Consider the following 72,089-nt stretch of genomic DNA (forward strand, 5'->3'; position numbering starts at 1 on the left):
ACCCAGCTCTCATCACACCTTTCTAGATGATTCTGAAGCTGTCTCAAATGCTAGGGAGAATCAGGATCACAGGCCCTGGCATGACCTCCGCAAATCTATAATGCATTGGATCAATAAGGCTCATCTACTGTGCTCTGTAGAGCTCCAAGGACAGACCTAACTGGAGCAGGGAAAGACTGAAGAAAGAACAGGATCGTGGACACAGGAAAGCTGAGTCGAGTGGTCCAGACTCTGTGGTGGAGAGCCCTGCAAGCTTAGTGTGTTTGTTATTTACAGTTCAACAGAGCTACCATATAGACATGAACAAGCCTTAGGGTTCACGGTTTAGAGCTGAACAAGAAGGCTTAGTTACTCTCAGTAGGGGCTGTCCCTGTAGAGGAGCAGTTAACGTCTCCAGGGAGAAAACTGTAGTGGGCATTTTCCACACACACTGTCAGCATCTGCACATGGGCCAGAAGAAGGGTTTGTCCTCTCTTTGAGCCTCACCCCCAGAAGGCTTTGCCACCCTCATGGATCTGAGGCATAGGGCTCATTGACATGGCTGTACTCATGCCAACAGCACACATTCACTCAGGACTTCCTACAAACCCCTGAAACGAAAACTCCTTTCCTTAAACGCACAGGGAAAGGAAAGCAAGGCTTAGGATCAACGGTCAGGAAGATGCAACACATCCAGTGAGTGCACCAGGTACCGTTTCTAAGATCTTCGGAGTCCTGAGAACCCTTTGACGATGTGACAGTGTCAGATGAAATACTCCAGAGGTCTTACCCTACACTTGCGATCTACCACAAAATACTAGAGTTTTGAGTCTTGTTTTGTTTTTAAGTAGTTAATGAAAGTTTGGACCACGTAGGTCTCCAAACCAAAACTGGCCACATCCTAAAAACTCCATTGTAAACTGGTGTTGTGAAACAAAGAGCAGAAATAATGTCTAATGTCAGGAAAGATAATTGGCTTCCCAGGCTAGTCCCTGACTCATTTAAGGGACAATGCCATTTAACAGTAGGGCTGGGAGTGCTGGGGACTCAGCCAGTATGCATTGGGTCAGAAAGCACTGCCGTGTTGAGTGCCAGCTCAGATGTGAGAGCCTTCTGCCCATGCCCACAGTGAGGGTACCCTCTTCTTGACTCCCTCCTTCTCTTTCTAGAAAAGGGAAATACACTAATTATCCACCTGAATCTCTTAGTGCCAGGACGGAACTCCCAGAAACATCCCTTTCATAAAGCAGTCTCTGAGCAGCGAGTGCTGTCCCAGCAGAGTTGCTGTCATTGTTTCGAACTCACAGAGCATTTCCCCAATTACAAAAGTTACACTGGGGGCTGTGAGGATGGCTCAGTGGGAAAGTGCTTCATGTGTAAGCACAGGACCTGATTCTGCATCCCCAGTACCCACCTTAGGGGAGGGATGGAGGAAGGGAAGGGAGAGAGGGGGGAGGGAAGGAGGGCGGGAGAGAAGGAAGGGAGGAAGGAAGCTAAGCAAGCTGTAACCCCAGTGCTGGGGCGATGTACCCTGGATGATCCTGGGGGTTCCCTGGGCAGCCAATCTAGCCCAGTTCACGAGCTCCTGTCTCAATAAGAGACACTGTCTCAAAACATAAGGTGGATAATGACAGAGGAAGGCATCCATTATGGACCACTGGTATCCACAGTTGTACCCGCACATATATACTTGTGAACACACACACACACACACACACACACACACACACAATACTAGTATACTATTGTAAAAAAATTAGGCAATACAGAAATGTCCAAGTAACCACCCATCATAACTGTTAAAAAATTGCTAGATCACCTCCACTATGTTTATTCTTATAACCTTGTTACATATTTAGAAGTGTATTATGAGCATTTTTTGGTACTCTGCTGCTGTTTTCGGTTAGCAAGTTCCAGGGACATTTTTTTTAAATGTCAACAGTGGCATCCCTTTTGCCCAATGATTGTCATGGGTGTGCCCAGAGGACATCACATCCAAATGCAGTGTGACATGTTTGTGCCTTTTCCATCTACAAGGATGTTACCACTGCAGTAGCATCTTGAAAGCCAGCATCCAAAGCTGAACGCAGGAGATACATCACATCCACCCTTTGCTAAGCCCTTGGGTGACGTAGTTTTATGTCTGAAGATTTATCAAAATTCGTTCAATGGTCTTTAAAAATATTTCAGTTTTTAGTTAGCAAACTAAACAATTATGGAGACAAGTAGTGACCCCTGATTTTCTACTATAAAACTACTTATCCCTCTGGCCCAAGTAAATTGCTCCACAGGCTCTTAGCCCTCCTTTCAAAACCTTGCCAACAGCTTGTGGGAAAAAGCAGATATTCTGAACAAAACCATTCAAAACAAAACAAAAATATTAGCTTCCCCCATTCAACAAACCCCCTCCCCATCACACATACAAGACGAAAAAGGAAGTAGGCAGGGTGAGAGCGAACTTCTGCAGGAGATAAGAGTGGCCTTGCAGACCCTGGGAAATCACTTCATGAGTCTGGGGGTTGGGAGTGCCTATGGGTGAGCAGAGGTGGGACTTTAAATCCCCAAGAGCTAACAGTTTTCGAAGCTCACGTTGCCACTAAGCCTGCTGCCCAGAACAGCTACCATGTGCCACATGCCCCCAGACCTGCCCAGGCTTCTGTGAACTCCCACAATACCCTGGGGCTAGAGCACCAGCTCTTCACATGATGACAAGGCCATGGTTGGTGGGGCAGTGAGAGACCAGGAGGAAATGCAGGAATCGGGAGAGACCTGGGTCCAGGGTCTAATTGACATGTAGTCAAGGGAACTTTATAGTCACTCTTTGGGTTCCAGTTTCCAACTGGTAAAAGGGAGTTTGGGTTCAATTAAACTGACTGCTCATCACAGTCCTAACTGCCCCCGTGTCTGTGATTGGTAGTTATCAGGTGTCTCGATACCAAGCCAACTCTTGGGAAAAGTCCAGATTTGTCTTAGGTACCCAACTGCTCTTCTTCTGGGGATGCACAGAAGATGTTTTCAGGGTACTTCTATTCCAGGTAGTGGAACAGGATTAAGTCCATGAGGACACACAGAGGAGGAGGAGGAGGAGGAGGAGGAGGAGGGAGAAGGAGGAAGAGGAAGAGGAAGAGGAGGAGGAGGAGGACACAAACGAGTCATGATCTGCAGCCACGTGTCAGTCAGACATTGGTAAAGAAAACTCAGGTGGAGTCAGCCAACCCCTCTGACTATAACCCTGGGGTGTACACAGGGTGTGTTCAAGCTAGCAGTAATGCGTGCCCCACTTAACTTTCAATAAGTTGCCCAATCTGGCCTTGAACTTCTTTTGTAGCCCAGGCAGGAAACCTTGCCTGAGAGCACATAGTTGATCTGTTGATTGCTTGTTTGGGTACCAAGGGTTGACTCCAGGGGCTTCCACACACGCTAGGCAAGAGCTCTACGTCTAAGCACTGAATCTACTATGCTCCAACCCCCTTTTTAAAAACTCTTGTTTGATACGGGATTCCCTTAAATTGCCCAATCTGACCTTGAACTTATATTGCAGCCCAGGCAGGCCTCAAATTTGTGATCCTCCTGACTCAGCCCCATGAGTAGCCAGAATTTTGCTGATCTGTTGCTGTATGTATTGGTTTGTCTAGCCAGTCCTTCGTTTTGAATGCCCACTGAATTTGGTATTGTTCTGAGAATTAGAGATACTGCTAACTCAGACATGGCATTTGAATTAGAAACCCTAAGCCTAGAGGTGTCTTCAGCATTCTGCTTAGATTTCTCTGAGGGACAATAAGTGATATCACCAGTGAGCATCCCACAAGAGCAGCTAGACAACTAGTTAGAGCACAAAAATTCGTCTTGGTTTAAATCACCAAGATGTCTACAAGAGCACTGCCACATCTTTTGTCTGGATTGCAGGGAATGAACAGTCCATGCTGCCAGGGACTGTAAAGACATCAGTGTGGAGTTGTGAGCTCAGGGGAGCAGAGACCGGAAATCAAGAACCATGTGTCTGCATCCGTTCACCCAGTCTATACACAAGTGGTTGTGGGAACTCCCATGCACCGCCAGATCCAGCTTATTCACTATGAATTGCAACTGGCCTAACCGTGGTGGTTGATATGGAGATGGACACAATCAGGTAAAGACCACGAATGTTAATGGCAAACAGATAATGATCTAATAATAATGGTTACATGCTGGACAGTAGCCTAAGTACTTGACACACGCTAGTCCATTTAACTTTCAAAACCTTGTCGGGTAGATATTCATAGTCCTATTTTACACAGGAGAAAACTGAGAATGGAAACTTTGTCCAAGGGCACATGGCTGTCAGTGGTATAGCTGGGATTTGATCCACGCAGTCTTGTTTCAATATGTGTGCAGTTAACCTCAAAACACACAGCTCGGCAGCGTGAAGATTAGTGTAGTAAGGCAAGATCAGAACCTGTAGGAACTGAGGAAGAAACAAGTCAAGAAGTGCCAGAGCAGGCCCTACAGAGAAGATGACATTGTGGTGTGCCTTGAAGAATGAGTAGAAGCTATTTGGGCAGAAACAGAGGAGTAACAGCTAAGCTTCATGGGACAGCATGAGCAAAAGCCTGAAGACCAGAGAGTATGTCTGTACAGACGGACCAGTAGGTATGTGGGAGCATGGCTCACAAAGGAAGGAGAATTGGGTGTAGATTGCTAAGAGCCTTGTGAGCCATGAACATCTTTGTAGGCATTAGGGAGCCAAATAAGAGGAGGAGACAGGACCTTCCTGAACTCTCTAGGGATCCGCAGGGTGAGTTCTCAGCTGGCCTCTCCTGCACCACACCCAGCACACCATCACTTCAGCTCCACTGCTAGAACTTGTGGCTGGTGACTCTATCTCTCCCTACTTGGACAGCCTGATTCGTGTGTTCCATGTGGAAGGTGGATAAGGTTTGGCAAGCTGTCTCTAGAGAGTTGAGATTGTCATTTGGTCTTTCAAGAAGGTCTGGACCAATGTCCTCTTCCCTGCATTTCTCCCATGGTAGAAGCTCATCAAGATTGGGGAGGGAGGGCACTGGATGGCTCAGCAGTTGAGAGCACTGGCTGCTCTCTGAGAGGACCAAGGTTCAATTCCCAGCACCCACATAGCAGCTCACAGCTGTCTGTAACTCCAGCTCTAGGGGATCTGATTCCCACATCCATGCTTACAGGCAAAACACTGATGTATATAAAATAAAATAAAAAAGTTATTAAAAGCAAAGCTTGGAGAGGGAATGTTAGTGGATTTTGTGTCCCAGACTTTCCCACCGATCCCTGTTACTATGTCAGCTGTGTGAATGAGACTGGCCTGAGAATCTGACTGAGGCAGGCTTATGCAGGATCCCAGTGACCAGACAGCAAGAGAGCTGAAAGAGAAATTCCTCAAAGTGAAAACTGGACCCTCCTCAGCAGAGGGGATGCTCAGGCCAACAGGGATGCATTAGCCTTCCTCATGATTCACTTGCAGAGAGTGGCTCAGAGTCTGAGCACTCAGGTGGATACTGCCAATCCAGCCCAAGTCTTTGGCCCTACAACAGTTGCTCATGCTGTGCCTAATCCAGACCCAGTGACAATGTCCCAGGACATAAGTTGTCAACTCAAGGTGGTGGAGCACCTGCTTTCCCAACCCCTGGGATCCTGGAATCAGTTCTCGATGGTGGAACAAGAGAGCATCTACACCCAGCATGGCAACGGAAACTCAACATCATGGATACCAGCTAAAGTGAGTTTACTGGGGCCCACGACCATTTCTGAATTTCAACTTGTCAACCTCCCCATCACAGAGATTGTACAACTTTTCCAAATGAGCTCCAAGATTTGGGAACAAAAGCAAATCTGCCACCAGCTTAGGTCAACAAGGTAAACTTCCCCCTGCTTCAAACCTCAAGTAAAGCTGTTTACTGACTTCAGGAAACACACCTGCTTGCTTTGGGACACAAAATTCACCAACAGTCCCCCTCCAGTCTTGACAAGTGTTCCCAGCAGGGGAGAAATGCAGGGAAGAGGACATCAGCCCCAACCTTCTTCTCTTGTAGACCAGGCTGGTCTCGAACTCACAGAGAGCCACCTGCCTCTGCCTCCCGAGTGCTGGGATTAAAGGCATGCACCACCAATGTCCCAGCCCCAACCTTCTTGAAAGACCAAACAATATTCGACATTTTAGAGATAGCTTGCCAAACCTTATCTGCCTTCCACATAGAACACAACAGTCAGGCTTAGTAACTATCTCTGAAACAAAGGCATACAGGCACATGCCTCCATTACTCTGAGTATGCCTGAATTGTCTAAGTTCTGGGTTCCAGTGCCCTGCTGTTCAGAGGGGAGTCACTGTTTACAGGCTGTAAAGAACCTGACTTCCTTTAACTCCTGGTCCAAGATGGCAATGTCTCAATTAGTAGACACAGCTTCAATGGGCCCACCATCACTGGGAACAGTCACAGTAGTTTTTGCAACTATTGAGTCATTTGCCTGATCTACCACAGAGCCAATAGAACAGGTTTTGTTTGTTTGTGTTTGTTTGTCTACAGGCCCCAGAGGACCATCAATAAACTGTCAGCTGTTGGAATGCTTCTTTTCTCATTTCTCCATCTTGAAATTCATCACCAAAGAAGCATCCTAGTCTGGTGATTCATCTGTCTTGTCAAAGCTGGCATCTGATAAAAATAAAGCCAGATTCATCAATGGTTGACAGTCTATTGTTTCCAGAATTGCCACTGGATGCTTGGCCTCGGCTGAGAAAAGCCAGAGTTAAATTTTGTTCCCTGCTTAGCTGAAAGCTGCCGGATGTGTCACACATGAGTGTATCTCCAATCGGCTGAATCTGTGGTCCCAGCTCTGCCCAGCCAGCCCCTGCTCACTGTCTCCGTTTGATCTCTGCGTCCTCTTGATCGCACGCATGCTTCAGTTTAACGCCCGGAGTGCCCCACCCATCTCTGCCTTCACCAACTGATCTTTGAGTTTCTCCAGCTCCTGCTTGATTCTTTCACACTTCCTCTGGGTATCCTCCAAGTTCTTCAGCACCTAGGTGAATCCAGCGCCTTCCTTTCCTCCACTGATAATCTCCAACAGTGCACAAGCTGCTCAGAGTCCACCAAGTCACCGTGGTAGCTACACACTTTTTCCAGGCTCCTGGTCCCAAGCACACAAAGCCAGACTTGGCCCACAGTGCTCATTCTCCCACAGTTGCATGCCTCACTAATGGCAAAATCAAAAGCTTGTTTTTCTTACAATCTCTTCATGTATATGGTGCTCCATCTACGTACCAGAAGAGGAGAGCATCAGATCTCATTACAGATGGGTGTGTGCCTCCGTGTGGTTGCTGGGGATTGAACTCAGGCCCCTGGAAGGGCAGCCAGTGTTCTTAACCACTGAGCCATCTCTCCAGTCCAGTTTTACAATCTCTTGAAAGATGTTTTCATTCATTTCTGTTGGTTGGTTTGTTTTATCAACTTGACACAAGCTAGAGGTCTTTGAGAAGAGGTGATGCCAATTAAGAAATTGCCTGCATAAGACTGGCCCACAGACAAGTCTTTGGGAGCATTTTATTGATTAATTATTGATGACGGGAGGGCCCAGCCCATTGGATGGTGCCACCCCTGGGCTTGTATAAGAAAGCAGGATGAGCAAGACATGGGAGCAAGTCAGTAAGCAGCATTCTCCATGGTCTCTGCCTCGGTTCCTGCCGCTAGGTTCCTGCCTTGAGTTCTTCCCTGACTTCCCTTCACAATAGACTGTGACCAGCACATGTAAGTCAAATAAGCCCTTTGCTTCCCAAGTTTATCTTGGCCATGGCATTATATCACAGCAATAGAAATGTAGTTAAAACAACAGGTCCTGGGAGAAAGGCCTTTGGTTGGAAGCTCCCCTAGAAGACAGATGAATGATGCAACTTGACTTGCCCTGTCACAGGACTCTTTCACCTCTCCTGTTCGTCCAAAGCACCTCCCCTTATGAATAGAAGGTCTATAGATCCTTGGCATGTTAGTGACTGCTGTAAAGGGGGCCACTCCAGAAACAGTGTGGAAGCCCCTGAGCCTTCAGAACTAAGCATGTAACTAAGACCAGGGACTGAAATGCAAGCTGTGCCATTAGATGCCTGTGTGACTTTGGGCAAGTTTCTTAGCTTCACGTTTTAATGCCCTCATTTGTAAGAACAGTGCCCTTTTGGTTTGGGGTGGGGGGCTCTTCTGCCTGTGACGGCTCTGTTACAATGTTGGAATTAACTAATGTGCTCTAACCACCAGGTGCCAAGTAAGCGAGGTTAGTGTCCACCAGGCTGCTGTTCTCCACACCTTGGGGACCACGCAGGCTTGTTAATGGCATGCCACCAACCAGAAACAGGCCAGCACAGAGCCACACCATGTGTGGAAGGACAAGTAAAGAGCAGGAGGTAACCTGTCAGCTGTGCCACTGCTCAGGGTCGGGCTGGGGGCAGGGTGTTGTTCTAGGATGTCTCTCTACCTTCAGGTGACTCCTGACTCCAGTCCCCACTCTCCCATAGGGAGTGTCAGGGGTCTCCCATAGACCTTCCAGGGACAGGGAAGAAATGGGTATACTCTAAGACAAAGCCTTAAAAAATGCTGAGGTTTTAGTGTGGGTAAAATGAGGCAGGAAGACGATGCTTTTGGGAACTTAGATCTTTCCAGTTTGGTCAATGGAGACTGGAAAGAGCTTGGCCCGACAGGGAAGAGGTCTGCGGGTGGGGGAGGGAAGCAGAGCACACAGAGGGGACATCCTGAAGGAATGGCATGAACTTGGCCTTTAAAAGGCTAATTTGATTAGTTGTGAGCTGCTGCAAAGGATGGTGCCAGGATCTGAGTGAGCAGAAAGGAGAGGTCTGACACCCCGCTCGTCTCCAGCTCCGTTCAGAGCACACCAACAGGATTGTAGCATTCAGTCTCCTACAGCTCCCACCAGGCAGTTACTATTACTATTACCATCATATTTGACAGATGAGGAAACTGAGGCACTGTGACTAACCAGCTCATCTCAGGCACAAGGCATGTAAATGATGGAGCCAGGTGCCATGCCCAAACATTCTGGTCACAGAGCCCTGTGTGGATGTCTGAGCCTGATATGAGGAAGTGCTTTCTGGGAACCAGAGTCTATCAATTCACAAAAGGAGGCTGAGGGGGGGCCACTCTCAGGGGCCGTTGACTTAGTAAATGGTCCTTGGCAGCAAGTGCCAGAAACCAACGATGACTACTTTGAGCTGAAAATAGAAAAAGGAAGACGAGAGAGTGGGGGGGGCAGGAAGAAGGTGGGGAAGTTTGTAGAAAGTGGGGTACAGATTTTGAAAACTTAGCAGAAACTCTGGACTCAGAAAGGACCAGGAAGAAGGACTGCCCCAGGCCAACAAGCAGAAACCAATGGACCCTTTCTGCAGGGCCCCATAAATCAGCTCAGATGGATTCCTGTCTTCTAGGCACTCTGCTTGAGATCCAAATTCCAGGGGGGGAGAACATTCCCTTGGCCCAGCCCTGGGAAAGAGTGGCAATAAAACTCACTGATATTTACAGCATGTATATTCTCCACCAGGCACAGTTTAAGTGCTATGAGCATGTATCTTTATCCTGAAGCAACCCTACAAGGCTGATACTGAGAGAATTAACACCGAGAAGCAGAGAGTTTGAAGTACCTGCCCAAAACTCACCCACACTGTCTAGCCACAGAGCTGGAATTCAAAACAAAGCTCTGTGGCACCGCAGGTGACACGGCAGATGAAGGAATGCTGGAGTCCAGGGATGGTCCTTCAAGACTTGGTCTTCTTGGGGCGCTGGGGGGGGGCGGTGTGCGGGATTCTCAGTCAAGTATTATGCATTCAAGTTTTCACCTTACCCTTTGGCCACAGAGCAGGGAGGGAGAGGGAGAGGAAGAGACTGGATGAAGGTAGATGAAAGAGGACAAAAAATGCCTGCAAAGAAGGACTTGAAGCCAAGCATGGCCCCACACACCTGTCAGCCCTGCTCTTAAGAGTCCAGGGCACCAGGATCCCAAGGCTGAAAGCTGTGTAAGCTGGAGTTTCAGACCATACTGAGACTTTCTTTTCTTTTGCTAAAAAGAAAAGGGCATTTCTTGCAGAACAACGGAGGACACAAATACTAAAAATAGTTTGAAAGACTGCAAGTAATTGAACAAAGGTAGAAAGGTCAGTTCTCCCAAGTGGTACCTGATGGGAAGGAAGCTGGAGGCTACTGGGAACTGTCACGGTTCTGGGAGAGTTTGTAGTCAGATTGGAAACTGAATCCAGCCTCAGACTGCCAATGAGACCTGTGTCATTTTCTGAAGATTACTTGACATTTCTGAGTCACAGAGTCCTTGTCTGTAGTTTTAACGATGCCTGTGTCCGAGGAGTGTTGAGCAGATAAAATAGTGGACATGAGATGTTAAGCCCTGTGCAAGTGCTTATTACACGTTGGACACTTGTCTGTCAGCTCCTACAAGCCCACCGTGGTCTCAGGGCAAGCACGCAGAGCCCTGTCAGTGCTGGGAGCCCAGAACAGCCCCTGTTGGGGAGTGATAAGCAGAGTCCCTAGGACAGCAGAAATCTGGATGCTGCCTAGGAGGTCAGAAAAGGGCATTGCCAACAGATGAAGGCCCTCAACAGACAATGAGCAGGTGAGGAACAGAAAAGCGTCCTGGAGCCTGAGAGTCTGGACAATGGAATGCCAGAAATGGATCTCTGGAAAAACATTCTTCCTAAAATATAATTGCAAGAATTCCTTTTTGTATAGCTCTCAGAGCAACCCTTTGAAGTCTCCGGGGAAGGCGTGAACAGGGTTCTGGGAAGGCAGTTGGGAGCCTGGCTTCTGGCTTCTGGCCTCTGCTGATACCCATGAGGTTCTGTAAACTCAGGCAAGTCACTGAGAGTTTCAAGGTCTCAACTTCTTTGTCTAGAAGAAGTAGGGCTAACAATATCCACCTCTAATTATTGGAGGAGAGAGTAAGTGATGTCTCTAAAGCACCCAGAGAACAGTGTACCCTGAACAAAAGAAGACTTTTCCCTTCCGCCATTGATAAGAATTGACAGAGCAATCAGGGGGTCAACCACGGCCGGTGGGGGACAGACGGATGGTTTTGGATTCCTCCACTCCCAGAATGCCTTATGTGTTTCCAGGAGTCTGGAATGACCCTTGCATTCCACCCTGTTCTACTTGATCAAGTCCTTGTCTAGCAAAAATCTTTTACCCTGTAAGACAGAGTTGAAATATCAGGACCTCAAGGAATTGCTTCTGGGCGTTTATTCAGCACGGGGCTTGCTCTTCAATTTTGAGTTGATTTCCCTCTTGCTTTGGGTTGTAATTAGCTCACCTTGGCGTTTTATTCCATCCAGGCTATTACCACACCATTCTTTCTACAACTTTACTTTTGTGGAGAATGGGGAATATCCCGTCCCCTGAACTCATATCTCCATCTGGGGCAACACATCCTTCCTCTGTGAGGTCACTTAGTGCTTCCCAGGACAGCAGGAGGTGATTATCTAGTTGGGAAGGCTGAGAACAAGACTGAACGCAAGGGACAATTTATCCAATAGGTACAGTGCTAGAGTCCCAGATCCTTTATAAAGTGCACAGAAAACGTTTTAATTTACGTAAAAATCTGTAGAAAAGATCTTTCTAAATCAAAGAAAATGTTTTAAATATAGTATGAATAACATTCACCTGATTCACATAACTTTATAGACAAGGAGGCCCGTGAAACAACAGCAGCTGTGCCCCAGAAGAACACACGGCAAGCGAGGCTGAGTCTGGGTCCTGCTCTTTCTCCCGGGAGCTGCCTGCCTGTAGGAAGCAAGCTCTACCTTACTCGGCACAGGCAAGAGCACTGCCATCTGCAGCATGGCGAGGTGGCGGAGAAGAGAACCCCGATGTTGCAGCACATCCTAACCAGGCCTTTGAACTTCGTCCCATCAGTAAGCGAGGTAATATAATATACTGACCTCCTTCTGCCTGGCTTCTCTGCCTGTCCTCACTTCTTCCTAACTTGGGCAGGGAATGGGGATGCCATTTATTGAGCCCAAGAAATCACTGTGTTGATCCTTTAATGACTCTTGTTGGTTAGCTATGATCTTTATTTGACAGAAAAAGGGCACTGATGAACAGGCAGTTTAAGGAACTCCAGGTTGAGCAGCTAATGAGTGGGCTCTGAACCCACCTTCGGAGTCTGGGTGGAGCCCCTTTCCATATCACACTGGACAGTAAAGGCTCAGCAAATGTATGTTGAAATAAATCAAATCAGCAAGAAAACATTGCCAGCCAGCACTCGGGAAAATTTCCCTAAATTTTTGACCTGGCAATTGTAAACTTCAGATGAGTGATCCAACGTTTGTTATTCCTGTAGCAAGCTCTTTATAAAGCTTTCAATCCATTTTTCTTCCTTGAAGAATTGCCGTCAGTTGGAATATATTTTTACATGATCTTTTGCTATCTTTGTAGGAACAGATTAGGGCGGCGTGGAGTCCTTTATCTACCAAAGTACTTAGAATAAAAATAAAATGTTTGACTTTTATGGAGACAGACTGAAATATGAATAATCATGTACTTTTTGAAGTTTATTCCTATCCCAGAAGGCCAAGACTCAAGACTGACTCTTTCTGTTGTCTCCACCCTACAAACCTCCCCACTAAGACTTGGAAAGCAAAGATGCCTTGGGGATGAACCTGATGGATGGATGTGTTTGTGTCATTATTCAGGGATGACTCTGTTTCCTCTCAACCAAAGGCCCAGTAGATCACTGGTCATGTTTAGAAGCCTCAACTATTTGCCAGAAGAAACGTCTTGAAAAGAAAAGATGCTCCCACTCTCCTTTCCAGATGGAGTTCCAAGATTGTTGGACAAGATGAATTAAATGCTCTGAGGGATAAGAATGGCTGTTTTCCATATTGAATTTACGTGTATTTCCATACCACCCTTGCATGTTAAGTCTTGACCCACAGTTCTTTCACAGTCATGGTTCACAGATTAGACAAGCAGACTCACATTCCTAGGCCAGACCGACATTCCTAAAATATTCTAGAATATAGTTTCACAGGAACCGATGACCCAGCTGCCTTGTGTTCCTGTTGGTCAGCCATGTTCCACACATGGAATTCACTCTTCTTTCTTTCCTACATCAGTAGAAGATACCCGCAGGCAGGGACCATGTCTGTCAAGGTCACAGACTTGAGCATCCATGTGTGGTTCTGGAGAACATAGGCTCAAAGTTAGGATGCACCTGGATTTTTTAATTCTATAGAGCCGTTTGCAAATCATGTGGATTTTACTCAAGTCCCTCATCTATAAAATGGAGGTGATAATACTTTTCCCCTTATGAAACTAATATGTACTAACCATTAGTTCTATCTGAGAACTGAGATCACATTATTTCCTAAGACATATATGGGCCCTGACAGTGTGTTCTTAGGAATTGGCTACCCTGTGAACAGCATGACCACAGTGTCCATGACTGTACCTACCATACTTACTTGTCAGTACAGTTACTTATTCGTCATGTTCAATTTGAAACTAAAATCGAGTATATCTCCAAAAACCTGGCTGTTCAATCTGAGATGGTCTGTCCCATGTTCTGTTCAAAAGTATCCTCTTTTCTGTGATGAAGCTGAAATTAGAGGAGAGTTCCCTGGTGACCCTGAGTGGGAATAGACATGAGAAGCTTTTCCCACAGTGACACCTAATTCCAGCATCCACTGAAAACCACTAGCTTTCCAGGGAGAGGTAGGAAGACGAAAAGGAAGAGAGAAAAGAGGAGGAAGGAGAGGAGGAGGAAGAGGAGAAATTCCAAGTAGGATGTTGCTTGGTTGGCTTCAGGAAAATGGCGGAAGGGATTAAGACTCTCAACCCAGGCTTTAAGGGGTGAATGAACAGGTAGCTCCCCGAAGCCCTTGTCTCCCACAGAAGAGTGGGAGCTGAGCTATGCTGAGTTGTGACCCTTTGTTCTCAAGAAGGAAACGATTCAGGAGACAAAGTGCCACCATGGAGGAAGTGTGCCCAGGTCCCTCACCTGCCCCAGACGCGCTGGCTGGAGACTATCAGCCGAAAGCTGCTCCAACTTCCTCTGCTATTGTTTACCACTCATGCGCTCCTGATAACCCAGCTCTGGAACCGTGGCCCAGATGGCCTACACTGCCACAGGCAGTAGTGTGGTCTCCGAGGGTCTTGCTTTCACACGGCATCTGGGGAGAGCAGGTGGAAAACAAGCAGTCTGAGGTCTGAGGTTACCGCAGTCTGCAGCAAGTACAAACACAGGAAACAACTGCACTGTGTTGAGAAACTGGGTTAAAACTGAAGAAAATTAGCCTCTGAAAGTAAGGGTTAGGCTACTGAATTGTCCTCAGAAAACCAGTTGTCTCAGTCTGGACACTTTTGAGACTCTCTTAGTTATGGTCAGTTTAGGAAGACGTCCAAGAAGTGCTAGAATGGAACCATCAGATGACATACCTAAAGTGCTGTGTCTTAATCCATCAGATGAAATACCTAAAGTGCTGTGTCTTAATCCATGGGTTAGAGGTGCATTGCCCTAAGAGACTGCTGGTGTTCTCAGACACTTTGCAATGTTTTTCCTTTAAGAATTGTATCCTTACACATCTGTTACACAGAGAAATCCTCTCTCTCAAAAACCAAAAACCAAAAAAAAAGAGAAACCAAATTATATAGATATATATATCTAAGTCTGTTTACTTAATGTATTCTCTCTGTGTGTGTGTGTGTGTGTGTGTGTGTGTGTGTGTGTGTGAAACTTCACAGTTTCTATATCAAATACCAATTCCAGCTATATGTGGTAGTTTGAATGTAATGGTCCCCATAGTCTCGTAGGGAGTAGCACTATTGGGGTCTGCTAGCATCACAGACAGAACTTTGTGTATTTGAGACTCTACCACTTAGTCACATTCCCAGACCTCTTAATATTCTCTTTTGTTTGTTTGTTTAGACAATTCACTCTATACCCCAGGCTAGCTTTGAACTCATACTCCCCCATCTCAGTCTCTCAAGTGCTAGCATACAAGCATGTGCCATCACGTTCAGTCTTGTTATTCTCTTCTTTATATCATGAAGAGGTTTTATCCCCTGAGAATGTAAGCAAAAGACATTAAGTGTAAAATGAAAAAATACAACCATATATATGGATTTAAGTATATATATGTGTGTGTGTGTATGTATATATATATTTATGCATATAAATTCAACCATATATGCACCTCAGAGTCAGCTGTAGAGCTCAGTAGCAGAGCACTTGTCTAGCATGTAGAAGGTTCTGGATACTCAAACAAAAACAAAACCACAGGATAGAAAGAGGAAAGTAAAAGATCACCTGAAAGGACACTACCCTGAAATAGCCACCATTTATAGTCCATGATTATTGTCTATGTAACCTATATATCATGCCATGCCAATATAGATATGGATGTATCTTTTCATAAAAGCTATGCATTAAAGAAACCTATGATCAGCCGGGCATTGGTGGCGCACACCTTTAACCCCAGCACTAGGGAGGCAGAGGCAGGCGGATCTTTGTGAGTTCGAGACCAGCCTGGTCTACAGAGCTAGTTCCAGGATAGCTTCCAAGACAATACAGAGAAACCCTATCTCGAAAAACCAAAAACCAAACCAAAACAAAACAAAAATAAAAACCTATGATCACAGCTTCTAGATAACCCCAACACGAGGATCTGGGAAGTTGGTTGGCACCCGCTGTGTATCTCAGGTTATCTGCCTATGTACGACTAGATGTGGAGTATAATAAAGCATATGTAAGTAGATAGGCATTTAAATGGCCAGCTGTATACCGCTGCCGTAATGGAGACTGCCTTATATGATGTGCATAAATTGGGTTGGCATTCTATTATGAGTTCTCGTCTTATCAACCAATCATTATGTATGTGTGGTAGACAATGTGATATATTTGTTCTTTTAAAACATCTGATTTGTCACTTGAAGGTTAATATAAAGTACCTAGTAACATAGCACAAACCCAATACCAAGAGATCCTGTGATATCAGGCTTTAAACTGGCATCACTGTTTGAAATTCAAACTCCTAAGAGCCTAAGACACATGTGGGAACACCAGACCTTGAGCAGAGACCCACTTCCCCTTCTGCCTGGGAGTAGGCAGCTGTAAGACAATGTTTACTAAAAACAATACAATGCCTGGGGGCATTAAGTTCCTGGAAAAGGCCTGCCCGCAGAAACCACCCTGAGCTCGACCTTGTCCAGAGACTAACCGCCTCTTCTGCCACGCCCAGATCAGTTTCTGGGGTCAGAGCAGAACCAGCCAGGGTAGAGGAGAGAGCAGAAGCTTCTCTGGTGGGAGCCTTTTTTAGGAAGTTTTCTTGAACCTTTTTGGGGCCTGCTTAAAGTTTTCTTTACATCATTGAACAAGTCTCTGTGTTGTCAATCCCCGACACCCTCCGCACGTGTTCTCGGACACAGGCCTCGCAGCAGACGCGACAATTGGAGGTCCCACCGAGATCGTGAAAGCGAGGTAAGTGGACGGGGTCGTCCCTTTTGCCAGCTAAGGACAGATGGAGGAAAATAGGAAAAGAAACAATGGGAGATAGTCCCTGGAAGTTTAAATTACAGTATCACGTAAAAAAGTTGCTTGAAGAACAGGGGACTACAACCATGGCAGGCTTTTTAAAATGGATTGAACGAGGGAGCCCATGGTTCATTACTGGGGAAGGCTTAAATGTCCCAGATTGGGAGGATGTTTGCTATGATATTCAGAGAGCCGGGTGTTGGTGGCATACGCCTTTAATTCCAACACTCGGGAGGCAGAGATAGGAAGGAATGAGGCCATCCTGGTCTATAGAGCAAGTTCCAAGACAGCCTCCAAAAGGATAGAGAGAAACCCAGTCTCAAAAAAGAAATGAAAAAAAAAAAGGTAAAATAAGAAATAAAATAAAAAGTCTCCAGTCTTTCGCCTGATCCACTGAGGTCAGGAAAGTAAAGGGGAACTGAGAGAGCTAAAAGGCTAGCCAGTAAGGCTATGTGGATGTGTTAAAAAGGGGTACCAAGCTAGGGGTACCGGATTAAATCTCCAGGCCTTCGCCTGACAAAGGTCAGGAAAGTAAGGGGACCCTGAGAGATTGCCCTCAGATGGGGGGGATTGGATTAAATCTCTAGGCCTTAGCCTGACATTAAGGTGGAGGGGGGAAGGGGAACCCAGAGATTGCCCTCAATTGGAGGGTGGATTGTGTAAATCTTAAGGCTTTTTGCATGAGGGAATATCCTGGGTTGAAAGTTGGATTGAAAATGGGTGAATAGCCGGGCGTTGGCAGCACACGCCTTTAATCCCAGTACTCGGGAGACACAGGCAGGCAGATCTCTTGAGTTCAAGGCCAGCCTGGTCTACAAAGCAAGTTCCAAGACAGCCTCCAAATAATACAGAAAAAAAAATTGGTAACAAGCTGGGCGGTGGTGGCACACGCCTTTAATCCCAGCACTTGGGAGACACAGGCAGGCAGATCTCTTGAGTTCAAGGCCAGGCTGGACTGACAGCCTCAAACAATACAGAGAAACCCTGACTTAAAAAAAAAAAGGGTGAAAAAAATTTGTAACAGTAAAGAGGTACTGGTATTAAGTAAACAAAAAGAAAAAGACAAAGGTATATAAAATGGAAATTTTTGTTTACATTTAAGTTCTATTTTGTGAGTCATCTCTAAAAACTTTTGGCCAAAAGCCTGGCCTCTCCACCTCGCACCTACAGAGTTACTAGGAGTAGGTACGGCTGTACCCCATGACTGTAGCTCAAATGGAGGAATGATAAAGAACATAGGACTTTTTAACCTCTTAGTTCAAGGATTGGCTGGAGTTGTTCTTTTACATAGATTTCAATTAAGGAAGCTTCATTGCAACAGACTAATCATGACCTAGGGAAAAAGGATGACTGAAAGATGCATGTATGTTCTGAATGTATGGTGTGGCCACACCGGTATGTATGAAATGTGATTGTGAATGCGTGAGTGTGAACTGCTTATATGATTAAAAGGATACTTAAATCCCTTCAAAAATAGTTCAGAAGCTACCTAGATTGCTTTATATATAGCTAAAAGGAACATCCAGCCAGTCTGTTAATGTTTTAACAGAAAAATTTAAGATACAAATGAGGCCTTGTCAGCTAGTGAGAGCTCTACAGGTTAGATTGGGAAAGACTGCTCACAGACTTCAAATAATTTTCACAAGTTATTTGGACACATTATAGTTTACAATCTTTGAGTGATTTTCAGAAGTTTTTGGGAAATATTTAATGAATGTGTCCTTTTTAATGGGCATCTACAAATAATCTAAGTAGTAATCCCAATTTACCTAGATAGTCAACCAAGGAGGATAGACAAATCCTTCTACTATTATGGTCCAGCTTCAACAGTTCAAAAAAATTTTTTTTAGAAAATAAAAAAGGGGGAATAATGTCCCCAGTCCACACATGACTCATCAAATAATACACTCCTCATTTTAAAATTTTATAATGTGAATGCCAGTGAGCTTCAGACAGATTCTGGCATGATGGAACTTGAGCAACCATTGCTCAGGTCAAATGGAGACATCCATACACTAGACAGTGGAGAAGACCCTAAATTGGGGTCGAGGGCATGTTTGTGTTTTCTCGTAGGAAAAGAATAAAAGCTTCGGCTTGGAGCAGAGCAAAACTGGACCTGAGACCATGGGAGCCTACCTAAGCCAGTTTGAGTGAGATCTCCTAAATCAGTGTTCCTGACCCTTGCTGTCATCGAATCTAGAGCCCAAGAAAGAAAGAAAACAGTCGGTTCGAGATTTCCAGTTTCTCAACAGACCTGCTGCATCAACCTTCCAGACCGATGAGTTTTCATCGTGAAGCCAACAGAGAAAAAAGGACCCATTTAAAACATTTGGACATGGTATGGACTGTGATGAGGGGCAAAAGCCTCTTTTCAGTAATTGAACAGGACATGGTCACTTGAAATATCAGACTTGGTGGTTCCTGTTTCTGGAATCGTGCCTAGGCCAGTGTATTTTTCTAGAGAGATGCAACTTGTCCTAATGCGACAAAAAGGAGACTTTGACTCAAGTCGCATAATCAGCTGACGTTAAATCAACAAACTGCATCACCACAGGAACAAATTGGTGCTCTGTGGATAGTGCAACAAGCCTATTGTTCATATTTTTTGTAATGCTACATGTGTAACATCAATGATTGTACCTAATGTATCTGTGCAAGTGCACTTTCTAAATGCTTTCCTGAGCAGATCTTGGAACAATTGTAAACTTCATCAAATTGTAAATGTAAATCACATGCGGGTTACCCTTGTAACAGAATGTAAATCACGTGTGGGTTACCCTTGTAACAGACGAAGGCTGGTAGAATGTTATGGCCCAGATCTGGTGATGGGTACGGTGATGGAGAGGCGCTATGTCAATGGGGGTCCTGGAAATGGTGGCAGTGGCGGTAGGCATTCTGGCTTTATGCCGGGCTCAAACGTGCCTTGTTCCAGAGGCAAGAGATCCGTAACCAAGTATTGCTTAGCCTAGCCCATGGCAATCCCGATAGCCATGAAGGTTGGTTACAGATGATTTAAAGTTGGGGTGCTCTGATGACGGGCCACCTGTGGGGAAGACCCCTCCCGCCTAAGACAGGGGTTCAAGGTCCCCCAAGGACGGGAAAGGGAGGGTGACCCTACTTGACCTAAGCCAGGAGTGCCTCATTTAAAAATAAAAAGGGGTGAATTGTGGGAACACCAGACCTTGAGCAGAGACCCACTTCCCCTTCTGCCTGGGAGTAGGCAGCTGTAAGACAATGTTTACTAAAAACAATACAATGCCTGGGGGCATTAAGTTCCTGGAAAAGGCCTGCCCGCAGAAACCACCCTGAGCTCGACCTTGTCCAGAGACTAACCGCCTCTTCTGCCACGCCCAGATCAGTTTCTGGGGTCAGAGCAGAACCAGCCAGGGTAGAGGAGAGAGCAGAAGCTTCTCTGGTGGGAGCCTTTTTTAGGAAGTTTTCTTGAACCTTTTTGGGGCCTGCTTAAAGTTTTCTTTACATCATTGAACAAGTCTCTGTGTTGTCAATCCCCGACACCCTCCGCACGTGTTCTCGGACACAGGCCGCGCAGCAGACGCGACAGACACAGACAAAAAAGGCAACTCTACAAGGAGCCTCGGGGCCACCTGCGCTGAGTCACAACATTAGAAGTGACAGGTGGGTCTGGAGAGGCGGGCGATGTGTGAGGGGTCATGGAACAGTGTGGCTGGCCTCATACTAAAATGTGTTTTCTTAAACCATTATCTCGCTTTCCCCACCTCATTCTGTTTCCTGTTCCATGTAACATAAACCAGAACTATTTCCCCTCTTTGTGAATCGCCCTCGCCCAGAGGAGACTGGCATCTATTCAATGCAGCCAACTTTGGAAGTCGAGTCAAAGGTAGAAATGGGAGATGTGGTGAGGTTAGGAGGAGCAATTGTCACAGCTGCAAGCTTCAAGGACTTTTCTGCTAGTACACATGAGTATATGTGTTTATGTGGTCTGTATGCGCCATTTGATTCTCAAAACAGCTGGTGAAGAATCCAGTGGGGGAAACTGAGGCCCCCAGAAGTTAAGTGCCTTCCCATGATACAATCTGCAAGAGGCAGAACCAGTTGCGGAGCAGGTGTAGCTCTGAACTCCTTTGTCTGGACCACATACCACCACCACTCACAGAAGGAGGAGGTTAGACAAGCTATGGTGCTATTGCTGAAATCCCAGAGCAGTCCACCAAGTTCTTGAGTTTTCACCTCACGTGATCAGGTGAGATGAAGTAAACATATCCTAAACAGCTTCTTGTTTACGTGGGCTGGTTCCAAGACGACTAGACAAAGCTTCTACAACTTTTGGGGCCTTGTCTTTATTTAGCTCTGGCTGGCCTGGAACTTGCTATGTAGACCAGGCTGGCCTCCAACTCACAGAAATCCACCTGCCTCTTCCTCCAGAGTGCTAAGATTAAAGGTGTATGCCATCACATCTGTTTAACAATTTCTTATGTAAAAATCTCAAACACATGCATAACAAAATAATCCTTGTACCCAGCTCTCAACATTCAATAATTGTCAGTGAGCATTAGTCCCTATGGCTTTTAAAATCATATATTCAATTTTCCACCTTTCTAAAATGTGATATTTTAACACTCTTTAATATACCACATGTATTAAATATCACCATACATTTTCTACTCTATGTATGAGTGAACAGATATGTTGGCAGGTGTCCTTAGACATAAGACACTAAAGAAAGCACAGTTGTTGGTTGTTCCAGGTATAACCAACATTTAATGGCAGAAACACAGTCAGAATGTCTGGGTTCAGTTCTGGCCCACTGCTCACCGGTTCAGTGACCTCACACAGGTCACATCCCATTGTTGAGTCTCCTTTCTCATCTGTGTCACGGAAGTAGTAGGTCTTAATTCTACCTTCCTCTCAGAGCTATCCTGTCAGTCGAGTAAGATTAGGGATGGAAGAGACAACAAGCACAAGATGGCATGGTCTCAGAAAACTGAAACCAAGGTGAGGAGGGCCCAAGGGTCACACCAACAGTAAGTATAGAGAATCCATGGACAACAGGAGTAACCCAGGCAGGTTTTCCTGTCTCCTTTGTCCCCTCTGGCACTTGACACGACTATACCCTTTTATGTCAATTGGGGCCCCACACATGTCTAAAGTTGTGGGGTGACTAAGGTCTAGAGCCTGGGCTTCACCTTCACCTCTTAACACCCCTTCTCTTTGCAGCTTATATGCGTTCCTTCTTTGATTGGAGTTCCTCAAAACTTTGGTTGGGGAATTCTTTTTGCCAGCCTTGCTCCGCTAGCCCTCTTTCCCCGGGTTCCCTGGCCAGGCGGAGGAATTCTGAGACGGCACGTCTATGTGTTCTCTTGTGTATGCCAAGTGTCTTCCCATGGTTGTGCTTTGTCTCCTCCAAGGACACAGGATAGACGAGACCTACCACCAACAGTGAGTGGATCCAAGATGGCACCAGGGCTGGAAAGAACACCAGGACACATCTGTAGCAACTGCACTGTTGGCTAAATGGCACTCAGCCCTGGCCACTTTCCTTTCCCCAGCCTGCCAGGAAGGTCAGGAATGCCTTGGTCTTCATCACAGAGTACAAGAGTCTCTAGCCTGTCCTACACTTACTTGACGTTGCCATCACGGAGGAGACAGGATGTGACAAATGCTGCCCTTCTGAGTAATCACAAGGCAGGAATAAATAAACACAGACAGCCCACCTGCCACACCACGCGTAGAGGCTGGAAGGACTTAACTTGTGCACAATTTATAAACCACCCAGGGAATATTTTTAAATTGGGATATTTCTGCCCTTGAGTCACTCTGGAGACTTCACTCATCAGCATGTCTGATGCCTGAGAATGGCAACTTTCCAAAAGGACTCATGTATCGGGTTATAAAGGCCACATACTCTGTGCATTTCCCCAGAAACTGAACCGGTGCCACAAAACCCCAGGGGGCTGCTCAGTTGTGTGGGTTCAGGCCTCGGGAAGCCCATTCTTTGCCATATTGGGGCATGGGATTTCTCTCCAACTCTAAAGGGGGATTGCATATATCCTGAAATATGAAGACTGTAGCCTGGGTACTTGATCTGTGCTCCAAAATTACAGGTGTTATTCTTATCTGTGTGGACACACTTGATGCATATTTATATCTCAGTTCCTAGGAAATTATCAGGCTTAGTACAGATATGACATTTGAAGGGTGGAGGGGCAGCCTTTCAGGACATAACGGGATTAGCTGTTCGTAGTATGTGCCATGGTCTTACAATGTGTGATTTTTAATGCACCAAATATGCTATTTGGCAGCATATTTAAGGGACAACCATAGTATTGAAGTTTGACAAAAGTTAGTGAAACACAATCCATAGTTCAAAGAGACTACAGAGAGGGCTGGGGAGAAGGCTCAGTGGTTAAGGGATGGACTGCTCTTCCAGAGGACTCTAGTTCTGCTCCCAGCACCCATGTCAGGCAGCTCACAACCACCTGTAACTCCAGCTTCAGGAGTTCTTATCCTCTGCAAACTCACATACTCACATGTAGCATTCTCTCTCCTCTCTCTCTCTCTCTCTCTCTCTCTCTCTCTCTCTCTCTCTCACACACACACACAAATAAATCTTTAAAGAAATCTACAGTATAAGCAGACAGACATACCTATTATGTTGGGGCACAGAGAAAATTGTTTCAAAGGAACTATTAGGAAGTTTAACACCAGAATACAGTAGCCATGCATACATTGTGGTAATCTATTATTTATGATTTAATAAAGATTGCCTGAAGTATCAGAAAGCAAAGCCGGCCACACTAGTTAGCTGTAGAAGCTAGGCAATGGTGGCACACACCTTTAATCCCAGGGCTCAGGAGATGGGCAGATGGATAGTTCTGAGTTCAAAGCCACCATGGCCTACACAAGAGTGAAGAATGACAGAGTTCAAGTCTTTGATCCCAGCACCTGGGATCACACGCCTTTAATCCCATCACTTGGGAGGTAGAGGTAGACTGGATGTGTTAATTCAAGGCCACACTGAGCTACACGAAATTAATCCAGTCTTAAAGAGAAACAGGTCACCCAAAGATGATCTCAGCACTTGGGACTATATACCTTTAATCCCAGCGCTATGGAAGTATAAAAAGGGTCTCATGTGGAAATATTCTCCATCCACGCTGAGGAGAGACAGCCGTCTGAAGCTTGGTGGAGAGCTCATGGAGACAGGATCAGCTAGTGGCTTGGCTACTTTGCTTCTCTGATCTTCAGCTTAGAGTTCGAACCCCAATATCAGTCTCTGGGTCTTTTATTTTTCATGTTACAAAGCACTGGGCATCCGGCTCCACAGAGGAGCTAATAACTCAGAGCAGAAGCAGTAGGGAACAGGAAGGAAACTGGACAGGAAGGGATTCCCAGAAATAGTGTGATTTTGTTCAAATGTTCTCAAGTGATCTGCCTCCTCGAACTGTTGTCTAGTTTCTGTTACTATGATAACTTATCTGAGGCTGAATAATTTATAAAGAAAAGAGATTTGTTTAGTTTGTGATTTTGAAAACTGAAATTCCAGTGTGGTAGAGTCTCTGGCTAAGGCTTTTTTTGGCAACATCACTTTACAATGGATGATTCACGGAAGGACCACAGTTCAGTTCACAAGTCAGGAAACCAGAGAGCAATTCAAGAGCAGGACTTTAGGGCAGTGACATGACTCAGTGAGCAAAAACACTGCTATCAAGCCTGACACCCTGAGCTCGATTCCAGGACCCACATGGTATGGGAAGAGAACTGACCATGATGACCTCTGACCCCCACACACGCACTGTGGCACACCTGCACCCTTCCCAACAGGCACACACGCGTGCGCACGCACACACACACACGCGCGCACACACACTTGAAGAAAGCAAATATATATATATATATATATATATATATATATATAATTTAAGAGAAAAGATTGGGATTGCCTCCATATAACAACTCATTCTCTTGAAAGCTAACTCAGGGCTCCACAGAGCTCCCTTAATTACTTCTGGGTTTGTTTGTTTTGTTTTTTATAGAAAACGATGTATTCGTTTTTAGTTTATGTGTATGGGTATTTTGCCTGCATGTGTGTGTGTGCACTACATGCTCACAGAGGCCAGAAGATGATGTCGGATCCCTAAGACTAGAGTTGCAGATGGTTGTGAGCTGCCATGTGGGTACTAGGAGTTGAACCTGGGTTCTCTGTAAGAGTAGCCAGTGCTCTTAACCACTGAGCCATCTCTCCAGCCTCCCCTTCCCCTTTTGAGATCTTGACCCTGTGATCCAAGGGCCTCCCCATTTTTATTGGGGTATATAAGAGTTTAGAATAATAAAGTTGGGGTTAATACTAGTATTCACCAGGCGCCCCCCATTCTATCTCTGTCTCTAGCTTGTTTCTTCAACCCACACTCCCCCTCTCAGGTATGGACTGGTCAGGTCAGCTGGACCCGACAGATGATGCCTCACAGCATCGGTTACTGCACACAATGACTCAAGGCACCTGGACTCTCTTTAAATGAGGCTGCTGCCCTGTGTGGCAACACAGCCCCCAGGAAGTTGAGGCAGGAGAGTCAAGGCCAAAGCTTCCCATGCTACATAGAGAAAATCCTGTCTCAAAAACTACTTCAGCAGAACCGCTAGGCTGAGGTCCAGGGTGTGAGACCCCAGAACATAAACAAACAAACATGAGCAACAAAATCGCTTTGTGGGTAATCCACTTCCTCCCAAGCTTGAAAAGCTGAATTCAACCCCCACACGATGCAAGGAGAGAACCAACTCCTGCAAGCTGTTCTCTGACCTCTACTCACTTGTAGACTGCAAGAGCACTCACACACACACACACACATACACACACACACACACATACTCTCATACACACTCACACACACAATTAATTAATTAAATCTGAAAATAAAATCAGAGACGACCAGCCCAGAAGACACCCTTTCTCCCCGGACCCACGAGGAGCTGAAGGCAGACTGAGGCTGGCGTCTCATGGCTTTTACTTCCTGTCACTTTCACCCCCGCATCACCCCACCCAGGTGTCTGTTGCTAGGAGACAACCTGGTCATCTTTGGCCTTTGCTGTGATGTCACCTGCTTATTGAGAGACCCTTAGCCACCTTGCTTAAAACTGCAACATAGTCCAACTGCAACGACACCAACATAGTCCTGATAATTTCCCCATTTACACACCATTGGACACACTTCACATTTGGCTTATTGTGTTTATCCATCTCTCCCCACTAGGCTGTAGGCTCATGTGGGTAAGAGCTGAACAGTCTCTGTTTACGGCTGGATGTCCAGCCCTGAGAACAGTGCCTGGCTCAAGCTAGGCACTCAAATATTGGCTAAACGAATTAATCATCTTTCTCTTGACCACTGCCTCCCCTGTTCTCTCTGCTCTGTTGCTTTTGGAAGCTTTTCCTTCTGAATCATACTTTGATTTGCCCAAGACCTGAACCACCCTGTTCCTCCATCAGCACTGCTTCCCCTGGGGTAAGATGTGGGAACTGATTATAATGGCTCTGGAGGCAGACCATGCTTTAACTCCAAGCCCATTATCAGTACCTTTGGGTGAACTGGTTGATAAGATTCCCATGAATTTGGTGAGTCCATATTACAATTCCTCACTTCACAGGGGAGGAGAGAGAAGTTCAGAAACGCTAAGGAACATGCCAAGGTCTCTCAAGGTCTCACAAGCAGAGGCGCTGGAGTCGGGATTCAAAAGCCAAACCATCTAAGCTCCAAGCCTACTGCCAAATAGTGAGGGTAGCTGTTCTCAACAGGTGTTGCCAACCGAATAGTTACTGCGATTGCTTCGCAGCAGAAATTCACAGCCAACATTCACCAAGCCGATTTCTGTGTGTGTGTTACATACAGTTCCGGTGATAAGTCATTTTCACTGAGGCAGATGGCTTCCCACCTGGGGAATAAAAGCAAGGAAACCAAAACAGGAGCTGTCACTGTTCAACTTGAACTTGAGGAAGAGATTGTGCAGAAAAAGACAGAAGTGCAGCTCTTCAGATGCTCCTTGGGGTTGTTTTCCTCTGGTCAGTGAAGTGGCCGTGCAGAGGCACCCTCTGAGTTGTGCTTTCTTAACCATGAGTTCCTAAAAACAGTGCAGGTAGGATCTGAGCAGAGGGCACTAGCTCCAGAGAAATGGTCCTGAGTGGGACACTGTGGCCAGGACATGGCCAGGCACAGTACTAGGTGCATGAGCCAAACTCGTTGCTCCATTTAACCCCCGGTAGAGTGCTCAGTATGCACTGGGTTTAACGAGAGCATCTGCATGCCGATGGTGTCTCAGGAAGAACCAAGTTCTACCAAACTAAACTCTAGAATCAGCACTGGCATAGCTATGGGCCGTGACACCCACTCCAACACTGAAGAGGCCTGAAAATGGTAATGGGATTACTTCATCCTTGTTGGAAGAGAACTGTGCATGGTTCGTTGTACAGTAAACAGTGGATGTCATTGCACACAGGTACCAGTATCTCAGTGAGAGCCCAACCCCTCTGTCTTAGTTGGGGTTTCTATTGCTGTGATAAAACACCTTGACCGTACCCTCAGTCTGTTGGCCTTCCCTGTGTCTCACACAGTCTATGTCTAAACACCACCCAGACAAAAGGTGCCATAGCCTCCTTGCTATTTTAATGAAGACCTCTCCTTGCTATTTTAATGAAGACCGCACCATCTTCACTTACAGTTTGTCCCAACTGCTCCTGAAGAATAGAGATGTCTCATGCTTAATTTGGGTTTGATCCCTTCTGATAAACACAGCAAGCCATCCATCAGTAGCCCCAATCATCATGATGTCTTTCCCTCAGCTGCCTGCTGTCTGTCCCCATGCCTTACAGTAGCCTACCTGAAACATGGCAGGTGGAGGGCCGGGAGAATGCTCGTTGAGTGCGAAAGAGAGAGTGTAGGTTGGTAGAGCTGAACAATGAGACCTCTTATTGGAACGTAATCTATAGGACATCCATTTCCCTTTGACTACAGTCACATATTTTGCCCCTTTAACCATTTCATGCCCAATCTTGGGCAGTCCATGTGGACCATGCCCTGAGCTCTGGAGAGACAAAGATGATAAAGCTCACACTTTAGCTGCAGAGACAGAGAAAACAGCTGGTGACAGCTTAAGATGCTGAGGGCTCTGAGTACCAAGGGAGACGACCCTTCACCCAGGGAAGTTAAGCCAGAGGCAAAAAAGAGAAACTGAGATGGAATGGGGCAGTCTGCCTAAACCTAGCAAGTCTGTGCTGAGTTTTATGGCTGTGTTGGTTGTTGGGTTGATCTTAGCTTCATGATCCTCCTGCCTCACTTTTAGTTGCTGGTTTAACCTTTATCATCTAACTTCTTCAAGCTGGTCTAATTCCCAGCACTTGGAAACACCACTCTTCCTGGGTCTGATCTCTCAATATCACTCAGAGGGTCTTTGATGGGAGATGTTCTTCTGTATATGTGTTTCTCTTATTGGTTGATGAATAAAACACTGTCCAGCAGAAGGCAGGAAGATAAGTGGGGCTAGGAGATGAGGAGAATGCTGGGAAAAGGAAGGCAGAGAGAGAGACCGTGGAGAGACACCATATAGAAACTGGGAAGATAGGACGTGTCAAGCGTTCTCTGGTAAGATTAGGCCACATAGAAATACATAGATTAGTAGCTATGGGTTAATAATTAAGAGAGAGAGAGCTAGCCAATAAGAAGCCCTAGCCAAGCCGGGCATTGGTGGTGCACGCCTTTAATCCCAGTACTCAGGAGGCAGAGGCAGGCAATTCTCTGTGAGTTCGAGGCCAGCCTGGTCTACAGAGTGAGTTCCAGGACAGCCTCCAAAACAATACAGAGAAACCCTGTCTCGAAAACAAAAACAAAAAACAAACAACAAAAAAAGAAGCCCCAGCCATCAGCTAACAGTTTTATAATTAATATAACATCCATGTGTTTATTTGGGGCTGAAGGGTGGTGGGATCTGGTGGGACAGAAACCTCCGCCTTCAGGTCTTAGCCGCTCAGACTGGGCAAAGTCAGGAATGCAGATGTGGAGAAATTAAGTTTCTCACTGTGGGAATTTCTCCAAGACATGGAAAGCCAGCCGGGCAAGCATTAGCACAATGTGGTTACCAATACACACTTGGAAATTTGTCAAAAATGACTTTGAACCGATGAATAGCAGTAGTGTCCGTGCATGACCAGCCCCCTGAGCCCGCGTCATGAAATGAAGTAGAGATGACTGAGGGAAACAGCAGTGCTGCTTCTCAGTCATGTTTTCTCCTGGAGACAGTAAGCAGATTCAGGAGAGTGACTTCCATGTCCCCTCTCGCAGAGTGTTTAAATGAGATTCTCTAATCAGAGGTTTACATGAAGCATCTACAAGAAGGGGTGGGAGTGAACGCTGGAAATGGGAGCAGTGTTTTGGGTTCTGCTCTGTCTCTACCCATCAGTGTGATACGTTTAAACCCTCTCCCCAGTTTGCTCACCTATTAGGTATCAACAATAGTATCTGCTATTTCCCTAGTAGCTACTGTTTTGGTAATCTGTTCACATACTTTTTTCTTGAGTTGATCCTGCCACTTTGCTGAAGGTATTTATCAGATGCAAGAGTTCCCTGGTAGAGTTTTTTGGGTCACTTATGTAAACTATCATATCTTCTGCAAATAGTGAAAGTTTGACCTCTTCCTTTCCAATTTGTATCCCCTTGATCTCCTTTTGTTGTCATATTGCTCTATCTAGAACTTCAAGTACAATATTGAAGAGGTATGGGGAAAGTGAACAGCCTTGTCTTGTTCCTGATTTTAGAGGAATTGTATTGAGTTTCTGTCCATTTAGTTTGATGTTGGCTGTTGGTTTGCTGTATATAGCTTTTATTATGTTAAGGCAAGGTCCTGTTACCCCGGATCTGTCCAGGACCTTTATCATGAAGGGGTGTTGGATTTTGTCAAAGGCTGTTTCAGCATCTAGTGAGATGATTGTGTGATTTTTGTTTCTCATCTTGTTTATATGGTGGATTACATTGATGGATTTTTGTATGCTGAACCATCCCTACATCCCTGGGATGAAGCCTACTTGGTCATGGTGGTTCAGTTTTCTGGTGTGTTCTTGGATCTGATTTACCAGTATTTTTGCTAGTGTGTTCTACAGGTGGCACCAACAGAATTGGGGAGAGGCACAGCAGTCATGAGTTAAAATGGGAAGTCTGAGGCTTAATCGGGTTTGCTATGAAGGATATGAGTCTAGGACTATTACTGGATGTGGATATGTCAAGTAAGTAGATGGCTATGTAGGTTCAGGAGAGAGGTTAGAATTCCATGCGAGTGAAGAAGAAATAAGGATAAGTAGAAAAGAAGAGCAGCGATGGACCCTAGTTCAGCACTGGTACTGAGACCCTGAGGCAGAGGATGGGCTCTGGATGAATCTGAAAAAGCGGGAACCCAAGTGTGGCATCCTGGAAGACAGACACAGTCATGTGCAACCCTTGACATCATCCTTCAGTATGATGCCAGCAGAGAACTAACCAGAAACTTGGCGATGTGGCAACCTTGTGGGTTAGCTGAGTGCTTAGCCATGAAGCTCATTACTGTTTCATCAGCAGGCTTCCCTGATCATTGACACACATTTACATCTACACTCCTACCCTTGTGACCCTAAATGATAAGAAACCTGGGCTTGAACTCTCCCAGCTGGACCCAGCAGGCACTGCACAGAGGGGACATCAAGCTGGTGTCCCCAGGAAAGATAGGAGACCGAACCCAAAGGACCAGGAGAGGATCTGAGTAAGTCTGGCTTATAAACAGGAGATGCAATGTCAGGTGGAGGCAGATTGGGTGTGCACAGCAGTGGCCCTGGGTGGTCTCTGCTGCTTTGGGTCTGTGAGCCCAAGAAGGCAGGTTCTCACAGGTCGGGGCAGTTATAAAGAGCCAGGGTAGAGAGGGTAGAGGGTCCTCCTCAATCCTCGCTCTTTAAAGACAGAAAACAAAACTAAATTAGACTCCCCCTGTATGTATGCCTCACTAGACACAGCCTGTGTGTCACTGCCTGAAAACACCAACTAACTCCGAGATAAGCCAGACCACAGGTCTCCTCTTTCCCAACACACAGAGTCCTGAAGTCATGAGACTGCTAGTGACATATGTCACTAATCTGCTGACATGTTAGAGTTGGAAGTTTCTCCCTGGCCCTGAACCTGCTTCTCTCTCTTTATGCCCCATTTTGTTCCCCATCTCGGTGGTTGTTTTTCTGGGCTTCTCCCTAAGGCTCACTCTCCTCTTTGTTAAAGCTGCCCCTTCCTTGTAGGGCAGTTACTGGCACCAATGACATAGCAAACATATGTACAGTGCCCTTACACAAAGCCTGCCCGACAAGAATGTCAGGACAGGTTTGCAGGTGCTACCAATTAACTTTCTGTTGGGGTGTAGACAGACTGCCCTAGATGTGCTTCTGGGTAAAGAAAGGCCCCAGGAAATGTCTAATGACTTGTGAGTTCCAGGTGGGAGTGCACAGGAAGTCATGAGGCAACAGTGACTGGTACGGGGGTAGAGAGATTCCAGAGCAAACTATCAAAGTCGCCCTGGGGCTGCCCAAGTGAGGTGGAGCCATGGGTGGGCGCCGAGCAATGGCTTTCTCTCTCCCCTTCTGTGGTGGTGAATCCACAGTCATTCCCCCGGAAATGTGCACCTAGGCTTGTCTGTGAAGGTGTTTCCAGAGATGTTTAAGTGATGGGGGAAGATCTTCTCTGAAAGTGGAAAAAATGAGAGACCAAAGAGCGCTCTCTGTGGTGGTGTGGAAGAGGAGAGGAGGCAGCCTAGGACGGGGAGGAGCAGAGTAAAGTAAGGAGAAAGAAGGCTGGGGAGGCTGAGCAGGGGCTCGGTGCTGCAGGAACAGTGTGGGGCCCTCAGAGATCACCCCAGCTCACTGCTCTCCTACTAGATACACAGGAAGGAAAGGGTCCACTGCATAATGGGCGAGGGGTCAGATGGATGACATTTCAGCTTTATAAATCTATGAAAGTGGCCTGATTTCTCTCCTGGCCCCTGCTTCACCATGTACAAAACTGGACTGAGAATTCCCATAACCCGGAGACGTGCTGGGTGAGCGTGGAATGTGATAACATTTGAAAGTGCTAAGATAGAATCTGACCTCACTGGTCAGATTTTCCACAACAACCAATAACTCCCAAACCTGAATGGCTTTAAGACACAAATATTTAGGCCTGGTCGTGTAGCTAACTTGGCAGAGTATTTGCCTCACATGTACAAAGCCCTGGGTTCAAGCCTCAATACACCATTGAACCAGGCATGGTAGCATGTACTTAATCCCAGCACTGGGGAGCTGGAGGCAGGAGAACCAGACCTAAAAGACCATTCTCGTTAGGATTTAAGGCTAGCCTGGGCTACATGAGAACTTGCCTCAAAACACTAAAGTGAAACAGAATTATTTCTGGGGTCCACACATTGGATTTGGGTCCATAGGACTGACTCCCTTGGTCACCGTGTGTTTCATCGATGTCCCTTGATGAAGCAAGTTGTCCTGACTGAGGAACATAAGCTCCAAAAGAGACAGAGCTAATCCATGCCATGGCACTAAAATTCCAGCTGTGACTGCCTGCCAAGGCGCTACTTGCCATAGTAAGTCCCAAAGTCCAGCCCCACTAGGGATGTCCACCGGAGCTCCAGAGAAGGAGCACAGGAAAGCTGTGCATAATTGTCAGCAAGTGACACATGAGACCTCCTGACCAGGTGGGTTCGCAGGTATCTCAGAGACGCCTGTAATATCCAGGGACACAAAGGAGATGCATCATTGTCTAACCCCACCCCAAAACCTGTCCCACCCCTCCAAATTCCCAGGGAATAAAATGAGTGAGAAAATAGTCAGGTTTTTTAAGGGGTTCGCAGTAGCTCTTTCTCTTATTTCCCACCAGCCAGTCTGACTTCCTTCAGCAACTCTGAACCACGAAGCATGTCGCCATCTCAGGGCTTTTAAACTACTGTCCTGTCTGCTTGAACATGTCACCACACACCTTCAGGGCTTAATACGTCAGGTCTTCTGATATCTGTGCAAATGCTACCTTGTTAGGGAGGCCTTCCCTGCCAACCTACACAAAAAGCAAGTTGCTGACCGATGCCTAGTGCATCGCCTGAGTCACTGTCCTCCATAGCATATTTTGTTTATTTTTTACTTACCTTGTGTGTGTGTGTGTGTGTGTAGCATGTATTTTATATTTGTTTATATTTTGTTCTTAATTTTAATCTACTTCCAATCTGAAATACAATCTCCTGAGAGCAGGCACTTGTTCACCCTAAATTCAAGCATCTACAATGTGAGTGGGGGGGCATCGTTGCATCTTTAAATATTTGTCAAGGATTGAGCGAGTATGCACCATGGGCTCCCAGGAACTGTACTATATCCATCGTATGGTTTTCACACACAAATTAATGAATGGAGCAACTTAAAATGAGAAAATTGAAGTAACTCACCCTAAGGCAGGCGGCTCAGGATTGTGCACAGGGAAGCAGCGGGGGCCAATCCTCTCTCTAGGCTGTAGACGAGACACAGCAGCTGACTATGCAGCTTCTCTGGATCAGTGAAATAGGGAGGAGAAGATGCCCTGTGGCCAGATGGGCCAAAAACCCTTGTGGAAAGGCTACTCTGCTCCCGAGCATGCCAGGCACGGGAGATCCTCTACGTTACGGTAGGAGGTAAGGAGGCTGGGTTGGGGTGCAAAGGAGAGCTGGTCTGCTCCCGTGGGTGGAAAGAGAACAAGCCCATGAGGCACATGGGCTTCCCTTTTAACACTTTATCCTCACCTCTTCAGCTCTTCCATCTGGGATAAGATGGAGCTGCCGGTGCTCTCTCCTGGCTTCCCCCAGGCCTCGGCAGTTTTCACCACTCAGCCCAAGAAGTCATCTACAGGCCAAGGCCTTGCAGAGGCTGCCTCTGGCTTGCTTGTGAACCCCAGGAAATGCCCCAGTAGGCCTGAGTGCCCAAGGCTGACACCTGTACCTTAATAGCCAATAGCAGTTTCTCCCTTCCCTGCTGTTGTACTCAACATCCACAGCCTCGCTTTGCCGGGACCTTTCTCTGGGGGGGGGGGTAGTAACCAATAGAGAATTACAAATGCAGGGATCATCACTCAGTGTCCACACAGCAGATATAACATGATGCTGCCCTGGGCATCATGCTCACCCCCACACCCCGCATAGTAAGTATAGTACTTTCCACCTGAGCTAGGCTCCCAGTGTCAACACAAGACCCTTTGCTCCTCATGCCATTTTCTGTCTTGGTTGCTTTGTTTTGTTTCATAGACAGGGTCTCACTAAATGGCCCAGGCTAGATTCAAACCCACCATCCTCGCACCTCAGCCTCCCTAGTTTGAATGGTGAACATTTAAGATCCATGGTCATCCAGCTGTAGTGACAAAAGCTTGTAGTCTCAGCGTTTAGGAAGCCATGGCAGGAGGGTCATGAGTTTGAGGCAGGCACAGACTGCATAGCAAGACCACGCCTCCTTCCTCCCACCCCCCCCATCCCCCACCCCCACCCCCTGCCCCCCCCGTCCCCCCCCACCCCCCACCCCCCACCCCCCCCCCCCCCCTCGCAAAGGAGAAACCAAGTGGAGGCTGGGAAACTCGGTCTACAGACAGTGTTCTTGAGACTACACTGGCATCAGCGCAACTGGAGCAGAGGGATTCTGTGCTGAGGGACCCCAGCCTCATGAGGTGAGGCAAAAGTATGGTAGGTCAAGGAGAGGGGGTAGACACTATAAATAAATAAAATCTAACATGACCCCAAGGTCGGCTGCCGAGCCCCTGCCATTCAAGATCCAGATAAGATTGGCCTGAATCTCCATCCCACATCCTGTGGAAAGGTCAGTGCCCTCCCCAAGCTGCCTGGCCTTTCTCAGGGCCATTGCCTTGTGAGGTCTCTCTGGTTCACCTGCACACACATGAGACGCCTCTTCTACCAAGCTTTTGAGTAACAGGCCCTTTCCTTGGCGTGCCCCATTACCTACACACGCAGGCACACACCCCCAACAAATCTCAGAAGGCCTTTGCTGAGTTGTGAGGGAAAGGAGAAAATATGTGTTGCATCTGTGGGAACGGGTCAACTTAATATTAAAACCCTGTGTTTTAAGGAGCCGATCCTTCTGTTCCAGACACATCCGGTTTTCTCTTCTCTCTTTTGCCTCAGAGCCTCCTTTGTTTCTCTTTTCTTCTCTTGTTTTTCCCACATGCCCAATCTCCATTCTCTTTTTGGTTTTCTGTTTGTTAATTTGGTTTTTGTTTTCTTTGTTTTGTTCTGTGTGAGACAGAATCTCACTATGTAGCCCAGGCAGGTCTAGAACTCACTGTGTAGCTCAAGCTGGCCTCAAACTTACAACAATCCTTCAGTGCTGTTGATTTTGTATGCAAAAAAAAAAAAAAGATCATCACTGTTGTTTTCTCACTTACAGCCTGTGTAGAATTGCCCCTACTTACGCCATTAATGGATTTTTCTTAAATAAAGACAGTGTTTCTCAACTGGAATTTTCCACCTATTAATATATTTTTCCCATTGTCCTTTGCTGAGAAATGTTTAGAATAGCTGCAGGTGTAACGACCACTAGACGTTGGGAGTACTGAATGCAGAAGAAGAGCAGGAGAGAGGAGACTGGAAAGGTGGCATGCAGATGACTTTCAGACCTAAGATGTCAAAGGAAGGGAGACTGAGGCTAAGGAAATCCAACCAAGCCCTACTCTACTGACTGGTGTTTATAGAAGGGGAACATGCCAAATGACCTATAGATGGACTTGTAGCTTGTGTTAGTTAGTTTCTATATCAACTGGACATAGGCTAGAGTCATTTTGAGAGAGGGAACCTCAGCTGAAAAACTGCCCCTACCAGATGGGCCTGTGGTGCATTTTCGTGATGGACTGATTGGCACGGGAGAGCCCAGTTCACTATGGGCAGTGCCACATCTGGGCTGGTGATGTAAAAAAGTGGACTGAGCAAGCCATAAGGAGCAATTCAGTAAGTAAAATTCCTCTGTGACTCATTCTCTACACTCATACAATCTAATAGACCCTTTCTAGGGAATGGTGATGCCCTTGGTGGACTCGGTCACAATTAACAATCAAGAAAAATCACTTGAAGGCTTGTCCAATTGCTCAACCCGATCCAGATAGTTCCTCATTGAGATTCTCTTCTCAGGTGATTCTAGGTGTGCCAAGCTGACAAACTGAACACCACCGCTGGGAAATAAGTGGTATTTAATCCTGAGTCACAGCCTCCTCTTTGAGATTTACTTATTTCTCTGGGTATCTTCCATGTATACACCTCGCATACAAGTTTAAATTTCTTGTTCATTTGTCGCTTTGTTACAGAAATGCATCTCAATGAAGGACTCCAAAAGTAGAGACAGATCTTTTTCATCCCCTATACCTTATGCTCTCTTTGAGTCTCGCCAAGCCCTTGCACACTCTGTGGGCATTAATGGAGGCACTGTCAAATCACTTACCAATCCATCATCCAATCAGACTTCACATATATAACACAAGCAAAAAAATGATGTCACTGAGAATGCCAATATGATGACAAGGGACATTCAATGGCAGCCAGCAACGAGCAGCACAGGTTTTTGGATGCCTACAAAACCAGGCCTGATAGGGAGTCTCGTAGAAAAGGCATGTCACTCATATAGAGTCCTTCTGCTGGGAACCATTGTGACTGCATTTCAGAAGATGTGTGGGGGTAACTAGTCTGAGGACAAAGTGATGTAAGAGAAGAAAAACACAAAATGTGGGTCATATATTTACTTTGTTTTTAGCAACAGTTTTTCACCCCCGCTTCCCTCCAAAAAAAATCAACTTTAAGCTTACATCTGAGAGTAGTGCTTGAAGAGGAACCTATTTTATTAGTAAAGATGAGTGTTTAAAACTGGGGAGGGGGCCTTAGGTTATTGAGTCCCTGAACTGATAGTTTCTGTTTTGCACAGGGAGTTTCCATTATTTGTAGCTGAAAGCAACTATACTTGCTGCCCCAACCTAGGAATCCGCATTTTTATTCAGTTCCATGATGATTTTAATGAAGATACTGGGAACTGTATTTTGAGAAACTCAGCTCTAAAATACTGACAAACATTACAGCTGTACCAGGAGAGCCATGTTTGTGTGAGATGGATCACCTCAGCCGACTTCCAGCACAGAGTTCCCCAGATTCACGGTTCAGGAGTAGACACGGTCAAGTTCATTAGACTGTCACTCGGGTTTAGGTTCTCTTGTACCCTTGAATGCTAATTTCAGTTCTCCATTTACTCCATAGCACTGGCCCAGCAGGCCAGACAGAACCCAGGGACTCCAATTCCTCACTTTGCAAGAACAGCAGGAGTAGTCACTACCTTTTCAGATCATTTAGATGACTGATTGGGTGAACCCCAAAGGTCCTGAGAATTGAAAGCCTTTTATACTACATAGTTTTTCTATGTGGTACCCAGGAAGTAATGTAAGCCTCCCACATCACCCAGAGGGGAAAGTGCAAGGGTTCCAGCTGTTTACTTTCCGTGATGTTAAGCAACCACAAACAACCTTTAAAAAGAAATCTAGCTGCAGGCACAATGTTGAACTTCGTTCCAGGGGATCCAAGGCCTTCTTCTGGCCTGGGCACCAGGAGCACACACAGTGCACAGACATGCAGGAAGGCAGGAGACCCACACACATGAAGAAAACAAAAGGCAGAATCACTTGACATTCTTCCTAACATAAGCTGGCACTCCCACCACCAGAGACTTGTTTGTCTGAATTAAATACTGGCCTCTCTGGACCAAAGTTTTAGAATGTAAAACTCTAAAAGAAATAGCATATTACAGCTCTATTAGTTTTGTGTACAAATGCATTTAACCAAGGCTTTCCTCTTTGTGTAAAGGGGCTAGGCTCCTCTAAGTGGTGAAATTACAGAGAGAAAAAAAGCAATGTGCAGAGAAGAACAGGATGTGTGGGGCAGACAAGAATGGAGTTCAGCTACCAGTTGGCCTCTCTCCAGATCTCACTGAGGTCTGGCTGAATAAAAGCAATGATAGTAATTGCCGGAGCTTTTATTGCTCGTTATGTGAGACTCATTTCTTCTTGGTAAAACTCCTTTACTTGAGGCTATTATCCTTTTGTAATTAAAACAATATATTGCATCCTCCACTTGGGATTCCTTTGAAGCAGTGTGGGTAATATACAATGGTATTCAGGAAGCTTTTATTTGGTTTCTCTTAAGTCAAAGCAAGGGCTTCTGGGAAAGATGGATCACTTGAGTTCAGAGAGTTATTTCAAATAACACACTTGCAAGATACAGAGAAATCCGAAGCTCACTTCTGCTCCATGCAAATAAAATCTCTAAAGTGGCCATCAAGCCCAATGACACATCACCTATCGGTTGACTGGGGGTAGGGGAAGCTATGACTCAGCAGAGAAGATGGTCTCGTCCTTTCTAAGCCCAGTAAGTTCTCACCTATTTCCTTGAGAGGTGTGCTTATGTAAGTGCTCTAAGGGATGCACTAGTTGATCTTTCCCTTTCCAAGCATCACAAACAGTGGGTCTCAGCGTCTGCATCTGTAACTAGGTAACGCCCACCTCAGGGAGGTGTGAGAATCAAAAGGAGACAGATACCCCACTCAGTCAGAGCCAGGCACAAGGGAGAAGCCCCGCGGGATTCAGTTCCTTTCCTAACTTCTCTCAGTCAGTCCCAACTCCACAGCTCATTTGGGGCGCTTTCATGACTGTGCAGGTTAATGTTTTTGTCAACCTGATAGAACTACTTGGCTTCAAAGAAGAAACCTCAATTGAGAAGATGCCTTCATCAGATTGGCCTGTAGGCAAATTGTGGGGTAGTGGCTTTTGTTTTATTTTGTTTGCTTGCTTGCTTGTTTGGTTTGGTTTGGTTATTGTTGTTTAATTAATGATTGATGTGGGAGGGCCCAACCCACTGTACTTGGTACTTGGTCTTGTGTTGTATAAAAAAGAAGAAGGAGGAGGAGGAGAAGAGGAAGAGGAGGAGGAGGAGGAGGAGGAGGAGGAGGAGGAGGAGGAGGAGGAGAAGAAGAAGAAGAAGAAGAAGAAGAAGAAGAAGAAGAAGAAGAAGAAGAAGAAGAAGAAGAAGAAGAAGAAGAAGAAGAAAGCTTTGAGTTTTTTCCTTTTTTTTTTTTGGTTTTTACGAGGCAGGGTTTCTCTGTATTGTTTCGGAGGCTATAGGTCCAGCCTGGCCTCGAACTCACAGAGATCCACCTGCCTCTGCCTCCTGAGTGCTGGAATTAAAGGCGTGCGCCACCACCGCCCGGCTGAGTTTTTCTCCTTTTAAGTTGCAATTCCACTAAAATCAGGAACAAGACAAGGTTGTCTACTCTTCCCATACCTATTCAATATAGTAGTTGAAGCCTTAGCTAGAGCAATGATATAACTGAAAGAGATCAAGGGGATACAAACTGGAAAGGAATAAGTCAAACTGTCTTTATTTGCAGATGATATGATAGTATACATAAGTGACCCTAAAAATTCCACCAGGGAATTCCTACAGCTGATAAACACTTTCAGCAAAGTAGTTGAATACAAAATTAACTCACTAAAACTAGTAGCCCTTCTATATACAAATGGCAAATGAATTGAGAAAGAAATCAGGGAAACAAGACCTTTCAAAATAGCCTCAAATAATATAAACTATTTTGAGGAAAATCTAACCAAGCAAGTAAAAGATTTGTATGATAAAAACAAGAAGATATCAGAAGATGGAACAATCTCCCATTGACATGGATCAGTAACATTAACATAGTAAAAATGGCCATCCTACCAAAAGCAATCTATAGATTTAACACCGTCCCTATTAAAATTCCAACACAGTACTTCACAGATATTGAAAGGCCAATTCTCAGTTTCATATGGAAACACACACACACACACACACACACACACACACACACACACAAATAGGATAGCTAAAACAACCCTGAACAATAAAAGAATTGCTGGAGGTCTCACCATCCTATTCCCAATTTCAAGTTGCACTGGAGAACTACAGTAATAACAACAGCAATGTAGTGGCATAAAAACAGACATGTTGGTCAATAGTATAGAATCAAAGATCCAGACACAAATCCTCACACCTATGGACACCTGATTTTTGATAAAGAATCCAAAAATGCACACTGAAAAGAAAGCATTATCAACAAATGGTGCTGGTCAAGATAGATGTCTGCACGTAGAGGAATGCAAATAGATCCATACCTACCTCCTGCACAAAACTCAAGTCCAAACAGATCAAAGACCTCAACACAAAACCAGACACATTGAACCTGATAGAAGAGAAACTTGGGAGTAGCCTTGAACTCGTTGGCACTGGAGAAGACTTTCTGAACAGAACACAGAGCACAGGTACTAAGATCAACAGTTAATACATGGGACCTCATGAAAGTGAAAAGCTTCTGTAGGTAAAGGACACTATCAATAGAACAAAGCAGCAATCTACAGAATGGGAAAAGATCTTCTCCAACCCCACACCTGATAGAGGGCTAATATCCAGAATATATAAAGAACTCAAGAAACTAGATGTCAAAAAACCAAATAATCCAATTTAAAAATGGGATATTGACCTAAACAGAATTCTCAATAGAGAAAACTCAAACAGCTGAGAAAGACTTAAAGAAATGTTCAATGTCCTTAGCCATCATGAAAATGAAAACCAAAACTACTGTAAGATTCTATCTTACACTTGTCAGAGTGCCTAAGATCAATAACACAAGTGGCAGGTCATGCTGCCTAGGATATGGAGCAAGGGGAACACTTTTCCATTGCTACTGGAAGTGCAAACTTGTAGGACCACTATGGAAATCAGTGTGGTGGTTGCTCAGAAGGATAGGAATTGATCTACCTCAAGATCCAGCTATGCTACTTGTAGTGGTTTGAAACAAAATGGCACTCAAATGGAGTAGCGCTATTAGGAGGTGTGGCTTAATTGGAGTAGGTGTGGTCTTGTTGGAGGAAGTGTGTCATTGTGGAAGTGGGTTTTGTAGTCTCCTATATTGCCCAAGCCATGCCCAGTTAGTCAGACTACTTCCTGTTGTCTGCAAGTCAACTTAGAGGTCTTTCTCCAGCACCTTGCCAGCCTGCATGCCACATTTCCCACTGTGATGATAATGGACTAAACCTCTTATAAGCCAACTGTATTAAATGTTTTTCCTTTGTAAGAGCTGCCACAGTCATGGTGTCTCTTCACAGCAATAGAAACCCTAACTAAGACACTGCTCTTGTGCATATACACAAAGGTTTCACAAAGGTGCTACCATAAGGACATTTTCTCAACCATGCTCATTGCTGTTCTACTCATAATATCCAGAAACTGGAAACAAGCTAGATGCCCCTCAACAGAAGAATGGATAAAGAAAATGTGGAACATTTACACAATGGAGCACTACTCAGCTGTTAATAAAATATGACATCATGAAATTTTCAGGCAAATGCATGGAACCATAAAAAATTATCTTAAGTAAGGTTACTCAGACCCTGAAAGATAAATATAGTATATATTTGTCTATATATACTATATTTATATATAAATAAATGATAACCAAGTTGCAATCTGTAGACTCAGAGAGGTTAGACATAGAAGGAATGGGGAGGGAGCACATAGATATTCCTGGCAGGGGGAAATAGAATAGGTTTTATGGGTGGGCTGTGGGGGAGAATGAGGATAAGAATCAGAGGATATGGCAAGGACAGGGGAGATGAAGTTGAAAGAGGGAATGAGGAGAGAGACAACTGAAATTGAGAGGTATTTGAGGGGTGGTAGGGAAACCTAAAACAGTGGAAACATCCTAAAATATCTGATGGAGATACTAACAAAGTCTCCAAATAATAGAGGAGACAGAGCTCCAACCAACCATCTTTTATCACCATATGAAGTTTCCAGGGCCGGGACTGGGTTACATCCAGTTGAGTTGTTAGCCAAGGGGAATTCCCCAAACAACTCAGGCTGTTGGTAAGACAATAGGTTGTTCTCCACAACTAACAGCAAGGCACCATGGCTGAAGACAACATCCACACAACTCATCGAACATTGAGTGGTAAAGCTGGCACCTACATAGATCTTCATCCTGTGTTCTAGTGTACTTGGCTTTGGGGGCTTCAGGAAAGTACTCGGCAGGCTGCAAAAGAGACATGTAAACACCCACCCAGTCACAACATCTCTAACCTACAATCTGTCCTGCCTTCAAAATATGCTAGGACAATGGTAGCACAAAACTTGTGGGAGTAATCAACCTATGTCTGATTTGACTTAAGGCCCACTCAGTGAGAAGGAACCCATGCCCAATACTGCTTCAGTGACCAAGAACCATAGACTAGATAGCTCAGAGACCTGGGGTAAAACCAAATATTACTGGTTAAAAAAAGGAACAATAAAATCACTCTTAATTATATTCTGCTACATTCATAGATCAGTGCCTTATCCAGTCATTATCAGCAAGGTTTCCTCTTGCAGCAGATGGGAACAACGCAGAGACCCAAAGCCAGACATTATGGGGGAGGCATTGGAACACACATCTCTAAATGAGATGTCTCCATCCAATCCCTCTACTCAGGACTCAAGAAACCTCACAGAAGAGAAGGCAGTAGGACTGTGGGAGTCAGAGGGGATGGAGGACACCAAGAGAACAAAGCCCACTAAATCATCTGAGCAAAGTCATATGACCTCAGAGTCTGAAGCAGCAACCACAGGGCCTCCATGAGTCTGCTCCAGGTCCTCTGTGTATATATTATAGTGTTCAGATTGAATGCCAGCTCTGAGACCCTGCTCCTGTCTTATATATCTCCCTAATGCTGGGTTAAAGGCATGTGATCCCAGGTGCTGAGATCGCCTTTGTGTGAGCTGTTTCTTTTATGACTGGATCAATTTCATGTAATCAATGTGGCCTTGAACTAACAGAGAGAAATCTGTCTACCTCTTAATCCTGAGTCCTGGGATTAAAGGTGTGAGGCACCACTGCCTGATCTCCATAGCTTAAGGCTGGCTTTGCTTTCTGAATCCTAAGGTAAGCTTTAATTAATATAGCACCACAAAACAATAATGTTTTCATAGAAAAAATAAAACTATCCTATTTTTAAAAAGCAAGCTGAGCAAGCCAGGAAGCAACACTCCTCCACGGTTTCTACTCCAGTTCCTGCCTCCGGTTCCTGCCGTGGCTTTCATTGATGACGTACTGTAACCTGTAAACCATACAAACCCTTTCCTCCCCAGGTTGCTTTTGGTCAGAGTCTTTTATCATAGCAACGTAAACCAAACTAAGACTAACAAATTCCCAGATCACCTTTCTGCATTCCAGCCTGGTGAAGTGAATCACCAACGAGTTGTTGACTCTTATTGACTCACCAGATTGATGTCCTAACTGTCCCATGACTGCATGTTTCAGAACCAAACACTGGAATGCATGGCCTCACTGGTCAATGGCATGGATGACTAGATTGTTTTTTTACATATGCTAATGTATATGACACATTTTTCAGAGGCAAGATAATTAAGCTATATTTAGTTATACACATAGCAAACTTTTTGAAGAATGAAATATTTTTAAAAAGCAAACTCAGCATACAACCTCCTTAATCATTAGACATCAGGATTTCTGGAGACAGCATGGTCATTGCAGACACACTTTCTTTGTCAGTGACCACTAAGGGTTGACAAAACCAGTTGCCAACAATGCTCTGTCCCCCTCAATCATGGGCTGACATTTCTTTGCCAAGATGCCTGGAACATTCTGGCCCTTGGTCGTGTGTGCTGCTGTTGCCTCAGAAACATAGATCTTGTGACACACACTTGAGTGTCACTGAGCTGAGATGCCTGGAAAATGGTCAGTGCCACCAAGTGATGGGAATGAAGAGGGAAAAAAAAAACCTCCAAAAATAGAAACAAACAAGCAGATGGTACAGCTGAGAAATAAGTCAAGCTGCTAGGTTATTGCTTTTCTCTTTCTAGTTTAATGCAGGGGCTCCCTTTGTCTCAGTTCTTACATCCTTCAGCCAAGCCACAAAGACTGGTTAATTCCCGTTCCCTTCTCCCCAACTTCCCACCCGCTCAGATGTGAGCTTCTGAAGGCAAGAACTGTGTCTTGTAATAAACATCTGAACTAGAGATACTGTGAGTGAGTCGTGACTAATTATTTGACATTGAAATTCAGTCAGGGTGACCGATACAATTGTAACCCTTTGGCTAAAGTCATTCCCCATAGTGTTAAAGCCAAGGCAAGAGAAGTCTCAGCAGTTCCTCTTCCTTGGATGAAATGGTGCTGCCTTGACTAGGCTAAGATGCGCGGTGATACCCATCTCAACTGGCTACACTACCAAATTCTCCCCAGTTGCTGCATGAATCTGACCTATTGGTAAGTTCGACCCTTGACAAAAATGATGAGTTTCAAATTCTTTTTTTTTTCTTGTAGCTTCTCACCAACACAAGCACTTGCACTCTCTAAAGGCTACAATGCCAATGGTCTTACCATCTTTACTATAATTAACTTACCAGGAGCTACGTTCTGTGAGCAACATATGGGAATTATTCTGAAGGGCCAGGTCAGCTCTCAACTCTGCACACTAAATTCCTGTCCTTCCTATCCATTTCCTTCCCACGATGGCTCTGCTTCATTTCTCAGGCCCTTCTGGGAAATTTGGGAATGTGGTTGTAAAAGCTTTGCAGCTTAGCCATTCAACCTCAGACAAGCCACCCAAATGTTCAATAAAATGAGTCCGTCAGTACCTACCTCTTGGATTATTGTAAGATAACATATACAAAAGGTTTAGTAGTGGGCCTGAAACACAATGTTCAGTAAATATGATGGCTATTATTGTGATACTGGGATTGAACTTATGGCTTTTCATGTAGTGGGCAAACACCAGACAGACTCTTAATTAAAGCAATCTTATTCTCTTGCCCAGACACACCCCAATTTAGGTGTGTCAACTCTCCAAGCTGAGGAACTTAATCCATGTACATGTTCTGTGCCTATCGATAATGACAATAAGTAATGCCAGGTGTTGATAAACACTGAATGAGGTAGTGAACCAACGCTGACCTAACAAGATACTGTGGGGCTGTCTGCTGATCTGCTAAGCTCCTTCAGTCCCAGATCCTCTTGAATCAGGCTTCTGATTGCGCTCCTTTGCAGCCTCCCCCCCAAGTCTCCTGAGGACTTAACATTTTCTTCAGTGAGAACACTGGCTTCCTGTGCCTGGATGACACATCAGGCTGAGGCCGTAAGGTCCAGGAAGAATCCTTACCATCAATTCACCTGTCCAAGTTATACACAGTCCAGCCAATCAAAAGCAACTTCCAGATTGTTCTTTTTCATCTCTGTCAGTACCTTTCCCACTCACACGGATAACTGCTACTCTCTGAAGCCTACACAAAACGTCTTTTTGTCTAAAGGATTGTTTTGTTTATTGACTTATGCTATACAAGTTAATCAAAAAGGATACTTGATAGGCAAAAGCAGCTTTAAGACAAGCATCCCAGCATTTTCTCTGTCTTCCACCATTTTCAGATAATATAATAAAATGCCTTAGTCATGACAGCTTAGAGACAGAAAATGTTATTTCTCCTAGTCTCAGAGTTTCAAACATCTAAGATCGAGTCACAGTACAGCCAGTCTGCTGAAGGTGCTTCAGGATTCATAGAAGGAACCTGTGTCTTCACATGGTGGGATATCTCTGGTACCCAATGACTTTTAATCCCATTCATGAGAGTACCCTCTTACAGCATTCAAATGTCACCATTTGGTTATTAGGTTTCAACAGATGAATAGGAAAGGCACATTCAGATCATAGTAATGCTATCTAAGTCTTCTCTCTAAATGCCATCAATATACACATTCTGGAACCATCACTAACCTTCCTTTTTGGCCACTGTCTTAGTCTGGTTCCTATTGCTATGATAAAACACTATGAACAAAAGGAACTTGGGGAGGAAAGGGTTCATTCCACCTTACATCTCGTGAGTTCATCACTGAGGGAAGGCATGGCAGGGATCTGGAGGCAGGAACAGAAGCAGAGGCCATGAGGTTTGCTGCTTACTGGCTTGCTCAGCCTGCATTTTTTATAGCACCCATGATCACCAGTCATGGAGGGTACAGGCCACAGTGATTTGGCCCCTCCCACATTAATCATTAATCAAGAAAACGCATCACAGGTCTACCCACAGGTCAATCTGGTGGGACATTTTCTCAGTTGAGTTCCTCTTCCCAGATGACTCTGACTTGTATCAAGTTGACATAAAACTAGCCATCACAGTCACCGATAGGCTGGTTGTGATCAGTTTGGGTCAAGACAGCACCAAGCACTGTCCTGTCTGAGGTGAGATAGAGATGAAGCTGGACAACCCCGAGGAGAGGTATCCCTTCCCATCCATTCTTAGTTCTAATTTCCTGGGTGACCAGCCATTGACTCCCAGTCTCTCTCGTCTTCCCTAGGCTTTTCTGATGTGCAAGGACTGAGTGAAAACACCAGTGAGGATCCTCCAGGTGTGAATGCCAATGGGCTCCCATCCTCAGACCTCTTTGTAGCCAATAGACTTAATCCATCCATAAATAACCTTCCCAAATCCTACACAGCCACTCCCGGGAGGCAGGGAAAGCCTGCTTCCACGTGACCAGAGACTGCCAGACTTCCCCTACTGGTGTTCCCTCTGAGTCATAGGGTCACCCGCCTTAGCATTCAGAACTCTGCAAACACATGTCATAGGCATTCTATCATTTTGAATAGTAAATCAAAAGGTAACCTAAACACATGTACAATGGCGACAGCTCACCAGAAGCAAAGTGTCTCCTGCTATTTCTTATTAACTTGTGACCACTGGGGATGACAATGACGAAGGCATCTGTAGGAAAAGGGCATCGTTAGCCCTGGGAAGATGGCCCATTATCTCTGCTAATTACTTCTGTGCCTTTGTTTAAGCCATTCCCCAGCCTGGAAGGCCTTGCCCCCACTCAACTCCCATCAATCAAAGTCTCACTTGTCCTTTAAAGCCCAGCTCAAATGCCACTTTCTCCAAGAAACCTTTCCTAATCTTCCAGTTAAAATTAATTGCTTCCAGCTCGATGTTCCTGTGTTATTAATTATATAATTTTCTCATGTCAACATCTTGAAATGGTCTCTGATATTATAGAATCATCATATAATATCCCTATGTCATATTAAATTGTGCTCATAAGGATATATGGAAGATTATTAGCTCAGACCTTACTTACAGCTTGGTGTTAATTAAAAAAAAAGACTTTTAAGATTATGGATTACTTTATATCTGGCCTATAGGTCAAGCTCCTATTTGTTCATTCATTCGACTCTTAATCAACTATAGCAAAAACTATTATAAAAATAGCTACCAGCTGTCGGGTCCCATATGTTAGGTGCCTTGGTGTTTCTGCCTTAATGCAAAGAGAGGGAAAACTTATCTAAAGTGCCATTATTAAGTTGCATTTTTGAGATTCTAAACAACGCCTAGATCCTAAGACTATATGCTTACCATTGTGCATTCCTGCTTCCCTGGTTGTTGGGAAAGGTTCCTGAATTTTATAATGTAGGTGGAAGCTGCAACTCCCACCCACTCACTGAAGATTTGAGCTTGAGACCATCAGACGCACCCAATTTGCCTTCTCCTTAACCAGCCTGAAAATAATGAAACATGGGTGGTGTGACCTCCAGGCCTCTGGGATCCAGGTAAGCATCGTCCAGCAGTCACTCTTCCTACAGGATGGCCTCCCAGCCCTCACGGCCTGGCCTGCTGCTGGGAGCACGTTCCATTCTTTCCACTGCTCTTTGGGCGCAGTGCCGGGGTGAGCCACACTCTTCAGGTATGCTCACGCTGAGAGGCCCCTCGCTCACAGTAGCGTATCTACTTCTGCATTCGTGTGGTTCCAAGCCTCTACGCATTCATATACAGCTGGTGCTGGAAGACTAAGGGCACGATCTCACATTTATTCCTACTAAATCCCGTCTTGTAATATCTGGGACATCGCTTCAGTCTGCTGAGATCTTTCTAAATCCTGGTCTTGTCATCCAACATAGCTACTAACCCCTTTCTGCAAATTTGATCAGCTGGTTCTGTGGACCCATCCAAGCCATTAATGAAAATGTTGACTGTGACCTGCAGCAAATGCCTAGAGGCCTCCCTTTAAGTTGACACATTAATCATTAGCATTTGCACGGGGTTGCTCAACCAATTACAAGTCTGCTCGACTGTCCTGGGCTCATGGTCTCTGCCCTGCTGCATCCCACCAGCCTAGTAACCCCCCAGATGAAGGAAATGAGTTCATTCTGCCATAACTGGTTCTGAGTGGGCTCCCGTTGCTTTATGGAGATTAGTCTGGCAGGGTGAATCCTGAACCCACACTGCGTCTCCTGATGGTGTTGGAAGCATAAGCTGGGAACTACAATAACATGATAAATCACCTGTAATTACTCCCAGAACCCTGAGTCCAGGAGCTCCCAATTACCCACCTTGAAAACCAAAAAATACACACACAAAAGCGCAGCCTAATGGAAAATAGCAAAATTCAACTGAGGCTATCTGACACAATTCTCTCAGCCCTGCCCTTTTTCTTGACACCCTCCTTTGCCTGCCTGATATGAATCCTATGGTTTCACGAGGCCCCTACTTTCCCGAGGCTCCCTACATTGCTCATTTCAGTCCTGCCCTTCCCGAATGCCCCAAGCTCAGAGATGAACTCCCCATGAACTGCTCCCTCCTCCTTTCTATTTTCTTAATTTACTGATCTCAGAAAGATATTTTTTAAGGTGATATAGAAGTGCGGATGATTAGTCACCCTGCATGAATACTGGTAATTTTAAGACAGGAATCTAGTTAACTCCAAGCAATCTCTGCTTAGTGAAACTGGAAACTGTGTGAGAAAATTTGGGTGCAGAATTGTAAGAATAATTTGAAATCTCTTTTGCAGAGGAGCTTTTGTCCCAGGCAAGGTCATTGCATATAACTAGCAAAGCTTTCTCTGGGAAGGGAGGTGGGGAGGTGTTGTTTAGATGAGGATTAGACATCAAGAAGACCCTGAGGATGCATTTAGACCAAGCAGCAGAAACATCGACCTAGGGAGCTCCAGCAGGACCCTCTGCTAACCAATCTTCTTCCACTAGACACTCAGCCCTGTACCAAGAGCTGAATCCTGGGATGCCTTGAGCATCCTCACCTTCCCCAAAGACCGGAAGACCAGGTGTGAAGCATCCACTCATCAGGCCAGACTGTGGAGCCATTCCCTGTGCCACGCACATTAGAAGAGAACTTTTCCTCTCTTTAGTCTTCCTAGTGTAAGTACCCTGTTCATCTTCCTCTTAAAGATTCAGATTACATTATGCAGGGGCATGAGAAATAGCTAGTGTAATACCTAGAGCATCTTAAGTTCTCTATGTGCTTTTCCTGATTGCCAGATTCTAAGTCTGTCTACATCCTTGGCAGTCAATTTGTTTAGGGTTGGAGGTACTTGCACCTTCAGTTACTGGAGTAATTACCCCTAGCAATGTAGGGGCTTTTGTTGTTGTTGTTGTTGCTGTTATTTTGATTTGGTTGGGGAGAATATTTTGTTTCTGCTCTTTACAGTGGTTAAATCAAACCCAGGTCCCCCTACATGCCAGGCAAGCGCTCTGCTATGAAGCCTCATCTCCAGCCACTGTGGCTGTCCCATCCCAATGTTCTTACCTTAATCCTTCCTCAAGCACTGCAGCCAGAATATCAAGAAACCACCTTAAAAACACTTTTTCTTAAATCTCACACACACATGCAGAAAAGCATATAGAGCCTTGTAAAATTCCACAGAGTAAATATATAATTTCAAGGCAGATTACTAGTAGCCCATGTCCTTTGGTGTCCTTCTATGTCTGTTAATATCTTTCTGAGATAACCATTGCCCTTGCACCTGGCATGATAGATGTCTTTTCTTGGCATTTAAACTTTCAAAATAAATAAGTAGAAGAATAACCCTACAATATTTAGGACCAGGCAGGATTCTTCATACAACATCTTGCTTGTGTGATTCATCCATATGGAGCCGGGCTGGAACTGATCTACCAGATTTGGAAGACTACCCATCAGGCTAGCTGGATGTCCCCCGGGTCTTGAGTGTTACTGACATTGTACACTGAGGTCAGCCCAGAAAGCAAGACCTCTAGACGTTTTATTTTCACAAGAAAACTAAATTCAACCATGATGAGTTCTCATGAATCTGAGTCCCATGGCACACATGTGGGGGCCAGGGAGCAGCCACTGGGTGCTGAGCTGCCTCCCACCTTGTTTGAGAAAGGGTCTGTTAGCCACTTCATCTGTCAGGATAGCTGGCCCCTCAAGCTCCTGGAGAGTCTCCCGCCTGTGCTTCCATTTCGTGTTTGCACGATGGGATTACACACACTTGTGTCATTATGTCTGACTTTAGTGTAGGCTATGGGTCTCTAAGTTCGGGTGCTCAGCTTTGCACAGCAAGCACACGACCCATTGAGCCCTCTCCCCAGCCCTCATGCACATTTAAAATGCTCTGAGAAGTAGCCTCTTAGACCGGGAAGAAAGCTCACACCAGAAACAGAGTTCACCTTCACAAGCAGAGAACTTGGTTGTCTGAGAGGTCTGGGCTTCCAGAGACACTGGGATTATAATGGACAAGCACTGGCGGGCACCTGCCCCAGCCCACGGAAGCCAGTCATCTCTGTGCCCAAGGCAGTGGTTTCTAAACACAAGAGTCATTTTGGGTTAAACTGGACAAGGAGAAGTTTCTGGTGAGTCTAAAAGAAACAAGACATCTTTATAAAGCCTGCTATTGAAGACAAGGGAGTCCATTAATGGATGGACAGGCCATGGCCAGGATAAGAAATGTAGAATGATCAGACCGAAAACATTATGCTCTCCAAGAACTGTACTCCGGAAAAACACTCTTCTGAGAGAAACAGGTTGAGGATTTAATTACACCTTCCTGGGGGGCCCCACCATCACACGACAGTGAACTATCTGGTGGGACAGTGGCCTCAGGAGGTGAGAAGCCAGAGGGAAGGGAGGTGGCTAGCAGGGGTGTGTGGGGAGGCAGGGCTCCTGGCTCTCAGCAGTTGCAGCCCTTAGGGTAAAGAGTAGCAAGTACATGGGACAGAGCAAGCTTGTAGCATACCTGTAGGCAGTTCACAACCAAGGAGGAAGGCAGAGGGGTGGCTGCATTCTCAGAAGCCAGAAGCTTGGTGCCACTCTGGGAAGAGGACGCCATGGGGAACTGCAGCTTGGCCCAGTGAGTTAGTCTTCCTCCAGCCAGATGTGTTCTGGTCCTCTGAGGCTTCTCCTCAGCCCAACCCCAAACTCCAAATCTTTTATAGCACTGGATGGGGATGGGGAGGGTCAAGCAAAGGGAGAAAGGCGGATGGAAAAGAAGCAGAGAGGAGAATCTGAGCAAGAAGGAGAGTTGGAAACCTGCCAGGGCTAAGGAGGAGAAAGACCCATGGGAGGGAAAGATGGAGAGACGGCTCAAAACCATGTGTGAGTGGCAGGTGAGAAGCCATGGAAAGACACCAATGCAAGGGCAGGTAGAGGGGGCTCCAGTGGGCTGGGAGCAAACTTGTCACCTTCACACGTCTCTGCAACATTGGTTTACACAATACTGAGTCATGCTCAGCCCAATGACCTCTTTTTGGAAAAGAAATTTAATGTGCGTAGTTGAACACTCTAAAATCAGGTTGTTAGACTCAACACTCGTGTGTGTGTGTGTGTGTGTGTGTGTGTGTGTGTGTGTGTGTGTGCATGTGTAATTACAACAAAGGAGAATAAGACACCAAAATGTCTCACCTAGGGAGCCTAAGACTGTGGGAAGGGCTACAGAAGAGCAGATGCTAAGTAAAATTGACAGCCAGTAAAGGGTTCAGGGAACCTACCAAGAAGAGAGTATATTTAAGTAAAGTGTAGGAGGGTAATGAATAGATTAGCATATTCCAGTTAAAATCAAGACCTGCAGATGAACAGGCAATGGGCACTGAAGATCATGTCAAGCAAAGGCTTAAGAGACTACACTATATTGGGCTAGAAGGAAGAGAAATTATAAGACACTTGAATGTCTGAGTATGGGCTCCATCTGCGAATCCACAATCAACTGCATTTTAGGAATTATTTGCCCAGGTGTGAGGACACATACTTTTAATAGCAGCACTTGGGGACAGGGGGCTCTCTGTGAGTTGAAAGTCAGCCTGGTCTATATAGAAAATGCCCTGCCAGCCAGGGTTACATAGTAAGACCTTTGTAGAGAGCTGCGAAGTGCCGCACCCTTAAGATGGTGCTGGCTTCCGCCTTCTGCTAGCCCGACAGCAGGTGCTCTCTATGATAAACAACACTTGTATTTGGTTAAGGCTGAATATCAGGCTTGCTTCTGCGTACATGGACCTATCTGCATGTTCCACGTGGCATACTGGGGTTGGCCGCCCAAGGGCTTTTAAGCTGTGGGTTGGGGCTCCTTGGTGCTCCCCGGGAGAAGAAGGTTGTTCAAGGTTCCTGAATAAACTGCTTAAAGAAGAGTCTGGGCGTTGCGTCTTCCTTGCTGGTCAAGGCAGGCGCGACAGACCTTGTCTTTAAAAAAAAATTTTGGTAGCAAAGTGTGTGAGTAATCATTGTGGCAAAGAACTAGAAACAAAACATCCAGTTAGAAACTTAGAACTGTCTAGGGATTGCAATAGTCTGAACTGGACTCCCGGCAATAAAAATGGCAAGGAGTGATATGTAAACACCTTTTTTGACATTTTCATTGATAAAACCTCTAGAATTTAGACATCACTTGGAACTATGCATTGTAATTCAGGTGCTGTCTCTTCTTGCTCTCAAAAAGAAACCCTAAGGCAGGGTCTGGGATCATTTTCCGTTAAGAAAATTGACTGGCTGATACCAGGTAATTTATGGAGAAGCTTATTTGGCTTACTGTTAGGAGGTGAGGAAGTCCATTTGCATGATGCTGGCATCCTCAGCATCTAGTGAGGGCCTCCTTGCCGCCTCAGGACATGGTGGAGGGCATCACATGGTGAGTTATCTGAGTGCTCCCCTGGTTGTCTTCCCCTTAGAAGCCACAGATGCCCTCATAGTGCCCCACCCCTGTGACATAGTCTAATCCCAGTTACCTCCCAAAAACCCCACTTCCAGCTCTCATTGCTACTAGAATTTGGGTCCTATAGGGATTAGCTGCTCTCTTTAGCATTTAGTCCATTTCTATTGTTGTGTGAGTCTGTTATTCTCAGTGTCCCTGGTGCCCAGAACACAGCCACTCCCCAGGGAGTACAGAGGTATAAGAAGGCCCTTCATGATGGTGTGTGAATGTGTTGCCATGCTTTCAATTCCAAATAGACATTTGAACTCTGTACTCACTCAGAAGCAGGATGAAGGCCACCTGCTCACATGGACGTTCCTGATGCTGCTGATGCCTGCCAAGGTCATGAGTCACATGAGTGTGGTGTAGTCTGTAGTCTGTCCATAAAACAAGCTGCTAGCGAAATGGGAACTTTTAAGTAGAAAAATAAAAGAAGGCAGAACTTTAAATGCGGAACTTTAGAATCCTGGAGATACCTCAGCCACCCTTTCCTGACTTAAAACCAGGAAAGGAGGTGGCCCAATGGCAGAAGACAAAACGAATCAAAACACCAGGCCCCTAAACGAAATCAGCAAAGGCGGCCCAAGGCGGCCATAGTTAGAGTGAAAACTGGGTGATTGGAAATATATAAGGTGAGACAGTCCAGGGAGGTGGCTGCCAAGCGTGATCACGTGAACTGAATCCCCAGAACACGCATGGTGGGAAAGGTGAACAGGTTCCCAACCTTTTGACCTCCGCACATGGGAACTATGTGTGTATGTATGTAGAGTAAAATAAATATCTAAAATAAAAGCTCCTAAGGGAAAGCTTTGCAAGCGGATCCTCAGCCAGACATCCATATCCATGAGTGATGAACGAGGAGGCTGCGAGAACGTGGCAAAGATCACAAGCAGCCATGATGCCCGAGTCGCAGAGCCTTGTGGGTACCTTTCACATGCAGCAACCCTTAGAGAAAAACACTTACATTCAGAAAGGGTGTTCAAGTCAGCCAGTTACCAAGCTAGTCAGTCGCAGTACTGTTATCTCCAGACAGTAAGAGAAAATTTCTAGGAGAGAGAGGTGGCTAAGCTGTCATCTAAGTCCAAGCCAGACATACTCAGGATTCAGAGTTGCATCTCATCACCTGGAGGGGGAGTGTTCACCCCAGACTCCAAGGTTAGTGTCTAAGAGTCACTCCCTGAAGCTACTACCAGACCCCATGCAACGCCCTGCAATCCCCACACTGCCTGTGAAGGAGCCACTGATATTGGTCCCTTTCCAGAGTAGAAAACGCAGCCAATGGTGGCTGAGTCACCATCCCAAAGTCAAAGCAAATTTGACGGTAGTGTGGTCTGACTCCTAATCCCAATTGTTGTATGGATGGATGCAGAGAATCTGCATTTCTTAAAGTTAAGAGTGTAGATAAAGTTACTAATTATCATGGCGTGTTAGGTATGACTTCTAAGTTTCCAGAAGTATCTTTCTATCATTCAAATAAACATTTAACATTTACTCAGTACATTCCCACTAGTGTCTATTGTGGTCTAGACACTGGCCAGGTACTAGGAACATAGCTCTGCACGAAAGAATTCTCCTCCTTGTTCTGAATGTTGATTGTGTTAAATTTTAAAAAAGAAGTGTGAATGACATTTTATGTTAAAATTATGAGAAATAGTAATATATTAATACAAATTATAAACAGAAATACAAGCATAAAACATAGGGAAGGGGGCTGGAGACATGACTCGGTGATTAAGAGCACTTGTTGCTTTTGCAGAGGACCTGGACTTGATTTCCAGCATCCACATGGCACCCACATAGTGACTCAAGTTCCAAAGGATGCAACACCCTCTTCTGACCTCTGTGAGAACCAGAAATGCACATGGTGCACAAACCTACATGCAGGCAAAACACCCATACACATAAATCTAAAACAAGAATAAGAAGGTTAGAAATAACGACAAACTTAGAAAAAGTGTAGAACACAAAAAGAACTAAACATGGAGTAAAAAAAATCTCAGAAGAAAAGAATGTCAACACAGAAGGAAATTCCTCTTGTGAAAAGACATTTAGGACCTTGTACGGTTTGGCTCAGCCATCTTGGGAATCGGCTGTGTCCAGTTGCAGAAGAACCTCCCATCTGGCTTGTTGACCACTTGCATCCCCTCACAAGACCCTCATCTGAGTGTCCGGTGCCCTGCCACCTGTTCTATTCAGCTCTGTCCTAACTGTGGGTGGCTTCTGAAGCAGCTAGAGTACAGAGGGAGGGGCAGACCCGGGAAGGGAGGCGCCATCAACGCGGCTATGGGAAAGCCGTAATCCCTGCTGTGTAAAGATTTTCTGATGCAGGTTTTGAGGGCGGGGAGCATCCTCACTTTTGCAAGTAACCCCTCAGATGTGCTCTGTAAGGAAGCCCAATGAACCCATTGGTTCCCAAGACTGTACTTTGGTGGAATTGTGCTTCAGTTTGTCATTGGGACCTTAGGAGGAAAGGAAGATGTTGTGTCTCCTTGAGGGAGAGAGTTGTAGCAACAGACCTTATATCAGAAAGACACAAACCGCAAGATCAGTCTTGACTTTATGGCACTACATTGTATGTTTGTCTGTTTGGACATTAGTATTCAGCAGGGCAGGGTATGGTACTAGTGGCGCAACTTAGTTTTGCAGCTAACTTCAAATCTGTGCTTTTGTCTGTGGCTTGTTTTTTTGAGACAGAGTCTCACGTAACCCTGGTGGAATGACCTTGCACTTCTGATCCTCCTGTCTGAACCTCCTGGGTGCTGAGATTGCAGCGCTGCACCAGCTCTGAGTGCTAGGACTAGAACCCAGGGCTTTGTGCTTGCCGGGCAATCTCTCTTCCACCTGAGCCACATTCTCAGCCTCAAGTCAATATTTACAGAGGATCATTTCTTATGTACAGGCATGACAAAAAAATCCAAATTCTAATACTAGGTCTCCCAATTTGGGGTGAAATCAGCGCTCCCTCACTCTCTCCCTTCCTCACTAGCAAGAAAGAGGGAAGGATCCAATTACCACCTAGTCATAGCTCAGCATTTATACCAAAGCCACAGAAGGGTCACCTGGTGGACAGAGGGTGCTTCAGCCCCATCTGAACTCAGCCTCCCAAGTTCAGCTATCTGCTGTGTGACTCCCTCCTCAAGCGCCCCCCCCCGGGGCCCCCACTAAAATGCGGATCTTTCCGCGGGTGTTAAACACATCATCTCGCACTTGTCCTATCAGCCCCAGCACCTTTACTATCCACAAACACCTTGGCTTCAATTATTTGACAACTTTCAGAGTGTGTGTGGGAGGGAGAAGCCCTGCTTTGTCCCTTGTACAAAGTGAAGAAGTCCAGATAGGGTTCGGGAATGCAAAGTGGGAGGCCAGAGATAGGTCGCCACGAACCTGACCACTCTTGGCTGGCAAGACCTTCATGGGAACAAAGCGGCAGAAGGGTGTGTGTGTGTGTGTGTGTGTGTGTGTGTGTGTGTGTGTGTGTGTGTGTGTGTGTGTGTAAACTATGTAGACTCACTCTTAAGAACCAAAGCAAGTTCTGCAGAGAGTTTGAATGGCCTAAGTAGAAAGAGTATGTCTCAAGGGATAGTTGATGTTGTTCTTTTGTTTAAGACATATTTTATGTATCTATTTATTTGCTTGTTTATTTTGAGACAGGGAGGGTCTCACTACCTTTGGCTAGATCAGACTGACCTCTAACTCAGAGATCTGCCTATCTCCGCCTCCACACCCAGCCATTTTATCATTTCTCTCTGTGTGTGTGTGTGTGTGTGTGTGTGTGTGTGTGTGTGTGTTAGTGGTTAGCTGGCTGGAAGTTGCACAGACTGAAAATGACATCCTAGCGCAGCACAGGGCTAGCCACCTTGGATAATACACTAGAGCAGCACAGGGCTAGCCACCTTGGATAATACACTGGCTTTCAAACACTTCATGACACACCACCACCTTTAGCAGCTTAAAACAACATACAGACCAGCAAGCTGGCTCAGTGACTTAAGGTGTTTGCCTCCAAGACTGACAACCTGAGTTCAGTCCCAAGGACAGAAAGAGATAACTGGCTTCCTTCTAGAAACTATCCTCTGACACCACCACCCCAGTTATGTTTACCATAGCACAGGTGTGCTCGCGCGCTCGCGCACACACACACACACACACACACACACTAACTAAATGGATGAATTTTAAAGACATGAATTTATCCTTCCCTGTGAGCCAGTCATTCAGGCCTAGCTCCCCTGGGCCCTCAGCACAGGGTCTCACCTGCCTGCAGTCCCAGGGGCAGTCAGGCTCCATGTCTTCCTAGCACTCTGGGTCCCTTCTGAGCCCCTGTGGTTGTCAGCAGAGCTCTTCTTCTTATGTCTGTAGGACTGAGGTCCTACTCTCTCCCTGCCTGTCAGGAGGGGCTCCTTCCAGAGCCCCCATCACTGTCCACGGGTCTTCTCTCAATGTGGCCACTTCCTACTTTGAATCCCAAAAGAGAGGTTCTCTCCTCTCTCTGTCTCTCTGTCTCTGTCTCTGTCTCTCTGTCTCTGTCTCTGTCTCTGTCTCTCTCTCTCTCCCTCCCACCCCATTTCTCTCCCTCCAGTCTAAGGTGAGGAACTGTACAATTCAGCACAATGACAATGGCTCTTTAACTCTTTCGTTGTACTCACTTATGACGCTGTGTGCACCAGGGGCGGGAATTTGGTCGTTGTATTCACTTATGACGCTGTGTGTACCAGGGGCGGGAATTTGGTGAGCTGTCCTGTGAGTCTCCCTATCAGCACCCGTCTTTGTCTCATGATGCATCCTTTCTCCCATGTATTTCCACCCCTCCTGTTATGAGCTGAATTATGCCCTTGGAAAACTCAATGGGTTAAAGTTCTGACCTCATTCCTGCATTTGTGTGGCCGCGTTTGGAAGCCAAGTCTCTCTCTCCCTCTTTTTTCTTTTTTTTTAAAATTACAGTGTAGCCATTGTACAGACTAATAGGTTTCATTATGGTATTTCCAGAAGGTATACAGTGACTTTAGCCAAATTCACCTCCCATCACATCTTTGTCCCTGCTGCCCCACCCACATGATCCCCTTTCTCTCACCAAATATTCCCTCTTCTACTCTGATGTATTTTTTAACTTAATATATTTATTTTATGTGTGTGCTGGCTAGTTGTATATCAACTTGACACGAGCCAGCATCATCAGAGAGGAGGGAACCTCAATTGAGAAAATGCCTCTGTAAGACTCAGCTCTGAGCAAGCCTGTGGGGCGCTTTCTTAGAGATTAATTAACGGGGGAGGGCCCTGTCCATTGTGGGTGGTGCCATCCCTGGGCTGGTGGTCCTGGGTTCTTGTAGAAAGCAGACTGAGCAAGCCAGGAGGACAAGCTAGGAAGCAGCATCCCTCCATGGCCTCTGCATCAGCTCCTGCCTCCAGGTTCCCGCCCTGTTTGAGTTCCGGTTGAGGCTCCCTTCAGTGATGGACAATGATGGGGAAGTATCAGTTAAATAAACTCTTTCTCCCACCTTGCATTTGGTCTTGGTGTATCATTACAGCACTGATAGCCCTGACTAAGACAATGTGTGTGAGGGCTTTGTCTTGGCGTGTGTAATAGCACTGTGTTCATACCTGGTACTCACAGAGGCCAGAAGAGAGTACTGGAACTAGTAGTGAGTGTCATATGAACACTGGAAACCCAACTGCACCCTCCGCAAGAGCATCAGGTGCTCTAAACCACTGAGCCATCTCTCCAGTCCCTTGTGTCTTAAAAAAAAAAACGGATTCTGAATATGAGAGAAAATACCTGACACTTGTTTTTCTCAGTCTGTTTGCTCCACTTAAAAGATGCTCTTTAGTTCTATCCACTTTTTCACTTCAGGTGACATACGTCTATTATTTTCATACCTGAGTAAAATTGTCTCTATTGCATCTTCTTTATCCATCTTCTGCTGATGGACACCTATGCTGATTCCATAACATGCCCATTGGGGACCGTGCTATATAAACAGGAGTGTGCAAGCATCTCGATTGCAGGCTGACCTCCATTCCTTTAGGTATATAGCATCGAATAGCAAGCTGATGTGCTGATTCTCGGTTTAATTTTTGAGGAGCCTCCTACTGATTTCCACAGTGGCTGCACTAATTAACATGGCCGCCTACAGTGTTTCTTCCCCTATCCTCTACCCTTAAATGCCCGATTCTTGCCCAGTATTTGTTTGCTTTCGTGGTGATGGATATCCTGACTAGGGTGAGATGGAATCCCAGCGCATTTGCATTTTCCTGAGAGCTAAGGGTGCTGCACATTTTTTTCATGTATTCGTTGGCCCAGAAACAGGGACTTGAGAGAGGTAATTAAGTTAAAGCTAATTCATTAGAATGAACTCTGATGAAATCTGACCAGGCTCCTCACAGGAAGTAGAGATTTGAACTCCCAGAGAAGGAAGAGCCCATGAGCCCTCAGAAAGGAACAGTTATCCACAAGCCAAGAGAGAGATTCCAAGGAGAGGCCCGTCCTGGGAACAACCTGACTTTGAACTTCTAACTTCAAGAATTGTGACAAAATAACTTGTTGCTCAAGTCACCTTGCCTATGTTACTTTGCATTAGTAGTGTTAGGAGACTAGTCCCCAAAATGTCACCATTTGGGATGGCCAGTTTTGATTATTGACTTACATGGATCTGGGCTCAAATAAGGGACACAGTTCTGAGCAAGTCTATGAGGACAATTCCAGAAAGGGTTAACTGCGGAGACAAGACTCTAACAGGTGACCCAGAGATGGACAAAAAGGTTCAAGTTAAAAGCAGTGTGGCCACCTGCCTGCCTTTGCTGGCAACCGTGTCTATTGCTGCTGCTACCACCACCCTCGGCTGACATCAGACACCAGCTTCGTTGGCCTTTCAACATGGACTGAAGACTGGTGATCCTTCAGAATTCACTGGGCCTTCGTCACTAGGCTGAGATGCTTGGTTTGTGGACTGATCGGCTACTGTGTTCTCAGCCTCTCCAGCATGCGAATGGCCATTGCTAGACTGCCCAACCCTATTACGTAAGCCAACCTATTCATTCCACTTTATAAGACACATGCATTCTGTAGGTTCTGTTTTCCTTGAGAACCCCACTTAGTAGATCATTTAAATCTCATCTCCACAGGACAAGCACAAAATCACATTGTCTAAATCTTTTAACTCGGGTCCACATGAAGACCCTGGGTGTGACGTGACAAATGTAACCCCTGGTGAATAATTCCTCCCTACTGAAGAGTCTATGAAACTAAAGAGATGAGTCATTTTCCCCAAACCCCCAATACACAACAGTGGCCCCAAAATCAGGGAGATGGGAGGTAAAGATAAAAAATAAAAAGGAGGGGTCTACTGGTCCATCACAGTTCTGAAATTCTCCAAGTGTCCTGGTTAATGTTCACTGTCAGTTTAACTGGAATACAATCATCATGGAGACACATTTCAGGACATATCCATGAGGATATGTCCAGAAAAGTTTTACTAAGAACATTAGATTTCCTTCCCTGAGTTTCGAGGCCTGAGAATGAAGTTTCTCTCTTTCTCTACTTGTTGGACTCAGCACGCGGCCCGCTGAGTCAGCCTTCAGTCTTCACAAAAGGCAGCACGCGCTTGCAGCTGAGCTGTATTGTCAGTCTGCTTCCGGCAAGTGGCTTGGGCTCTTCGTGCCTGGCATGGATGAGCAAAGAGAGCACATTTGGAGAGGAGGGGAGAGAGCAACGGAGAATAGATTGGTTTCGCACAGGGAGCCTATCACAGTAAACACAGTAAAATCCCAAGAGCCAGGTTTCATACCACCAGAAAAGTGGAAATGGAATGGACTCACTGGTTTGGGCTGCAATTGGAGATGCCAGTTTACAGCATAAATAGCTAGCTATTGAGGTAAATAGAGGTGTGAGCACATGTGTATGCACACACACACACACATCCCTTAGCGCTGTCCACAGAGGGCTTTTGGAAACAAAACACTCCAATATCGTCATCCACTTCAAAGAACCAGGAACCCTTGCTGAAATACCCATTTTCAAGGCTGGAACACACGAAGTTTAAAATAAGCCTAAACTATCTGCTCCCTCACCCCCCGAAGACATGGCAGTAGAGAAGGAACGATACAAATATATCACAAGCACATAGACGCCAGTTTGAAGAAGCTTCCAGTGGCAAAAAAAGGTACCATCTACCAAAATAAGTGATAGTCGTGGAGTATATTTATTAAATAAATTGGGAAAGTAGAACCTGCACAGACATAAAACAGTACGTTAGGAAACCAACAGTATGCTGAGAAAGAGTATAACTACATAGCTCATCATTTTTTTAGGCATAATATCAGTTCACTATGAAGAGAAAGCAACCTGAGGTTAGAGGAGCCTAGCAAATGTCACCTGGGCAGCACAAACAAAGATGGCATCATCAGTTAGAGGAAAAGCTGAATGCTTACACCACTCAGCACCAAGTTGGAAGCAGTGTTATTCCCTCTCCTTTTAAGATGCCTGGCCAACACTTGCTGAGGGAAGAGAAGGCCAGGCTAAAGGGAGAGTTGCTTGCTCTATGGAATAATGGACCAACAGTCTTCACAGTCCTTAGAGATGGTGACAGACAAGGAAAGATGGGTACTACTACAGATGACGTTACCTAAAGAGACTTGTTCATGAAGCGTGAGTTTTGATCCTTTAGCAGTAAAGGATGCCATCACAACACTCTGAGTGTTCTCTGAGGACCTAGATTAATTTTCTGATGCCTGATGGTAGACTGGCACACAGGAAAAATCATTTATTTGTACATACTATAGTTTTTGAAGAAATAAGAAATCTGGTTTTAAAAATTACTTCTGCCATATTTGTACCCTTATTTCAACTTTGTAATTCTTTTATGAAGAACTATTTAATGAGATAGTATACTATGAAATGAGTAGGCTCGGGCTGGCTCCCCTCGTGCAGGCTGTCCTCCAGCCCTGTAGTACAGGGACTTTCCTAGTCTGTCTGAATGCAGACCTGTCATTGGTTGCTGATCTCAGGCAAGGACAGGAATGGTACCCACAGCTGTGTGAGTATGGCCTCAGGTCTGATGACTGTCGGACTCCTTTAACTTCTTTGACAAATCATTCCACTGTTGTCCAAGTATCTGACCTATCCGTAACAGAGCGGCCAAATCAGAGAGTGGAATTTCACAGTAAAACCTCTCACATTCCTGAGTACATGTCTCTGTCTGCCTTGATCTCCCAAAAGCAGCCAGGCACCTGGGTCTCCTCGGCAACAGATTTGCTGGCTGTTATGTTATGAGGAGTGTGGCTGTCTTTTCTAAGAGACTTCCTGCCTTCTTTCAGCCAGTGACTAAACTGGTTACTGCTAATTCTGCTGGGAAGTACCCAGCTGTTTTCCCACAATCCCGCAGCCATTTCCATGAATCAATCTGGGAGCATTGTCGACCCTTGAAAAGCACCATAAGGCTCTGGAGCCTGATAGCTTTAGTAGGATTTAGCATCCTCAGCAATGGGCTGGGGGAAAAAAACAACATAGAATCTATTAACAGCTGCTCCTGAAAATGCTTGTGCAGTTTTGAACAAGACGAGGAATCTCTCTACTCTCAAGGGTGATAAAAATGATCTCACTTCCAATTCATGTTGCGGTGTGTGTGAGGATAAACAGTGTGCCTAGGATGTCTTGAGTTCTGTATCGAGAGAGGGTGGCACAGGAAGTCACAATGCTGTGTTTAGCAGTGATTAGTGAATGGAGCACTGTGAAAGTCTAGCCCTGATCAAACAAGAGGGACGACTGTCATCAGCGATCACATCTGAACATTATGAATTCATATTAAATCATTTCTTATTTAGACTAGTATACATGTTACAGGTGCCTGTATCAGTTCGAAGCGCATTTGCTAAAGTTGATAGGAATAGAGGCAGTTTATTCAGAAAGAAAAAGACACTCCTGAGAATGGGAGTGGGCTAGGAGCTGGGGAAAGCATGCACACCAAAGTGCTCGTGACCACAAGGCTCGTGACCCTTTATAGGTCATTGGCACAGCACAGTGTGGGCTTTTCTCACCCCAATGCTCTGTTCCTCAGGTGTAGCCCAGGTGGGCACGGATTCCTAGCTCTCACCAACTGACTTCTTTCATATGTTTAGTCTTGACATCACCCTCTCCTCCCTACTTTCCTGACATATATGAATTTGTTCACTGAGCATGTGTGCAAGGCTGAAGCAGACAGGGATAGGCCCGCACGGTCCCTGCCTCCACAGGTCAGAGTCTAGAGGGGAATATATAACTAGTCACAAGTATGAAGAGCAACAGAAGGGAAAATAGAGGAATAATAAGGAGGTATTATTATGCAAATGAACAGATAAGTCAGAAGAAGGTTTGAGACCTCCAGATCTCCTACTTCCTGTTCTAAGATCCGTTAGCAGTCTCTGACCATCAGAGTAGCCATGGCTGCATACTCCTTTGTGAAGCTGTTGTAAAGCCCAAATATGAAAGCATAAGAAAGAAAACAAAACCTCTTAGATGTGGGGCCTGGTTGCAGCAGAGGGCCTCGTACAGCACTTGAAAGTGGCCACATTAGTTGCCCTGACCACTCAGAAGTTACTGTATTCACATCTCTGTCACTTCTAGAGGTTTTCCCACAGAGCCCTACTGGGCTGCCCTAGATATCCTGGGTCCACAGCTGCCTGCCTCAGTCTGCTGGTCTAGCCCTGTCAAAGTCAACATTTTAAACAATAAATCAGCCAAAAGTGCAGGAAGGCGTTTGTCAGTGGAGAACACGAATGAAGCTGAAAACAGGAAACATGAAGAATGGCAGGGGGTCTGAGACAGTCCCTCAAGTGACAAGATGAAGTGTAATCAAGATAAATGCAAGGCCCCGCATTTAGCTTTTCCAAATCAACTACACAGCAGCTCAAAGAAGAGATGAGCGGACCCTTCGGTGTTTCCCATCTGGGTCGTTGTTGTTTCCAGAGAACCGGCATCTGTCTCATTTAGTCACTTAGGAGCTGGCTTTTGTGAATCCAATTTAGTAGATGACAGCTGGACTTATTCTTTTGCTTGCGAATCTGGTATTTCCTGATTTACCTCTGATGTAGGTTCAGGTATGTAGTATCAAGTATGTATTCCTTGTTCAGAACGACACAGGGGTGCACAGCTGGACACTGGGGCGTGGCAGCATTTCCGTCTTAAGCTCGAGTCCCTCCTTCTCTTTAGCTTCTGCCTCCTCTAAGGAACTCTCCCCAGTCTGTCACATAACTGTTTTATTTCACTCTATCCTTGGATCCAGATGTTGGGAGGGGAGCTTGCGGTTATGTGTGGAGGATGGTCCTACAGAGGATAATCCACTGTTCTGAATGAAATTCAGCTGTTCTGCATCCACCAAATCACCCATCAGAATTCAACTCTAGGTCAGAACCTTTGAAAGATAACAGTTGTGCCTTATACTTTATAAAATATTCAATACTCTCACAAGAATTACAGATATCAACTCCCAATACATGACTGTTCAGTGAAGTTCCTTCTAAATATTCTGGTTCATAATAATACCCTCTTTATAAGAATTTTCTGAGCTTGAAATATGAGCATTTTTCACCAAGCTCAAGAGGAATGTTTAATGGGAGAGTAAGAATAAGATACGCTCCCTCCAGTCTTCCCAAGTTCCTGTACAGAGCTCAGATATCAGTGGCTTCTGCCCCCAGCAGTCCACAGCCCCTGCAGTCTGGTCCTTCCTAATCCCTGAAGTCACCGCAGGGCAGCTGCTCTGGTTTAAATTGGCTGTGCAGGGCTATCTGAGAAACGGGCGGGGTGGGGGTGTTTTTCCTCTGCCACGGCCCTGAACAGCATGGCATCTGCACAGGACCTGGGTGTCAGGCCTCACAGGTTTTGCAGTTAAAGGAATGCTTGACTGCTTACTGCACTGCAGGTACCGTGTTAAGGACAAAAGAGACTCAAACGTTTACTCAGATGTCACTCTAGCCTCTAGGAACTCAGTCTGCTGAGCGTTGGGGGTACGCGCCCACAATCTAGTTTCCTACAGAGTGGTATATGACAACAACCAATAAAGAGAAAAGGCTTGGAGAGCTTCCCAGGACTCCAAAGTGGGTGCTCAACTCTAACTGTTCAAAAACAATCTCCTGGACAGGAATAATGAGTGGCATCTGAGTCCCGCTTCTCACAGTTGATGGACAGCTGGGTAGGTGGATAGAGCGTTTGGGCAGTCATCTAAGTAAAGAAGGCATGGAGGAAGAAAGAATGTGGGGCAATCGGATCAAGGTGCCAGGGGTATAGACATCTGTGGCTGAATTTCATCGTGGAGTAGTGGGTAAGAACTCTAACGTGGCAGCAGCTTCTGAATCCTGCCAGCAACCACCGGGCAAACTTGGAATCAGAGCCCACTGTCACACCTTGTGTTGACTCTGCTCCACAGGACACATTGATTGCAGTCTTCAGAGAAACCCTGGAGAGCCAGGGGAGCCCTCTATAAATTCCCAACCCAGGAAAAACAGACAGCAAATATGCAGTTTCAAGGTGCAGAATTTTTTAGATGATTTGTCATGAAGAAGTAGGTAATTAATGTACCTGGAAGGGATGGGAGACAAATTCAGTGAGCATTCAGTACCAGACTGATGTACCTGAGCAGTGATCATCCTGTACCTACTACAGAACTATGAGCTATTGGAGGTTTGAGCACGGACGTGATCAGAGATGGGGTTTTCAAACCCTGAGCTGGCATCGACACACAAGAGAAGGAGGAACTCATGTTCCCTAGAATGCCTTGATAAGAAGGGAAGGAATCCTGAGCAACAACGCCATCCTAGAACCCTCATCCAGTCGCTGACGGAAGCAGAGGCAGACATCCACAGCTAAAAACTGAATGGAACCCCTGGAGCCCGGTTGCAAAGAGGAGTGATGAGCAAAGGAATCAAGACCAGGCTGCCGAAACCCACAGAAGCAGCTGACCTAAACAAGGGGGAATGCATGGACCCCAGACTGACGGCTGAGAGGCCAGCATGGACTGATCCAGACCACCCACCCCCACCGAACCTGGGTGACAGAGAGGAGGCCTCGGCAATCTGTGGGACCTTGGAGAGTAGAGCAGTATTTATTCCTGGCATACAGATGGACTCTGGGAGCCCATTCCACATGGAGGGATGCTCTCTCAGCCTGGACACATGGGGGAGGACCTAGGCCCTGCCCTGGGTTAATCTGACAGACTCTGAAAAATCCCTCATGGAAGCCCTTACCCTCCCTGGGGAGTGAAGGGGGATGGAGTGGGGTGGGGATTGGGAAGATTGGGGGCTCGGGGGAGGAGGGGAGGGAGAGGGAACTGAGAGTAACGTGTAAAAAGTTAAATTTAAAAAAGGGGGGGAGGCAGAAAAGCAGTGAGGCCTATGGGCCTCATCCTTATTCGTCCACTATGAAACCCATATTCATATTGGAAAAGGCTATCTTGTAGAAGCACAAAGTATGTAATGCCAGTTGTCAAAGGAGAGGGGAAATGGAAGGATGGAATGTTCTGGAAATCAGTCACACAACAATGTGAAAATGCTTAACACCAAACTGTCCCTGTAAATGGCATAGAGGTGATGAGTATAAGGCTATTTGTATTCCCCAATTGTTTAAAATAAGAAATTATTTGACTAAGAATTCCTAGCACCTCACCAACAGACTTCTAGTATTATCAAAGAAAATCACTACGATAACTATAGTTTACTAACTACTTCCTACATGCCATGTATTGCAAATTAATCATCACACACACACACAAAAACATCCAATGAGATAGGCTACTGTCAACATCAGAGATACTAGGAAATGTCCACAAGATACGTGGTTGATAAACAGCAGAGACAATGAACATTTGAATTGCAGTCTCTGTTCCAATAATGTACTCCGCCTGTGCTACTCTTCCACAGGCTGAAACGTGGGGGAGGGGGGTTAATGGCATGGAAGACAATGGCAGTGGGGGAGAATGAGTTTAGAAGACTGGCACACCAGTCCAGAAACCGTGTCTTACTGTTCTGTATTATACCCATAAACCAGGCACAGCACTATGTACAGTAAGACCCCCGAGAATCTACTGATTCCATCTGCCGGCCAGACTCCCGCTTCTAAAGGCTCTGCAACCTTCAAAATAGCACCACAACGTGGAGGGTGGAACATTAAAAACGTGAGCCTGTGGGGACATTTCAGATTCAAGCATAACATCTAGCCAGAAAAACACAAAGCCTCATAGTGAAGGTTGGTTCACCCAGCTCCTTGTACACCTCAACTTCCTGGATACCCCAGCATCTCCTACACCTCAGCTCTGCCTACAAAGACACAGACTTATTGTTAGTTATGAATGCTCAGCCTTAGCTTAGGCTTGTCTCACCACTAGCTCTTTTGACTTATTCTAAACTTGTTTTTTTCCATCTGCAATTTACCTCGGGGATTTTTACCTTTCTTTCATTTTGTATGTCCTGTGTCTGGCTGGCTGGGCCCTGGCATCTCCCTGAAGTCTCTTTGTCTTTCTCCCCTAAGCCTAAATTCATCCTCCTACTTATTCTCCCCGCCTGGAAGTCCCACCAATACCTCCCCCTTCACTATTGGCCATTCAGCTTTTTATTAGGCCAATCAGATGCCTTAGGTAGACAAGGTAAAACAGCAACACATCTTTACATTGTTAAATATTCTGCCACAATAAACAACCCCAGGTTTTGAAGAAATTTGAGTTATGCTTATTTTTATTTAAATTTTCAGTATTTCAAGAAGTTCATATATGAGTACTGTGTTTACGTTATTTTTACCTTAACCTCCACTTCCTCTCAACTTCATGACCTCTTCAGCAATGCACATGTGCACGCACACACACACACACACACACACACACACACACATTCTGCTCCTCTAGAGAACCCTGACTAACTCAGGACTAAATAACAGAACACATTCCTGCCACTTAGGTAAGTTCCAAATGTTTAAGAGATATGTGCCAAGAACAATGTCAAAAAAAAAAACTTCTTTCTTTAGGTAATTTTGAGACAAGGTCCCTGCCCGGGTCATGAACGCACTGTGTAGCTGAGGCTGGGCACACACAACTTCAACTTAGTCAGTGTGTGATAAGTAACTAAGACAGTAAATAAAGGACGGTTGACGGGATGAGAGTGTAGAAGGAGAAGAGGGGAAGGATGTGAGAATAAAGCTCTCCATGCCCAAATTCCAAGATTCCCAGGGGAAACGGTGCATAAATATAGTAGTAGTCAGAGAAAGGAATTGAGCCACCACTGCTTAGCTGAAGGGTGGGAGCCTAAGTTCCCATGTTGGATATATCTGGCCCTCGGGGCTGACTGGCAGTGTCTAATACAATGTCCCTGCCTACACACCAGAGAGAGGACTTAAAGTCCAGGGTTCCCAAGACCAATAGTCTTTTCTTTTTTGCCTTAAAGAGATTGCTGAGGCATGAGATACTTCCGTTCTCCCTTGGCATCTTTGCACTGTGCCCCAAGAAACAATCATATCACATTCAGGAAGGCTGGGCCAGCAATGGCAGGGAAACAGGAACTGTCCCCACGGATGTCCTCCCCAGGGGAGACAGCCAGGGACCGGGAACAAATACTGTGTGAAAAGGAAAGCCATACTGTGCTGAGACCCAAAGCTGAGGAGTCGGTCCTTGCCAACTTTCAGTGCGGCCCTCCGACATGGAGCTCGGGAACAGAACCTTATTCTTAACACGTGAACTTTCCCTTCCCTATGCCCACTCTCTACACACACGCTCTAATTTCTGAGAAATTTGGCTTCAGAGCACATTCCAATGCCCTGTCCCAGCCAGTCACTCAAACAGGAAAGCGTCCACTTTCCTCTTGAATGATTTCCACAAGCCCAGCCATAGCCTGGCTGCTCAGCTGGTCGTCCCCAAGCATGTGACAAACCTAGTGTCAGGTCAGTCCCTCTCTTTCCCTTCCATACTCTCTTCCTTCCCTCTCCTCCCTCTCTGATGAACAAGGTCTTCCTGATGGGGCCTTGACCAAGAGCACCTCCGACACTTCCCTCCCCTCTGAATGCCGGGAACACTCCTAGCCAGTCAATGCTTGCTTATCTTTTCCATGGGATAGAAAATGATGTTGTATAGGACCAAAGCTGACATCACCAATGACAACCAGAACAACCCAGGTTTAGAGGTTATGTGGAATTCTAGACACACTCATCATTCACTCAGAGTTGCTACCCAGGGGAGATGGTTCAATCAGCAAGGCATTAGCCTCTTAAACTTGAGGACCTGAGTTCAGATTCCCAGAACCCACATGAAAGTATGGGCACAGGGGTGCACACTTATAATGCCAGCAAGGGGAAGGCAGAGGCAGGCAGATCTTTGGAGCATGGCAGCCAGCTAGCCTAGCGGACTTGGCAAAATTCCACACCAGTGGAAGACCCTGTATCAAACAAAAGGTAGTGGATGCTTGAGAAAGGACACCCAAAGTTGTCCTCTGACCTCCACATATATACACACAAATAGCACACATGTGCACACACACACACACACACCGCCACTATGAATATTCTTGCACAAATCTTTTTGCACATATGTTTTCATATCTTGTAAGAAAATATAAATAGTTAAGAATATAAATATTTAAGTCTTGGGTTATAAAACAGGTACAGGGCTGATTTTGTTTTGTGGTTTTGTTTGATACAGGTTTAGCATTTGTTAACTTCCAAATGCAATTGCCCAGATATTTTTTTCTGGAGTGAGTTCCAGTTGTCCAACGTCTTTGCCAGTCCATAGCACTGCTGGTTGTTTTTGCTTTAGCCATTCTAGTAGTGTATAATGATATTTATCTCCTATTTGAATTTGAATTTTCCTAGTGATGGCATTGAGCACATTTTCATTTGCCTATTGACCACTCCTGTATTATCTTTATGAGGTTTCTGTTGAAGTTTGCTTTTTTTTAGTCCCTCTAGTTGGTGAGTGATCTTTGTTGTGATTTCCAGAGTGTATCTGTATATATGAGAAGATTCTTTGTGAGATACATATTTTGCAAATACTTTCCCTAAATGGCTTTTTCATTTTAATGTTGGTGACTTTGAATAGAAGCAGAAGTTTGGAACTTCAGCAAATGTAGTCTCTCAACCTTTTCTGTTTGTAGTAATCTACCAGGGCATTTTGTGACCTCCTTATGACATGCTTCCTAGCTCAGAGTCACACAGAATCCATGGCTATGTTTTCTGCTGAGACCTGATGGCTTTCGGGATTGACTTGACTGGTACACCCAGGGAACTAAGAAAGTACGGACACACACACAGAAAAGCTGGGGTCAGGTCAGCTTCACACTCTGATGGAGACACACCCAGAAACTAGGTGCATTTGTTTTAAACATCTGGGTTAAGGCAGTGGATTCATCTTATGCAGCTAAGCAGGGAGGTGGGTTTATTGCACACAGCTGATCTTAGCAAGAGGTCTCTGTAAGGGGGCTCCCTCTACAGGCCCCTACAAGGTCTCCAGTTGCAGGTACCAGGGAGGAGGTAGTTGTGGTTGATAGTTTCTGCAAATACTGGATTCAGCTAAAGGCCAGTCACTGGCCAATACTCTGTACTTGGACCAGGGGAAGGTTTTGCTGTTTCCCTGAGCCTGACATAGGGAAGGCCTTGCCATTCTCATGGGTCTGAGGCGCTGCCATAGCTGTTGAAAGTGCGGCTGCAGTTATAAATATTAACAATGTAGACTGGAAGAACACCTTTAAAAAACCTAGTGTAAGCTTCTCTTTTTGTAGATAAGGAAACTGGGACCCAGAGAATGGTTTTTCCATGGGTCCCAAGTGGCAAGAACACAGGACTGCAAAGCTCCATGTGGCGCTGTTGCTCTGAAGAGTGACACCTGCCTACCAAAAACTGAGGGTAAGGTTCGAGATTTAGTCCCTGGACACAAGCACAAGCTGTGCTGGCAAGGATGAAGGAAACGAGGGTTTAACCCTGAAGAAGATTGTAGACTCCCTACAAGAAGCAGGGAACGAACAGGGTCTCTGTGTCTCTTACAGGCTTTGGCAGAGTAGGGGCAGACCGACCGCTGTCGTAAAATATCCTTCCTCTACTCTGGTGCTTAAAGCTTCTGCCCTTGATGCGGACCGTTCTGGACACAGTATGAACTTTACCAGCCAACTATACTGCTACCCTTTACCGCTGAGCCCAGTAGCAACCAATTACGTGAGAATCACCAGGAAAAACCCATGTTTGAACTTGACAGCATTGAGATTTCCAGCTGTGGCAGAACAATAAGTACCATCAGTTTATCTGTCTAGAACAGTTGAAAAAAAAACTAGATAAAATATTTAAAAGAAAAATATCAGTTTAAGGATTCTGAGAGCCACTGAGGTACCAACGACTTACAGACAAAGATTGTTGGTAAGAGAGAAAAAACTCATCTTCACTCTTCTAGAAATACTTGCTGCCTGGACCTGGGCTATGAGGCTGAACACAGCTCTTCACAGCCCAGTTAGTAGGAAAGCAAGAAGCAGGCTTAGAGTTCACCAAAGAGAAGGAACTCTGCTAACACCCCCAGGGTTGAGTTGGGGTGTATAGTCATGGCTCCCTAAAAAGACAGAACTGACAGAATGAAATAGTACATACATAATTCATTGATTATTAGAGTGGCTTACAGGCTGTGGTCAGGCTAGTCCAGCGATGGCTGTCAAGAATCTGGTGGTTAGTCAGTCCGCAAGGACAGATATCTCAGCCAGTCTTCAGTCTGTATCAGAATCCCACAGAAGCATCCTTCTTCCATGCCCTTCCATGTGAGCTGCCCCTAGAAGGTGTGGCCCAGATTTGGGGTGTGTCTTCTCACCTCAAATGATCAAATCAAGAAAACCTGTTATGGGCATGCCCAAGCTGCTTGAGTTTTAGTCGATTCCAGATGTAATCAGGTTTAAAACCAAGATTAGCTATCACAGAAGTAACTGTGACCTAGAAATATACAGGCCATCCATCAAAAAGAAATATGGCCAATGAGATGTCTCGTCAGGTAAAGGCACTTTTGGCCAAGACTGACAATGTGAGTTCTGTTCCTGGGATTTGTATGGTAGCAAGAACTTATTTCTAAGTTGTTCTTTGATCTTTACATGTGCATTGTGGCATACCCATGCACTAAACAAAAAAAAAAAAAAGAATCTTAAAACAAATCCACTTCTAATGAACTCAATCATAGATTGAAGTTAGTTTGACAGCATCAGTTATCCAATTCGGAATCAAAACCACACCCATCTTGAATTTCACCCAAATGCAAGTGTGTGTTTAGGCAAGACTTGGGTACAGTTTTGACTTTGAAATTGAGGCCCGCCTGGTGTGCAGACATGCCACACCGCTCTTTCAATTGTTGCTTTCTGAGCTAGATTTTCTGGTGTGTTATCAGTATACCTTTAGTTAGCTTGTATTTATGAGCCCATGAGTTCTCCAAATGAGTCTCAACCCCGCATGGATGTAGGGGCTCATAAAAGCAATTACTAGTAGGTTTCTGAATACACAACAACCAAAAATTGGTTAAAAATGAAATATGTAATGAATCTGAGATATTTCTGG

At 45.5% G+C, this 72,089-nt stretch overlaps 1 pseudogene; it reads right to left on the reverse strand.

Moving 5' to 3' along the window:
- Nucleotides 1-5,865: 5,865 nt before the first annotated feature.
- Nucleotides 5,866-50,725, reverse strand: LOC110343557 (annotated as a pseudogene).
- Nucleotides 50,726-72,089: the final 21,364 nt, after the last annotated feature.

The sequence above is a fragment of the Mesocricetus auratus genome, unplaced genomic scaffold (genome assembly GCF_017639785.1).
Source record: "Mesocricetus auratus isolate SY011 unplaced genomic scaffold, BCM_Maur_2.0 Super-Scaffold_100009, whole genome shotgun sequence".
NCBI classification, from domain to species: Eukaryota; Metazoa; Chordata; class Mammalia; order Rodentia; family Cricetidae; genus Mesocricetus; species Mesocricetus auratus.